Raw genomic sequence first — 72089 nt, forward strand, 5'->3', positions numbered from 1 at the left:
TCATATTTAATAGAGAGAGTTGCGAGCCCAATTCATCTGGGTCTGCTTTCGGACCGTTTTCCGCGGGTGGGCAGGTTGAGCCCATGTTGTTTGGACCGGCTGCATAGTCTGCTGTTGCGTTTCCATGGGTGTCGGGCTCCTGACTTAGCAAGCCCGCTTCCAGATGCAGCAGCAAGTTCTTTTCCGTGTTGGGCCCATGACTGGTAAGGTCTGCTTCCAGTCGCTGCAACCATTCCTTGTTCGAATGGGTTGGTAAGCCCACTAGCAGATGCAGCCATAGGTTGTGGCTTCTGCTTTTTTTTTTTTTTTTTTTCTCTGTTTGATCCTAATTCAAGATTCTTATGAAAGTCTCTTGCCTTGAGACTTTCAACCTTTGAAAATAGGTAATTGTTTTTGGTCTGGTTTTGGCAGCAAGTCAAAGAACTCTGGGCTTTCTGCAGTCGGCTGGGCAGTGAGCAAGAATATTTTTTTTTTTTTTTTCACGCTAGCAATAACTGAGTCTAGGGTTGAGAAAGAGACAAGTCAGAACCTACTTTGATGCCAAGATAAAATTAGTTTTAGGGTTTCAATCTAGTTTCCATATTATTCTTCTCCCTCTTGGAGGTAATATATATACTAATGTATCTCTCATAATACAAGCAATAGTAAAGGACTCCTAACTAAAGTAGGAAATACAATTCATTATATTCCTAATCTATTAGGGCTCACGCCAACAATTCTTTTCCCCATGATGTCCTATGTTCAGTTACCATTTCCAATGGATATCCTTTATGCTGATCCTGATCGCAAGGTAATAAATTTTTTGGTGTACAACATTGTGTATGTTCAGTTGTTGAATCTCTAATTCTGGTGAATGGACATGTGTAAACTGGCTTCACTAAATAGGAACAGCTGTCCTCCTCAATGCATTCGATCCAAGTCAAATACCCTTTTGCAAGTTGCACCCCAATACAATTGCCCATATACCATAAGACCAACACATGCCCTAGTGACAGTTTGACATTCCTTGTGTTGTCCTAAGAAACCAAATTCGGCCTCTTGTGACTTATATTGGGTTTAGGATTCTGTTGAAAAAAAGACTTATATTAAACGGGACTGTTATGATGTTGTCAAACCAAAATTATATGATGTTGTCGTGTTAAAAAGTAAAAGAACATGATAATGCGTGATACGCTTACGATACCGTAATCATAGTGTTCCTATTACATTTATATCCAATGTAAGGGGTTTGGATTTTTCTTTAGAAAAGAAAAACCTACCTTCCAAATAGGTATAAATTCAAGTATTTCTAATATACATTTATTTTTGGTACACTTTTTTTCACCCAATTCATTGCTGCTCGTGTGGTCCATATGAAAATGCTTTTCCTCCGGTCCAGGTGGAGGCTCTTGCTGCAAGGGAAGGTTTGGCGATGATCGTTGAAAGGGGCTTATCAAATGTTATTTCGGAATGTGATTCTTCCCAGATTGCAAACCCGTTGCGTGGACATTCTCCCACTAGGTCAATGATTGGGCTTATTATTGAGGATGCTAAAGCATCTATGTCGTCAATCACTGGAGTTGTTCTAGCCCCTGTTCGTTGCCAGGCTAATGAAATGGCTCATCAGCTCGCCAAGTTTGCGTTGTCTTGTGATGGTCTTAGGTCTTGGTTCGAGGAACCTCCAGATTTCCTTGCATACCCTTTTGTAATTGATGAGCCAATTTCATATTATATATTTTATCCTATTCTTAGTATGTTTTGGTAATTATTTTGGTAGAATTTTGATACTTTGATTTATATTTTTAATATAGGACATTCAACTTCATCTGGAGCAAAACATGATCAAACAGATGAATTTTGGAGTGATTCAAATTGGAGGACGTTCGTGTGTCTCTTGGCGTGTCCGTATCAAAATTTCGGATTTTTCTACCAAACGGTTATTTTCTGGCAACGGAATAAAGAAGCAGTGCGCAGTATTGAAAAATGACGTTTCTGAGCTTGAATTGTGTTTTGGAGCCCAAGATGACATCGGATGGGTTCATGACCTTCTGGAGATGTGTTCAGAACGTCTTGATCTTCAAAACAATCTATTATAGGCCAGATCTGGAGGATATCTGAGGCTAAAACGTGGTTGGACAATTACTTGGCAGATTCTCATAGCTTAATTAGAATTTTATTTTCTAAGATATTTTATTATTATTCTTAGTTTCCTAGTTGGAATAAAGGACGTAGTTTTTAGGGTTTGTGCGATGGCACAACAACATATATTGCTTTGCCGTCCACAGTTTTTCTCTATGCTTCTCTTTTATGCAACTTTGGAGACATAGAGCAATTGCTAGGGCGAAGCCTTAAGCCTTAGCATGAATATGTGATTTTTATTTAATTGCTTATGATTGATTGCATGCATACTTTGAATTATTAATCACCGGGATTAAAACTATCCAATTGTCTTAATGCCTGATCACCATTAGGATATTTAGAAAAGTAATTTGATGCAATTTTGGTCGGAAGGTTCCCTGAAATTGACGCTGGCTTCTTGTGATTAATAATTGTAATTTCACTTAGGATGAACACCACGTCTTAAGGGTTGCATGGTTTTTCAAAGAGTTTTCATAGAGCATAATGAGTCTTTCATGTTCAGATTTGATCCGAATGTCTATACGGGTTGCATGTTGGATATACGTTCTATGTTGGAGGTTTCAAGTAGAATATAAATTAGGAAAACCTAACCTTCAAAGTGGCATGTGTAGATCATAAGTGATTGGTAAAAGTTCATAGGATTGCTAGGTGATGGTAGATCCCTAGTGCTTTCTTAATTTGATTTCTCCAAAACTTTTCCTTTTCTTTCATCTTTAATATTCCAGATTAGTTTACTTTTATTAATTAAATTCGATTTTAATTTAAGTAGGTCATAAAAATCAATCATCTCAACTTTCTACTTTACAATAGTTAATTGGAATTTGGTTTGCTTCGATTTATTTAATAATCCCTATGTAGAACGATCTTGCGAGATCCGTCTATACTACAATAACCTTGTTATTCTTGTAAGTAATATAAAAGTTTTTTAACCCATTTGCGTGTGTGGTATAATCCTTATCAGTAATTGATTGTAATGGTTGTGTTATGTGAGGGCTGTGCTTGTACTGTGTATGAACTATTCTTTTTGATGGAAATGAAATATCTATAGTTGCTTTCAAAAAAACGGAATGGGAGAATTGTAATGATTGAATTATAATGGCTATGTTACTGAAAAAATATATGAGAATTGTTATTTTTGTGCTTCAAAAATTTTATCATACACTCTTCATAAATAATTTATTTTAAATATAAAAAATTTAGAACATACAATTATATAAAAATGTTGAAACGATAAAGAATTACTTACTTTCTTGCATATCGGATTGTCCTCTCCGATCAGTGCATTTGAAACTCTAATAGGGTCAGTAAGTCATCTCCTACTCTCCTAATTAGAGGGCTACAGGATCTATTAGTCTTATACTAGACTCAGCTTTTTTTCTCACCCAAATATAGCAGAAGAATAAATATATAGGCATATAGAATAGGAAAAGCTACTGAATGAAAATGTCAAAGAAATTTGTAGCAGCAGCTGTAGATGTTCCAGTTATACAAGTAGCTGGAGAGAGAGGAAGAGAGAGAGAGAGAGAGAGAGAGTCTTAAATTTTGAATGTGACATGACACAGTTTTCTGTGTCTCTGTGTAGGAGAGAGAGTAATGGGCTTTTGGAGATTTGCAGATAAATGGGATTGGTTTCGAATTAGATTTTGTTTCCAATTCACGTTTTCAAATGTCAAATGCGACATTCCCCATCTGCATATCTTAAGGAGTATATAATTACTAATTTATTAGTATTGTTGGTTCACATTCAACAAGTTTATTTTGACACGGATATTGTATCTAGGGATGGGCAACGGTTATGGCGGGCGGGTAACCGCGATTATTTACCCATAACCGTTTATGTTCATACCCGCATAACTGTTTACCTGTTGGGTAATTACATAAATGGTTATACCCATAACCATAACCGTTTATAAACGGTTATCCATACCTATAACCGTGTATCCATTTACCCATAACCATTTAACCATAATCATTTACACATTTAACCATAACCATAATCATTTACCCGTTTACCCATTTTTTCGCCTGTTTATCCTTTTTTTACCCATTTACCTTTTTTTTTCGCCCATCTACATTATTTTTTTTAATAATTTGAAAATTACAAAAGAAAAATTTGTCATAATTTTCATTTTCTGACAATTAAACACCGTTATAAGTACATTTTAGCATACATTTTCCTATTTTAATCATTTAAGTCCTCATATAATTCCAATAATTGAAATAATAGTTTACGAATGATATTTTTTTGTATAGCAACCAATCAATTTTTTTTATTCTGTATAGCAACCAATAAATTATGGAAGTTCAGGAACCTGAGAAAATTGAGCCTAAAGGAAGAGTAAAAGCAGAGCTTTTTTATTTCTGAATTCCCGAATGATTTTTAAAGCAATAGACCCTTTAGCAACAGCTCATAAATCTGTGTTTCTGATAACAAAAAACAACCATACGAAACCAACCAAATTTCATCTAATTCATCACAAAACTGAGTTAACTCTCTATTATTTCATATAATTTCATCTAATTGAAATCTGAGTTTCGAACACGTTCAATCACAAAGTATCATCGACTCGTTGTCACCAAAAGAGGCCTACAAAGTATCATCGACTCGTTCTCACCGTCAATACAGGACATGTTCTAACATGTGAAAGTAAAGATGAAGTACCAACAGTGGAGCCCGATGCTAGCCTAGCTTTACAATGGTTACAGACAGCTTTCACCTCCCCACAAAAACTTTTTTCCTCAAAATGCTGCCAGACAACTGAGGTTCTTTTTCTCTTTCTACCAGTGTCATCAAAGCTTGATTCACTTAGGTCCAAAGCTTGATTCACTTAGGTCCAATTCTTGATCAAGATTAATTGGTTCAATATCTTGGTTCTCGCTTTGAGTCTCCATCTTGGAACTAGTTGAAACAGTTGGATACAAGACTTTTTGAAGATCTAAAGATCTTCAAAAAATTCATACGAAAAGAGTTCCTGCTGAAACAAATACAGATAATCAATTCACAAATTATATTGCAGGTGGAAATAGTGTACATATAACGAACGAGATGCAGATATCAAAATGCTTATATGTCATGTAAGAGAATGAGGACGGATGCATACAAACATCACCACCACGGAACAATGAAGAAATGTTTAAGCGGGAAAAAAAATGAAGATATAGAGTTCAGAATATAAAAGAAAAATAGGGAAGCAATTGAACAAAAGAACACTATACTGTCATAAAACCCAAGGTCAATATACTATTTGGGTTATACTTTGTGATAGATGCAAGTTGCAACAGATTTCACATTCCTCCTGTCATAAAACCCAAGCAAGCACAAATGGAAACACAGAGAGAGAGAGAGAGAGAGAGAGAGAGAGAGAAAGAGAGAGAGAGAGAGAGAACAAAAAGGATAACAGAATAGAACAAATGATTAGGTTGTAACTTGGCGGGTAGAGTTGTTGGTTCTATTTAAAGGCTCATACAAGAAGGTGTTGTATGAGATGTGTATCTGTGAAGTGTGAGTGAAGAGAGAGAGAGAGAGAGAGAGAGAGAGAGAAAGAGAGAGAGAGAGAGATAGAGAGAGAGAGAGAGAGAATAAGCGGAGAATAATAAACAGAAAAGTTCGTTATTCTAACCTTTTTCTGTGTTGAATGGGTCCATTTGAACCCTCTTTCTCTGCTTTAATTACTCTACTAAATTCAGTAATAAACATAAGAATGATACAAACTGGAGAAGCAAACACACAAGTACATTTCCAAAATCAAGAACAATGCAAATTTTTAATAAAATCAAGAACAATCCCTAATCAAGACTAGATTTCACAAACCCTAATTTAAATTTCACAAACCCTAAATCTCAAACCCTAAATTAATTCCAAAATTTACCTGATGTGGGTATGGCCGGATTCTGAGGTGAGGAGGTTGTTTGAGGTGAGGTCAAGGAGGGTGGTGAGGTCGCCGAGGTGTGGTCGAGTCGAAGTCGAGAGGCGTAGAGAGAGAGAGCGACGGAGAGAGAGAGTGATGAAGTTGAGAGGCGGAGAGAGAGAGAGGCGCATAGAGAGAGCGACGAAGAGAGAGGCGCAGAGAGAGATAGTGAGCGAAGGAGAGAGAGAGTGACGAAGTCGAGAGGCAGAGAGAGAGAGGGACAGGGAGAGAGAGTGACGGAGTTGTGAGGGTTTTTAATTTTTTTTTAATTTTACATATATTAAATTAAATGGGTAAATGGATACCCGTTATAACCATGAATATTACCCATAACCGATGAATACCCGTTATAAACGCAAATAATACCCATAACCGCCTATTTAAATTTCATGGATAAACGGTTATACCCATAACCGTTTATTTGTTTAAACGGTTATCCATAACCATAACCGTCAACTTTAAATGGGCGCTAACCGCGGTTACCCATACCCATGGGTATTTTGCCCATCCCTAACTGTGTTTGCGCGGCCATTCACACAAAACCGAGAACTCCTGCATTAATCAAGCTCATTTGCGATTCTACTTGCGTGTGGAATGCCATATTCAGTCGGGCGTACCGAAACATTTAACACAAAGAGAGGTCTGCCTATTAACCTTCACATTAATCATAAACAACTAAAAACGTTAAACTAGAATAGTCATTAAAGAATACCTCAATACCGTTGCTTAGTCCATTAAAGCCGGCCGATTATGATTGAAGTAACATATGCGCACGAGGATATTCTAATACGATACACACAATATAAAATCAGCAACAAGAATTATACACCTTGGCGGAACAAACAATGTGCATGCATGCCTTCTATATAAGTTTTATGTAATCCAGTCCATTAATTAATCAAGGGAAATTGAAGAATATGAGTACCAGTGACTCTAAGGTTGTTCTAGTCACAGGTTGTGCCAAAGGCGGAATTGACTATGAATACTGCAAGGCTTTCGCGGAGCAGAAATGCCAAGTCTTCGGCACCGATATCTCACAGCGCATGAATGACATAGACCTAAGTCTTTCGGACAACATCGACACACTCGAGCTTGATGTGTCTTCGGACGAAAGTGTCGCATTTGCTGTAAAGACAATTATTTCCCAGTACGGCCGCATTGACGTAATTGTTAATAATGCCGGAATAGGAAGCACGGGACCTCTCGCGGAGCTTCCGTTGGACACTATACGAAAGGCTTGGGAGATTGACACACTCGGGCAACTCAGACGTGTACAACAAGTAGTGCCCTATATGGCATCACAGCGAAGTGGCAGTATTGTAAATATCAGCAGCGTTGTGGGCAAAGTACCAACACCATGGGCACAGTGCATGCAATGTCAAACACGTTGAGAGTTGAACTGAAGCCTTTTGGGATTGATGTTGTTCTGGTTATGCCTGGGGCCGTTAGATCAAATTTTGGGAGTGCAAATATAGAGAGGTTGGACGGTCAGGATTGGAAACTTTATAAGGAGTTCAAGGAGGCCATTGCTGAGAGAGCTAGGGCTTCTCAAGGAAGCAAAGCAACAGATGGTAGTGTGTTTGCTAGCACTACTAAGAATAACTTCTTGGGTGACGAAGGGGAAAGCGTCGCACAAAGGCCAAAACCATCGCCGGAAACATTGGGCGGCGAAGAGAGCGTCGCGTAAAGCTTGTGACGTTATGCATTACGCAATAGAGGGAAACTCTTCGTTGCGCAAAATGAAGATTGCACGACGGAACTAGTGGTCGTTGCACGTACCGAGCGACAAAACTGGGTTTCAAGCCCCAAACTCTTGCGCAATAGACATAGGGGTTCGACCCACAAACTCTTGCACGACGGATATAGAGGATGTCGCTGTAAAGTTTTGAAATTCGTTTTTTAAATAATTTATTATTATTATTTTTTTCCTTTTAAATGTTGCTAATATTGTTTTATGTAAAAATGAATTTAATGAAATTAAAAATTGAAAATGTAAAGAAGAATATTGAATTAAAAAATTATTGTAAATGTACATACAATGGAACAAAGCATTTTTAAATTTGAAAACAATTTAAAACAAAACTAAAATAGGTAGTCCTTGACGTCACAATTGCCAGCTGGTGGTGTTGCTGCTATGTTGGGTGGTTGGGAGGTTGTAGCTGCTAAGGTGGGGGGCTGGGAGGTCGTTTCTGGAGGTGGTTCAACGTTGGGGAAGTGGATGCCATAGATTTGAAGTGCGCGACGAATTAGGTTCATCAAATTGTTTTGGGCCGCAATCTGAGACTGCTAGGCTGCAATCTGCCCCTTTAAGTCTGTCACTTCAGATGTTAGCGTTTCGACCTCTTGTGTTCTCTGCCTGGTGGATGGGGCAGACAGGTCCAGAAGGCGGGCTTTCCCAAGCTCCCGGTGAACATTCCCATACCAACGATCGAGGTTCTGATCAAGTGTGTCTGTCATGATCTGAAAACAAGCATCCTCAGGGGGAACCACCTCCTCAATCGGGGTCTCTAAGGGAAGTTGGGAAGTCACGTCATCTAGAACGGTCTAGCCCTTTTCCACCATGGTGGACTAGAAAAATGAAATAAACAAATTAATTTGAATATACATGTAATTAATATTAACACTAATTGGATATTAAAAATTGAAATAACTTACATGAAGCTGCTCCGTCAGCTCATCCTGGGCCGAACGTACACCTCCTTGAACATGTTAATTTAAGGAAACTTTGACCCCCCTGAAAAAATTTAAAAAGTGTTAACATAGATTACCAATTGTGTAATAAAGAGTAAAAAGATTGAAAACTTAAAATAAATATACGGTTACCTTACGTCACTCTTCCAACCTATAAGAGAAGTGTCGTGAGCCAGATCAGTGAAGAAGTTTCTTCCTCGACCGATTGATTGAGTTTGCCTTCACTTTTTTCTGTTGAATTAACAAAACGTATTAGTTTACATATTTATAACAAATTAATGAAAAAAATTAACATATTATTTAAAAATATAAAAATTTTGATTAAATATTATTGAAATATATATTATACTTACGAGGTATTTCTCGTCTTGAAAATGGCCGCAGAGCCACTCCCATTCAGCCCAACGATCCATGAACTTTATAGGGCACCCAACTGCTAGAGTGACCTCCAGACCGTCATATAGCTCATAATGCTTGTGGAGGTCACTCTTCCATTAAGTGAACCTACCAGAGCAAAGGTCGTTGATGTACTACTATTGATTGGCATCAAGGTTAGAGAGCTCATAATGATGTTGTAAAACTCAACAAATAAATAGTAGTTAAAATTTATAATCTTTGTATACTTTAATAAAAATTTAGTATTTGAGGTTGAAAATACTTAATGATAATTTCTGAAGAACGACTTCCTTGACTTCTTGTGGGACAGCTCTCCACAACTCCCAAATGAGGGGGCAATGGTTCTTGATAACCGACCCAACATCGGTGGCCAATGCAATGTGCTGCTCCTTTGTTGTAGCCGCAAAATGTCAAGGGCCCCTGGTTTTTTTTTTTTGACCTACCAAATAAACAATGTAAACATTAGACGAATTCTATTTTCTATCGAAAATTTGACCGAACCTCCCCTAAAACTATAACATTTCCTAAAACCTGCAAACAATACAATAACAAAAATAACACATCCACCCAACAATTCAAACAGTTTATATCAATTGGGGTCGTTAAAACAAAATTTACAACTTGTTGATATGACTTCACACTGCGAGTCTGCAACAAGTTTTGGCTTGCAAGGCTAGGTGTGCAACACTTAAATCGTTTACAGTAGTGGTTCTACTAACTAACAACAATAGAGGCAAAGCACTAAAAGCGAAGTTCTTAGTAAGTTCATTCTAATTAATGGGAATGTGACAGTTTTTAAGGTTTAAGCATGCCTACAAACTAATGTAAATGTTTTTTGACCATCATGAAACCATAATCAAGCTTATTAATGGACAGAGCAAGCTTACATGCCTGGGACCCCTCTCTATAGACAGAGGAAGCCTCACCAGACTGCTGAGCCTCCTCAAAACTCTGGGGCCGTCGATCAGTCCGCCGGACACTTATTATAGGTTGCGTCACTGAAGAAGTCGATGATGCAGGAGTCGTAGACACTGTTGGTCCCAAAGGCGTGGCCAAAAGGACACCCGTCGTGACCATATCAAGTGGGTAGGTGGCAGCAGCACTACCTCTTAGAGAAGGTGTCTGACTGCCCCTACTAGCTGCCCCCTAATTTGATATTAAGTTCGACATCTACAAAAACAATTAATTAAAAAGTTACATTCCACTACTTTAATCTGGTTTGGATATACTAAAACATATCCTAACCTTTACAGTTACAAATAAATTAATAAAATCATAAACAAAGTTCCAAATACATTCCTAAATTACAAAACTTGTACAAATTATGAATGGAAGACAATTACAAAACTTGAACAAACTGACAGCAACTGGTACCATGACAGTTACAAAACTTGTTGCATCCCTAACATGTGTAATGCAAATGTGAATGAGGCTAGAATGTGTGAGATAGTAGCTCAATGTCTTAGCGAATGGGATGACTGTGGTTAAACACAAAGCTCAATTCCCAGCAACCAAATAAAATGAGAACTTAGAGCAAAAGCATTCTTAAAATGACATGATGAAATTAATTCCAAATAATTATCAAATGCATGCCATGACAATTAGATTTTGCATGTTGAAAAATAGTTGAGGTTTTAGCAATTAGAATCTGGAGTTGGATTGATGATATTGTACATACAGAAGAAGAAACTTAGAAATGAAGGTAAAAATCTCAGACAAGGACTCCGACTTTTATTTTATTTCTATGTATATGATTATAAGATTGAGGAGCAAAAATATAATCCAGAGTATCATTGACAATGAAAAATGCAGTAGATAAGGTGTTAATATTTTATTTCGAAAGTGTGACTAACTGGTCACATCAGTTTTTAGCAGTAAGAACTAAGAACTTATTTCCTCAGTGAAGAACACATGAGCATAGCTCACATAGGGGTGGCAAATTTATTGTTGTATCGCAGGTATAGTCATAGGCATTTTTTCTTTTCTTATACCTTTAAAAATAAAGAGAAAATTTGGTCAAATTATTATTTGGTAAGTGCTTGAAGGCATCGTCAGGCTCATATGGATAGAACCAACTTCTTTCCAGATCTGATATGCAACTGTTACTAATGTAGTCAATGAAAACTTCAAACTAATAAAGCAAAATAAGAAATTATGCAGCCTATTTAGTATGTTATAATGGCATTTATATCACTTTCATTCCCATACCACTAATAAAGTTAGAGCACCCAACTAAGGACCAATTGACAATGAGCTGAGAGGCACAAGATCGTAAATATATTCCTATGTGAGACTTGACATCCTAATTGCGTAACCACACTCAAAAGTACCCTTATGTGTAGTGTAGAGTAACTTGAGCTAAACACAAGGAGCTAAGCGCGCGGACAACACATACATAGGATGACATGAGAGCACGTGTAGCTATTGGGGGTTAACATGTAGATTGTGTGCTTGGATACGTGATGTAAAATTATGTGCATGGCTTTGTGTCTCGACGTAAAGATTTATACTCTAAATAATGACTACACCATTCTAAACCCAGACACATAAAACAGATTGCAAGTACACACCATCTCCATAACCAATAACTGAAACATAATCGATACAGACATACCGGAAACATAAAGACATGCATCCAGATCCAATTTTGATCCTACCCTAGGAACAACTATAGTTATAAGGTGGGTACCACATGCATGCTGTGACTACGAAGATGCTAATTTGAAGTCTCAACTGTAACAAGAAAAAAAGAACAAGCAATCATTCTTCTCACGAAACACATATCATGCAAAAATAATCATTTCATTACCCCAATTGCCTTGATTTTCTCAGCAAACAAACAGAATCACAGAACAACGAAATGATGCTAAAACAAAACAAAACTCAATAGAACCCAAATCACAAACCCTAAACCCAACATGCTAAAAGGGATTAATCAAACATAGATGAACTGAATTATTTAGTGTTTTTACCATATTTAGGGCCTTATATTTAGATCTCGTACAAATACTCGGGGAACTTAAATGTAATTATGTGATAAAGGAAGGGGCAAATATGTAATAAGTAAGGAGTCCTTATTCTATAAAAGGACCCATCACCCTTACAATTAGGGGAGGCCAATTCCTAGGCCCTCTCTCCTTCAGAAACTCTCTCCCTCAGAGGCTCTGAATCTCTCTCCCTCACTTCTCAGATAAATACATAATCAGTGTGGACGTAGCCCAAACCTTGGGGTGAACCACAATACATCTTGTGTCATTTACATTTCTTGCAGATTCACGGTCGGATTTACGTTGTTCCAAGACCTTCGGTTTTGTGCATCAACATTTGGCGCCGTCTGTGGGAAACGACATGAAAAGCTATGTCGGTTCTCTTTCATTTTTTCATCTCAGCACCGTGAGATCTCATAACTGTCCACCGTAAATCTGCAAAACCCGTTTCAAATCTCCAAACACCACTTAACACAACTCAAGAAAACCTCAACTCATCGTGGTTTATTTCACAATGAGTTTCTCTGCTGCTTCAATCTCTACCGTCCATCATGACATCATCACTGTAATAAACACCAAAACCCAACTTGTGGAGCTCAAAAAACCATCATTTACCATTTTCTAGCAAATGGTTTATTTTTTGTAGCAAATGAGTGAGAAACACAATAATATTACGGAGGACATGAAGTAAGGTATTCTCCTCATCACGATCCGCTTATCAACAACAGCAAGCACCTCAACCCCTCAGCGACGCCACTTCCGTCACAACCAAGAGAACGTTTGGAAGCGTTCCAAGTTTGATCATTCATTTGAAAACAATAATGAAAACAATGGAGAAAATCAGGGCTGGCGTTTTCAGCGGGCCCAACGACTTTGTGTTATTTCCGAAGTTGTCGTACGACGCAATCATGTTGAGCGCGTTGTTGGATTTACGGATCAGCGGGTCGAGAGACGACATCGTCTCATTTACCATGTGGGTGTCGTTGGCGTACTTGAAAGCTCCAGCAGTCGTACTGGTAGAGCAAAGCGGTGCTCATGGAGGCACATGCGTTTTGGATCAGCCCTTGTCGCCCAACCGGATCTTTGAAGGTAACCTATACTGCCATAATCCCAAAGTGCTTGCTAAAAAATATGAGAAATATAGGATCGCGATGGAAGTCGCCCAAAGAGGGCAGCTGGGGATGGAGATTGGAAGGCGACTGGAGCTGACAAGGAAGTGAAGTCATCTGATGAAGCTGTTGTTAGATAGAGAAAGGCTCTGGTTTTCTATAGGGGCAAACCCCTAAAGGGTGACAAGACGGTTCAGCCCTAGAGATATTCTTGTCTTTATTTCAAGAAAAGTTCACAAGCAATGGCTCAACCAGATACAGTGTTTACCCACCGCCCTAGAGCTGTCATTATTTTAATCTGGTGAGTCTGAAGGCTTTAATTAACCACCCACATGGAAAAGCTAGTTATGGGTGTGTTTGCTGAAAAGCAAGCATGCAAAATCTGCAAAGGAGCATGCTTTGAAAAAGTGTACCAGAAGATGCTTGGTGAGACTTTCATCATCACAGCCTCAACCTGATAATAATGGAGAAATGATTTTTCTATAAAAGCCACGAGAAAAGCCAGGGGAAGCCAAGGGTGTCGACCACCAAAGCAGAAAATGCCATCAACTTTTGAAAAAGAAAACTTTCATCATGCATGTTCCCATTTTTCTGAAGAAGCCACTAGAATACGGATATGGAAAAAGATCTGCAACAACCTGGTACGCACCAACGATCTTCAATTGTCGAAACATTTGTTTTTGAATGATGTAATTTATTTTTCTTATCTTTCAGAGACATCTGTATAAACCCCATCAGAGGATAATACAAAAAAAAAAAAAGGCAAGCCCAAAATAATGGGCTGTAATGTCATGTGGAGGGCGAAGGCCTATATGCCCAAAAGAGTCAGGCCCTCTATTATCACCAACCAGGTGACCAAAAGTACGCCCAGTACTCCAAAATTATTCGGCAACCTGCTGCTATTAGCATCAACCAGGTGATCAAAAGTACGCCCAGTACTCCAAAATTATTCAGCAACCTGCCGCTATTACCACCAACCAGGTGATCAAAAGTACACCCAGTACTCCAAAATTATTCGGCAACCCATCGCTATTACCACCAACCAGGTGATGAAATGTACAACCTGTACTCTAATATCATTTGACAACTAGCCATTCATGCCACCAACCAGGTGATGAAATGTACAACCCGTACTCTCATTCATGCCACCAACCAGGTGATCAAAAGTACGCCAAGTACTCCAAATTATACATGAGCATCACTCATGACAATCATACATAAACATTCATGACCATCATTCATGTCAAGATTCATGAGCATCACTTATGTTAACAGTCATGAGCATCACTCATGACAACATCCATGAGCATCACTCATGTCAATCAACATAAACATTCATGAGCATCACTCATGTCAATCAGCTTCAAAAGCTTCATTTACAGAGCTCTAGCTTCAAAAGATTCATTTACAAAGCTCTAGCTTCAAAATCTTCATTTACAAAAGTTCCAGCTTCGAAAGCTTCATTTACAGAGCTTTAGCTTCAAAGCTTCACTTGCAAAGCTTCACCTACAAAGCTTCAGTGTAGGGTATACAAATACCGCCTCTGAGCAACCGCCACTTCGGCCCATACATGGATTCAATTTGAAGTCTCCAGCCAACAAACTTTATTGACCAAAGACTTGGAGGACTATATTATGTACCATATATTGGGCCTCAACTAAGCCTCATGAAAAATACTTGGGGGACTCTAGCCCATCACTTATGTATTGAGGAGCGAGCCTTTATTCTATAAAAGGGACTCCCTCACCTTCGTTAGAGAGCATTGCCGCCTGCTGAGCAACCGACTCGCCATGAGCATCACTCCTAACCCATTATTCATGTACTAAGGAGCGAGCCCTTATTTTATAAAAGGGACTCCCTCACCATCATTAGAGAGCATCAACTCTAGCACATCATTCATGTATTGAGGAGCGAGCCCTTATTCTATAAAAGGGACTCCCTCAACTTCAACGCCATAAGCCGAGCCAACCAAGGCAACATAAGCCATGAGCCGAGCAGCCTCGCAGCATGTGCTACTTCTAGTTAAGCATCATTTCAAATTGAGCACTGCCTCATATCAAACATCAGTTCAAGACAACATCTAGTTACTTCGGCTCACACATGGACTGAATTTCAAGTCTCCAGCCAAAAGACTCTCCTGCCTGAAGACTTAGGGGACTACTGTTTATACCATATTTAGGGCCTCGTATTTAGATCTCGTACAAATACTCAGGGGACTTAGATGTAATTATGTGATAAAGGAAGGGGCAAATATGTAATAAGTGAGGAGTCCTTATTCTATAAAAGGACCCTTCACCCTCACAATTAGGGGAGGCCAATTCCTAGGCCCTCTCACCCTCAGAGGCTCTGAATCTCTCTCCCTCACTTCTCAGATAAATACATAATCAGTGTGGACATAGCCCAAACCTTGGGGTGAACCACGATACATCTTGTGTCATTTACATTTCTTGCAGATTCACGGTCGGATTTACGTTGTTCCAAGACCTCCGGTTTTGTGCACCAACATTTAGAAACAATGAAAGTAAAAAGATTAGACCTTGGAGAGTTCAAGAAGTGTGTTTTCACGAAGTTGGGGGTTGCGCGTTTTCATCCTTTCAAATTTCTAACTATCCTAATAAAAAATGTTGTCCTAGTAAAACACATTTTTTATTATCTAGAAACAAAATACGAATACATATTTATAATCAAAAGTAATTAATAAATTAATCAACAACCCAAGATCCCCAATTCGAACCCTAAATCCCTAACCTAGGATTCTCAATTCGAACCCTAAATCCATAAATGTTGTAAATAAAACAATCCAACAGAAAAATTGGGAAAATTGCACTTATAAATAATTGAATTAAGGGAGATGAATTAAGGGAGACTGGGTGCTTAGCTAGTAATGTTGCGGCGGTGGGGAGAAGGTGTGGCGTCAAAGTGCGGCGGATGCGAGACGGAGAGTGATAGAGAGAATAAGAAATAGAGAGAGTGCGAGAGAGGGAGAAAGGGAGAGACTGAGATAGATAAAGATAGAGTGAGGAGCTTGAGAGAATCAAGAAAGAGATTGAGTGAGTCTGAGATTGAGTGAATTGAATGAGCCGAAATAAAAACGCGCCAAATTTTGGGAACAAAAAATCAAATTTTTACATGTTTGCTTGACGAGGGTGTTTAAAGTTTCGTTGCGCCACTAGTTTTAAAATAAAAATAACTTTTTAAATATTTGCACGACAAACATTTCTAAAACATTGTCGCGCATATATGTAAATTTAATTAATTTTTTGGTTTAAATAATAAACATTTTTTTAATTAATTTGTTACAAATTTTAAAAACATTTTTTTAAAATAACTTTTGTTTGTATACAAAATAAATACCATTCAATAAATATCATTACATTTACATCACAATTTTTCATTAATCCTTGTCTGAACTAGAATAAATATCATCACCATCGTCAGATTCAGACTCCCATTCCTCCTCGTCTGTAGGCATGTCAACATTATCGTTTGCGTGCTCGGGTGCATTGTATCATGGTAGATCCTCGAGGTCAATCATAATGGAGTCGATCGGTATTTTGATTTCAGGACCTCTAGCTACTTGATACGGTTCTTGTACAATAGTCATATCCCACAATGTATCTGCACCAAGTTTCGTTGAAGTCTGCAATTGTTGGTCAGCAACGTCACCATAATCGTCATCGGCAACAGGATCTCGGTCCAGAATTGTAAGGTGGACTAATACAACATGGTTCTAGGATCACAATTTAACATGCATCGTGATAATTACAAGAAGAAGATGAATGATACTAACCTGCACCGATTGGAGACATGGTGGCTTGAGTTCACAGGTTGTTTTTTGCTTCCAGTACTTCAAAATGTCTCTCTACCGTGAATAAGGTTTGGCGTGATTGAGAGTTCAAGCGTATGGAAGCAGGGACTTAACTGTGGTATTTATATCGTTAGGGTTTTTAACACACCCGACCTATCATTGGCTGTGAAGATTGACCCTATCTCTCTAGTGTTTAAGTCCCACAATGATTCTACATCTTCGTAATAAAATCTATTAGATTTCCTCTAGGTTAATTGCAAGGGATAAGACTCCATAATTCTTATTGTGTTAGGACTATCAGATCACTTTGGTTGCTAACAACTTGATAGACAAGTGGCTAACAACAGAATGATCCAATACAACATTCATTGTCATTCACAATCTTACATTCTCCCACTTGAATGTCAATGATTCATCCTAACAAAATAAGAACTCATGGTGATCACTGAGTCTTCATAAGTATGCAATAACCTTTCCTAGCAACCTGTCATTTTGAATCGAATGCAGAACCAAAGAAAACAAAGAACAACTTGGTCTGTTCCTTGCACTCCAAGATCACATACACATTCAACTTAAAGCACTTTGTTGCTAACAAAGTCATGGTGTCAAGAGCTAATAGTCAAAACATTAGCTCACAATAGTCGAACTGAAAATATGAAAAATATATTTCAGTACAAAAGTAGTTCATAAAAGAACTCAACAGCGTTGGTAACAAAATCCAACTTTTTTGTCAATTTAGAATATAATAAGAGAACAAGTAAAATAAAACATATTGTTTACATAATCAGGACATCTTATTAAAACTTATGAACAAAATTTAAACCAAATTTACTCTTAAAGTATCAGCCACTAAGACTTCAAATTTTCAATACAAAAGGTAATCTCTTACTCCCACTGATTAACAGAGACAAAATTATATAGATAAATTAGTATTACTCCCACTGATTAAGAGAGTAAAACAAAACTTTGTAAATGTCCACAAAATGAAACATATACCTTTCATGTACTCCCATTGGCAAAACATTAGTCATGGGATCTAGAACATAAAATTTGTGAGCTCAACATCTTTATTCTAGTTATCTGTAAGGAAGTGACTCTTATGACTGAAAAACTATACAAAATCATTTGGTTAGTTTTGTTCATCTAACATTTGACAGAAATAGAAAACTTTAACTAAATGTTTTCTTGTCGCATCAAAAGCATATAATTCCAGAATCATCTTTGGACAGAAACTAATTATATTAGGTTTGCATGGCTAAAACATAAAATACAAGGGTAAACTTATATAGCTTCAACACTTTTGAGCAGATGAAGTATATACAATCTTGTCAATTCCATGTTTCACTATACATTGATTTATAGTTGTACTGAATAAGAAAACAATTTTGAGCAGATTAATTACTCCTTAATAACATATAAATCACAAGTCCAATTTCTTGAACAACAAACAAGAATTAATAAGCAAAACACTTTTGAGCAGAATATACTCATTAAACCTTCTTGAATTTCTTGCAAGATTAGTTGCATATATAAAATATAAACAAGTATGATAATGTACGTTTTATCTACTAAAACTATGACCATTAAAAGTATGCAAAATTGATGAGTGTGAAGCCCATAATACATTATTTGTCCCACTTGGGCAAACACTCAAAATTGCAAGATTACACACTAGAGAAAGTGGTTTTCATACAATATATATATATATTTTTTTTAATAGGTTCGAATTAAAAGTTCCATAAAAACTTATGCAATTACTACAAATTTTATTTTATTTTAGTGTAATAGAGAAGACTCACATATGTGTTAAAGATTAGGTCATAAATTAAAATGAAACCTAATAAGAGAATTCAAACTCAAAATTTATGTTTTAATTCTAAAACAAATTCGATTAAAATAAACACTTAGATATCTCAATAACATAAAATTTTCAACAATAATTTTAATCCAATTTAGAAGTCAGAGAAAATTAAGACAAAAGATTGGTAAATTTACCTACTCATTCTCGATTCTGCAAGATTCATCATGGAAGTAGTCGAGTTGTGGAGGATCAAACCAAACGCAAATTGCATGATTGTTACACCTTTGGGCAGAAACTAATCATGCAAAGAAAATACCTGCATAGCTAGCCAAAACATAAAATACACAAAATACAAATAGCTTCAACAACTTTGGCCAGATGAACATATGTTAAAAGTATTTTATGATTTGCTATAATACTAATTTATAATAGGTGAGTGATTTCTTGAAATTCCCATTGGGACAAAATTATTCACCATATAAATTAGAATTCTGATTTTTCAAAATAATCTTTTAGAACAGTATTAAATAACCGTTTTGTTGGATATTCAATGATTGTCGAAAGATTTAATCAGACACAAAAAATATGTCGTTGTTTGACATTGAACAATAGAGTTCTCGAAAGAGGAAACATGATTATTTAGTTATTCGATAGAGACCCAAATGATCTATTAGTAAACTGATGCCACTTTCCAATTTTTGTCTCAAAAGACAATGATCATCATAACCAAAATTAATGACCAAACAAAACATGGGTTTGAGCAAAATAAACCAATACACTTTTCAACCAAAATTTAATCAGTGTTTTCTAATAAAAGTCATTAGAATTGAGAATTTGCATTGAAAACCAGGACATATTAGAGCAAATAAACATGTCAAACAATTGGTACTATTGGATATGCACAAATTAGTGAAAACAATATTGCATAACATAACTAGTTTTTGAAGTACCAAAAATTCAGCAATACCACTTTAGTTTGCAAATTCACTAAAAACTCAATTCTCTTTAGATTGTCATGAAAATTTGTAGGTATGAACTAGACATATATGACTACTGTTTTGAAAAATTTCATGATTTTTAAAATTTTATAAGCGAGCCAAAAATGAATTTGAAAAGAGAGGTGCTGCAGAAACTACAGAAAATCTGCAGTACATACCTAAGATTAAAATTCATCAAATATTCATTGTTCATCCTATATGCATGAAAATTTTCAGACAATAAGTAAACATACAAATCTGTTAATTTCCAATATTTCATAATTTTGGACACTTTACAAGTGTACTAAAAGAAAATACGAAATGGGATGTGCTGCAGAAACGGCAAAATTCTGCAGTACATACCGGAGACTAAATAATTCACCAAAAATTCAATTTTTCTCCAATGTGCATGAAAATTTCCAGAAATGAAGTAGACATATAAATTTACTGTCACCCAAAATTCCATAAGTTTTTAGATTCTACAAGTGGGCTAAAAATAAAATCAAAATGGAATGTGCTGCAGAAGTCGCATAAATTCTGCAGTACATTCCCGAGATTAAAAATTCACCAATAATTCATTTTCAAACCACTGCTCGTGAAAATTTCCAGATTTAAAATAAACATCTTGACAAATATCATAATAAAATTTCATGAATTTAGGAGTTGCAGAAGTACATCAAAATATTATCACAAACAGACTTTGCTGCTGAGGTTTACAGAATTCCAGCAGCGTGGTATCACCTTTAACACTTTACTATAAATTTATTTGATGTCCCAAAAACGTGAAAAATTGCAGTATATACAATCTATTCCGAACTACAAGAAATCAATTACATAAGGTTTGTAGTTACGAAAGTCTCTAAAAAAAATAGGATGTTTATCAAGCCCAGGTTAGTGACATGAATGGTTTTCCTTTCATGTGAGTTTCTTGCGTTTTCAACATGTCCTATTTCTGACTTATAAAAAAAAAAAAAGGATGTTTATCAAGCCCAGGTTAGCAAAATTCATTAAACTTAAGTTGAATCCACTAAACCACAAGCAAGACGTTATACGATAATCAACATAGTATTTGCAGTTGACGTGAATCATAACATATCATAAGTATTCATAATTTGTCATAGGTAATCAGTCATATCAAACATGTACTTATAGCAAACAAGAGAATGCAAAAGACTTACTTTACTTGCAAAAGACGTCGTTGAATAAATTCTCCAAAATCTCAATTGTGTGTATTTGAGAAATTTATCAAATACAGAGTCTCAACTAACGCAATTTTATGTTTGAAGATGAAGGTCACAAAGGACAAATGTTACAAACTTGAACTGAAATCAAACAAATTCTGATTTCTAATTTCTGAAGAGGGGTGTTTCCAAGCATAACGATAGAGGGAAGCATGAACATCAACTTAATTAACATGTATGAGAAAGTTAGTTTGCAAAACCAATACGTAGGAAGCATTTATATTTAAATTAGTTCAACCATTCAACTAATACGCCAAAGTGGCCATACCATTATTCTTGTAATCCATTACTTTATGCAGCGAAATGGAATAAACGAAACTAAATGTAATTGGAGAAAATCCTTAAAATCTCATTCTAGGCATTAGGAATTGAAGGCCCATAAAACTTAATTGTGAACATGATAGATATATAGCTCAAGCTCCTCAGGATCACAATGGCTCACCCAAATTATATGGTATTACTTGAAATTAAAATACGAAAGGCCCATTGTAAAAGGTTCCTTCAACCAGATTTATTCAATCATGCAGTCTTAAGACAATATATATAGTCAAAATGCAATAAGCTTAAAGTCATGCGGCAATCCTTGTTTGCAACATAGAGTTAATGTATTTATGGAAAATGAGCAGAAGCAAAGACAAACCCCAATTTATCTCCTAGCAGGGAGTAATTCTCAACTGGGTTTTGATGATGTGAGGGGAAGCAAATCCCGAATAACGGCTCGATCAATAATAACTGGATGGTGGCTCACTTAGAAATTTGAAATTAGCTATCACAGTCGAGCTCGCGGAAGAGAACACAGTGAAGAAAACATGTCAGGGAGAAAATTCTTTATGCCTTCTCCAGATATGAATCAGAAACCAGTTATAAATTTATCAAATCATAATTGACTAATAAAACATTTTGTTTCAATTGCTTCACTGAAAGTGTAATTTTCAACCAAAAGGGACCACAAATCCATGACGTTATTCTGGATTGGTGTTCCACTCAATATCAAACGATGCTGGGATTTCAATTGAACTCCTGCAGATTGTATTATCTACGCCCTGCACTGTATATAAAGTTTCTGCACCAAACTTATTAGCCATACTATATGCTTCTTTATGATGAATAACATCGCAGCACACAATCATCATACATACAACAATATTAAGTCATGAAAGAATAAGAACAGTGGAAGCAAAATAGGATGATTTGAATTATCCATAACGATGCAGTTATTTGAATTGGATTCTAGTCATGTTGTTTGGCTCTGATACCACATGTAAGGTGGACTAATACAACATGGTTCTAGGATCACAATTTAACATGCATCATGATAATTACAAGAAGAAGATGAATGATACTAACCTGCACCGATTGGAGACATGGTGGCTTGAGTTCACAGGTTGTCTTCTGCTTCCAGTACTTCAAAATATCTCTCTACCGTGAATAGGGTTTGGCGTGATTGAGAGTACAAGCGTATGGAAGCAGGGACTTAACCGTGGTATTTATATCGTTGGGGTTTTTAACACACCCGACCTATCATTGGCTGTGAAGATTGACCCTATCTCTCTAGTGTTTAAGTCCCACCATGATTCTACATCTTCGTAATAAAATCTATTAGATTTCCTCTAGGTTAATTGCAAGGGATAAGACTCCATAATCCTTATTATGTTAGGACTATCGGATCACTTTGGTTGCTAACAACTTGATAGACAAATGGCTAACAACAGAATGATCCAATACAACATTCATTGTCATTCACAATCTTACAAGAATATCATACAGCCTTCTGTGCTCAATCTTCTGAACTACTTTCCATCCCATTCTGCCCTTAGGCCCATCTATATAGAAAATTTGTTTGGCCATCGTTGCCAAATGTAGGGGTCATCTTTATACCAACATTTATTAGTGTTGATCGATAGCAAACCATCGTCCCACTTAACACCTCTAACCCTATGTGGGTTTGTATCAAACCAACGACACTTAAACATGATAACTTGGCATTGGTCTTTGTAAAACAATTGCACAACACTTGTCAGTTTTCCATAGAAATCAATGTCTGCAAAGTCACCTACACCAGATACATGTACCCCACTATTTTGCATATAAATCTTGTCATTGCAATCAGCTACCAAAACCTTGATGCCATTTACATGATAACCGGAGTACAATTCTGCGCTTAGGGACCCAATAGCCAAGTTGTACAAATCTTCAGTGTAAGCGGGTGAATTCATTTCCTTCAATTTCTTCACCTAAATAAATGAGAAAAAGTTGCCGTGTTAGTTTAACATTTACAATTATGCAAAAAACCCAACTTACATTTTTACGAAACCATCGAGGAAACAATTCACGATGCTTTTTGGCATATAAATGTGAAGGATATTCCCGCTTCATCAACTCTTCATGCTCATCTAGGTAGGTAATTGTCTCGTCACAATTGTTAAGTACAAACCAATGTGCTACCTTCATGTTCATTTTGTCAAACGACTCCCCTCTGATTGGTTCGCCAAAGGGTCGTGCAATTTGGGCAAAAACATAAAGTTTTTCATTTCTCACACCACTGTCATTATTGCGTTGATGTTGGTTAAACGTAGTCTCAATGTCTTGTATGTACATTGCACAAAATGTAAGCGACTCAAAAGCGACCCATACCTCCACGATTGATCCTTCGGGCTTTGCCCTGTTCTATACACTCTTTTTTAATACACCTAGTAGTCTGCATCAATAAAATTAGTCAAATCATACATACATCATGAACTAAAGTATTTATGGCGATTATATATCTTTCTATCGGATACATCCATCGATAGTTGACTAGTTTGGCTAGAAGTGCCTCATCCAACAAGTAAATCATCACGTGGATCATGCTTTTGAAGAAAGTTGAAGGAAATATTTGTTCAAACTTGCATAGCACTGTAATAATATCGTTGCACAACTATTTAACATCAGACTTGCACAAAGATCTTGCTGTTCAACAACAACAATAACAACAACAAAGCCTTTTCCCACTAAGTGGGGTCGGCTATATGAATCCTAGAACGCCATTGCGCTCGGTTTTGTGTCATGTACTCCGTTAGATCCAAGTACTCTAAGTCTTTTCCTAGGGTCTCTTCCAAAGTTTTCCTAAGTCTTCCTCTACCTCTTCGGCCATGAACCTTTATCCCGTAGTCACATCTTCAAACCGGAGCGTCAGTAGGCCTTTTTTGCACATGTCCAAACCCATTTTGTGTACATGTTGATGCTTCACCACCCAACATTCTGTGCCATACAGCATCGCCGGCCTTATTGCCGTCCTATAAAATTTTCCCTTGAGCTTTAGTGGCCTACGACGGTCACACAACACGACGGATGCACTCTTCCACTTCATCCATCCAGCTTGTATTCTATGGTTGAGATTGTTGGAAGTATGCCCACAAAGCCACTCATTTGATGTAATAGCTTTTGGAATACTTATTGTATTAAACTTTTATATGTTTAATGAAGGGCAAAGCTTATTGTTAATCACTATTTATTGTATCTTGTGTTTAAGCAATAAGGGAATCCAAGGAATGTATTTGATCTAAGAGATAAGTGATTTAAGTAAGTTAGATTAACGAGACCTTTCTCTTATGTACATTCCTAAAACGTTCCTAGCCATAGGATTGCCAATTGGGCATTGACAATCCGCTAAGGTTAGTATGTGTTATGTCGACTCAAGCGCGAGTATGACAAGTCTCAAGTCATTTAGTGTTGGACACTAAGGCAACCACATAGGTGCTCGAAAGAGTGATCGAGTACACTGAACAACGATCAAAAGAGAGTTCGAACATACATGTCATGTAAGAACTCGAGAGTTGCAATATGCAAAGTAGTCCTTTGACCTGAGGCATCATAGATGTCTAATGGTTAGGTCCTTGATCTTTGATCATGTTAAAGGCATTCCATTGGAATGTCCACGGCATTGTTGGGGTCAAGTTATCTAGTCGTGTAGGGATATGAATGCACAACAAGGGATCTCTAACCTTCCATGGTGGAAGGAGAATGCTCTAAGATATGATTCGAAAGTCTTTGGCCAAAACATATGAATATGACTTAGGAAGTTTGTTCCAAATCATATTCAATTGAATCATATAGATAAGTATCACATTGGATAGTAGACATGAAACAAACTATCACTCAAACAATGTGATTAAGAGTATTGTATTAGAGAAGGACCGTATTGCATTGTAGTTGTAACTGGATAGGTTCTCCAACCACTTCTACTTAGCTTGGGTAACCATGATATGCTGCTAGGTGTCACTCATGGTTTGTGGAAGCCCTAAAGATTAGCAAACACTAATTTTAAGGGAGAATTGAAATGTGGTTTCAATTCGCAATCGATCGTTAAGAGTAACAATCGCCCACTACCTTGCTAAATGGAACCTAATGGATCGTACACCGAATAACGATGTTGGTGAAGAAATTAAATGAAATGGATAAGCAATTAAATGGTTTAATTGAAGAATGGTCAAGATTAATTAATTATACGAAATGTTCGTATTGGGCTTATATGTTGGTTTTGGGTTTCGGGGCCCAAAAGCTTTTTGGTCAACAAGGCCCATTATGTTCAAGTTGTATGACAACTAAAACAAAATGGGCAAATTAGCCCAATAACAAGGTAAGGCCGGCCATAGGGTGAGGGGTTGCAAATTTGGATTAATTACAAGTTTGCCACTCACATGTGATGAAGTATAAATTCAACTTTATAGCTTTATTTTCATTTAGGGTTTTTTCTTGGTGAAATGAGGTGAAACACTTTCTCTCATTTTCTCTAAAGAGGCCGGCCACTTAGAGGAGTTTTAACTAGCAATCTATTCTTTTCTAAGTCATCCATTTCATCTTCACAATCACATCCTTGGTGAAGAGACTTAGAGACATCAAACTTTTGGTGTTTTGGAGAACAAATCCTCAAATCCTCAAAGAAGCAAAGGAGCACTAAAAGGAGGAAAATCACAAGGAATATCCAAGGAGCAAGGAGGTGACTTGAAGGCCCTCCACTTAGGTGAATCCCTCGTATGAACAAGGATGAGCTTTAAGGGTAAAGAAACTCTAAATCTTACATTCTCTTTAAATGTTGTTAAAGAGTTTATTGGTTCACCATATACTAGGCTTTGAAAGTCATGGGTTTTATGAATTGTTTTTGAATGCATGCCTACTTTAATGTGTTATGTCGACTCAAATGCGAGTATGACAAGTCTCAAGTCATTTAGTGTTGGACACTAAGGCAAACACATAGGTGCTCGAAAGAGTGATCGTTGTTCAGTGTACTCGATCACTCTTTCGAGCACCTATGTGTTTGCCTTAGTGTCCAACACTAAATGACTTGAGACTTGTCATACTCGCGCTTGAGTCGACATAACACATACTAACCTTAGCGGATTGTCAATGCCCAATTGGCAATCCTATGGCTAGAAACGTTTTAGGAATGAACATAAGAGAAAGGTCTCGTTAATCTAACTTACTTAAATCACTTATCTCTTAGATCAAATACATTCCTTGGATTCCCTTATTGCTTAAACACAAGATACAATAAATAGTGATTAACAATAAGCTTTGCCCTTCATTAAACATATAAAAGTTTAATACAATAAGTATTCCAAAAGCTATTACATCAAATGAGTGGCTTTGTGGGCATACTTCCAACAATCTCCCACTTGCACTCAAAGCCATCTTCCCATGTATCTAATACTTATCTTTTCCATATGATGGTCAAGTTGGATTTGAGACATTGGCTTTGTCAGTGGATCTGCTACGTTATCGGCTGAGGCAACTTTGAGGATGTTGACTTTCCCCTCGGTAGCATATCTTCTAATGATATTAAAGCGCCTGTCAAAATGCTTGTTCTTTTGATGAGCCCTGGGTTCCTTGGCTTGAGCTATCGCCCCACTATTATCATAGTACAAAGTTACTGGTGATGTAATGGTTGGAACCACTCCAAGTTTAGTAATGAACTTCTTCATCCAGAACGCTTCTTTGCTGGCTTCAGCTGCAGCGACATATTCTGCCTCTGTCGTGGAATAAGCAATTACACTTTGTTTCTTGCTTTTCCAGCTAACAGCCTGATCGGATCATATTTATATATATTTTTACTTCGAATTCACTCGTCTTTTCTTAGTTAGTTCCTTATATTTTTGAGCTATTTACGTTATTTTTGTGTTTATAGGATTTGTTATGCAAAGAAAATAAAAATAGAACAAGTGAAATTTTATGTAATAAATTCGTCAAAACTGTCTGTGTAGATCATCTTTTAAATAAAATTAATAAAAATAATAATAATGATAAGTCATGATGATGTTTGAAACATCATCATGATTCATGTTTTGTAGAAGCACAGAGGGAGGAAATAGAATAAGAAAATAAAGAAAAAAAGGAGAGAGGTCAACAGGTTAGAAGTGAGAGACAAGAGAGAAAGGAAGAACTGACAGGGAGACAGCGGGCAGAGCAGGAGAGAAGGCACGGAGAGATAGACACGGAGAGAGGACAGAGAGAGAAGGCGCGGGGAGAGCAGTGCGCACGGATTGGAAGTAGATCACAGAGGCACGGACACAGCAGATCTTCTTTTCTTGGTTTTATCTTCTCAAACCCATGTTTTACTTTTGGTTTAATTTGATAATAATGTGTAACTAAATTTTATTTTGGCTAGAGGTTAATTCGAAACCATGAATATATTTGTAATATGAATTGATTACCTTCAGTTGTGATTTCTGAGTTGTGATTTAATTTGCTTAACTGCTTGATTGATAACTTATTTTTGTATGTCGATTAAGGATGCATACTTAATTTACATGCATGAATTTGATGCTAGAATATAAGTGAATTTCACCTAATCGTTATGAACTTATATTCACAAGTAGTGAAGGTTGTTATCCACAATCGTGTTAAGTGAATTCTTGGCAAGAGTATCATGCTTTTCATAGTTACGAATGCCTCGTCAATGCTTATAGTTTTCACAAAGTTTAATGATCTTTGATTGTATCTCTATTGTGCTTTTCACGTAGGGGACTTTTGAAGAATGTTTTGAATTGTTGTATGCGTTTTCCCGTCCAATTCAATAACTTAAGGAAAACTTGAAGATTAAAAAAGTGCTGTTCACGGTTAATCTGAAGTGTTGAGATTCACAACTTATTGAAAGAACAACTGAAAATCAATTTAGGTTGCATATGTATCATGTGTAGAGAAGAACCCTCTAGCTAATCCATCACCTATCCTTTCACCTTAATTTCATGTTTTTGTCAATTCTGTAATTTATTTAAGTTTAATTTACTTCTCGTCAAAACCAAACCCCCCCCATTATTAAATTATATTATTTAGTTAGTTTTCATTGTTGTTAGTCTTTTAATTCAATTTCCGTTCATTTCAGTTCCTAGTGTCTAATTTGATTGTTTTCATTATTTTGAGTCATTCTAAGTGTGTTTCGAGTTATTAGAGTTTTTAGCCTAGTTTTGTGTCCTTGAGTCTTGTTTAATATTTTTAAATTAATTTAGAATAGATTAGCAATCCCTCCTAATCCCCGGCCTAGAACGATACCCTACTTACATCTATACTACAATTGTAAAAAAGAGGGTTTAATTTGTGTGTCAAGTAATTTTACGCATCACAGCCCCACCATTCAGAGTGAATACGTATCCGGAGTTGGAACTTCTATCATCGACATCAGATTGGAAATCTGCGTCTGTATAGGCTTCCACTCGCAACTCTGTTTCTCCTCCATAAACGAGGAACATGTCCTTAGTTCTTCTTAAGTACTTAAGGATGGTCTTGACAGCTGTCCAGTGTTCTGATCCTGGGTTAGATTGATATCGACTAGTAATGCTCACAGCATATGCGATATCAGGCCTTGTGCATATCATGGCATACATGAGACTTCCTATGGCGGAGGCATAAGGAATAGCACTCATCTGCCGTATCTGTTCAGGAGTTTTAGGTCCCATGGACTTAGAAAGGTGAATTCCATGTCTCACAGGAAGAAGACCTTTCTTAGATTGTTCCATTCGGAACCTACTTAGCACCTTATCTATGTACATAGATTGGGATAATCCAATTAATTTATTGGATCTATCACGATAGAGCTTTATCCCAAGTATATAAGATGCATCTCCCAAATCTTTCATGTGGAAGGTTTTGGACAACCACACTTTTATAGAAGAAAGTACTGCAGTGTCATTCCCGGATAGTAATATGTCATCTACATATAACACTAGGAATACTACTGCATCCCCAACGACTTTTTGATAAACACAATTGTCGTCTTCATTTTGAGTAAAACCAAACGTTTTGATTTCAGTATCGAAACGAATGTTCCAGCTCCTGGAGGCTTGCTTAAGTCCATAAATGGACCTTTGAAGCTTGCATACCTTAGTCTTTTTAGACTTGGACACGAAACCTTCGGGTTGAGTCATATAAAGCTATTCCTCTAGGTAGCCGTTTAGAAAGGTCGTCTTCACGTCCATTTGCCAGATCTCATAATCATGGTACACAGCTATAACAAGCAAAATCCGAATGGACTTAATCATGGCTACAGGAGAAAAGGTTTTTTCATAGTCAATCCCTTCTATTTGCCTGTAACCCTTGGCTACGAGTCTAGCCTTATAAGTCTCCACGTTCCCATCAACGCCTATCTTTCTCTTGAAGACCCATTTGTTTCCAACAATTACTATACCTTCTGGAGGGTCTACAAGAGTCCAGACCTGATTTTGATACATGGAATCCATCTCGGATTTCATGGCCTCTTGCCATCTCTTTGAATCAATGTCGGACATTGCTTCAGTGTAGTCCCTAAGGTCCTCCTTTGTGTCATTGTCACCTAGAAGGTGCAATTCTGCAAAGTTATTGTCTAAGCCATACCTCTTAGGTGGCTTACTAACCCGTTCAGATCTACGTGGAGCTAGGGGTTCATGAACAAGGTTGTCAACTTGTCGAGTGCTTATTTGTGGTTCATCATTAATCTCATTAATTTCCATCTCTTTGCTTATAGTTCATTTGAGAACAAATTTGTCTTTTAGAAACTTATCAGTTCTGGCGACAAAGACTTTCTGGTCGTCAGGATGGTAGAACTCATATCCCATAGTTTCTCTAGGATATCCCACAAAATAGCACCTTACTGATCTCGCTTCAAGCTTAGTAGCTTCAAGCTTCTTGACATATGCTTCACAACCCCAAATCTTAATGTGATCAAGACTTGGCTTTCTTCCATGCCATATCTCATGGGCGTTTGTGAAACTGATTTGGAAGGTACTCTATTAAGCAAGTAAGCTGCTGTATATAGAACATATCCCCAGAATGTTACTGGTAGATCAGCGTAACTCATCATAGAACGAACCATGTTCATCAAGGTTCGATTTCTCCTTTCAGAGACTCCATTAAGTTGTGGAGTTCCCGGTGGAGTCCACTGTGATATTATTCCACACTCTTTGAGATAATCTAGGAAATCATTTCTCAGATATTCACCCCCTCGATCTGATCTTAGGATCTTTATCTATTTCCCAGTTTGCTTCTCAACTTCATTCTTGAATTCCTTGAACCTTTCAAAGGATTCTGACTTGTACTTCATAAGATACACATAGCCAAACCGAGAGTGATCGTCGGTGAATGTGATGTAGTAGGAGAAGCCTCCTCTCGACGTAGTAGACATAGGTCCATATACGTCAGTGTGGATTAACCCTAGAATTTCAGTGGCACGCTATCCTTTTCCAGTAAATGGAGATTTGGTCATCTTCCCTTTCAAGCAACATTCACAAGTACCCATCTGGTCATTACCTAATGGGCAGATATATCTGTCTTTCGACATCTTGTGAATCTTATCAAGGTTCACATGTACAAGTTTAAGATGCCACATCTTTTCTTGGTTAACTTTTTCTCTAGCCCTTTTGGGTTTTGAGGTATTCCCGCCTGCAATATAGTGCATCCCACTATTCATCTCTAGGTGAAAAAGTCCCTCTATCATATTACCATGAGAGATAATACGACCGTTCAAGTATAAAGTGCAACTCATTTTGTCAAACAATACTGAGTGCCCATCTCGTAAAAGCTTAGAGATGGAAATCAAATTCTTTATACATGAAGGAAAATATAAACAATTTTTAAGTTCCAGGACTTCCCCAGAGGGTAGGTTAAGCATGTAGGTGCCTATTGCTTTTGCAGAGATTTTAGTGCCGTTCCCAACTCGCACAACCATCTCCCCATTGCGCAGTGACTTGCTCCCGGCTAGTCCCTGCATCGTATTACAGATATGTTGACTAGCGCCTCAATCAAATATCCAGGAATTGGAGCTCACTGTAAAAGAACTCTCTATGACAGAAATAGTCTCTTCAAAAGTTCGTGTCATAAGGCTCGCAATGCGCACCCTGTATTTCTTCTTCCAACGTTCATCCTTTCCACAATGAAAGCATGTTCCTTTGGATTTCTTTGCCTTCTTCTTATGCAACCTTTTCCTTGTGTTTGCATTCTCACTCCCACTGTCCATTTTGAAACCTTTTTCAAATTTACAGCACATGTCAATCATCTCGTTTAAAGAATGATCAAATCTATTCACTTTATAGTTTACAATAAACTTAGTGAAATCATCCGAGAGAGAAGCAAGGAAAAAGTCTTGGGCCATTTTCCCATCGATGGAAGTTCCTAAACTTTGAAGATCTTGAAAGATCCTTTCCATCTTTTGTCCATGTTTATGGACCGATGTCCCCTTTGCCATTTTGGCATTCATTAGACTACAAACATTTGAGAATCGTACATTACTAGTCTCATTGTCATGCATCTTATGCAAACTTTCAACCATGGCACAAGAAGTGTCCATGTGCTTATTTAGCTTCATAAGCTCCTCACCAAGTGAAGTGAGGATTAAGCATTTGGCTTGTAAGTCATCCTCATAGCATCTAACATAATTTTGACACTCCTCCTTTGAAGCTAGTTTCGTAGGAGGTACATGAGGAGGGGATTGCTTAAGCACATACAATATGTCTTTCACCTTTGAGACATTCTCAATGTGGCGATACCAAGCAAGGAAACGTTGGCCCTTAAGGCCCATTTTGTCAAGTATAATGGTGGGTATTATTTTAGGCATGTCGTTAACTACATAACATAACAGAAATCGTATTAGATTGTTTGTTTTAAAACTACTTGATTGGGTCTTAAATCAAATAGTACCACCCACTATTTTTGGCAAATTCCACATCCCTCAATGGAATTCGAGAGTTATTTTGAACTCTAAGCGGGGTATGGGAGACTCACCATTACCAAGCCCACTTCACGATGATACGATGTTGGTTAGCAAAAATAATGATGAGAGAATAATGCTTTATTCATTTACAACTTTTGTAATTACCCATCCATTTGGCCTCTAGAGAATGTTGCCTCACGATGATACGATGTCGGCTCCATTGCACTTAGTTAAGTTATTCCCACCATGCTTAGTTTGTGAAAGGGTTCAAGAATAGCCTCACGATGATACGATGTCGGCTATCCTCGTTGCCTACACTCACCTCATCATATGTTTATGGACTCCTCCTAGATGTAAGCACATACTTTGAACTCCCCCATGATAGGGTGAAGCCGGTGCATGAGTTACAAACAATTGGAGCCCACCACGGTGGAAGGCCTACGAAGAGATGTTCAAAACATCTCTCGCTTATCAACTTAATATTCGTTTGTTGAGGGAGTAGTTTTGGGCTACATCAAAATCATTTTAATCTTATTAAAAGAACTTGGGCCTATCACAACTATTGGTCCAAGTTAATATGAATTAGTAGCATATAATACTCCCACTGTTTCGTTGAAACAAGCGAGACTATATGGAACTACTAACGAACGCATTGCATCCTCATATGGACTATAAAGTCATATTAGGTTTTTAGGATGATTATGAACCGTTTGATTTGATCCAACACGAGCCTTGTGTTGGACCTTGGGTTTAAGGTAGATAGTTGTTGATTTTAGTTACGCGTTTAATCCAATTAAACCGTTATTTCCTATTGGGCGTTGAACCCAACTATTTCAATTTGCATACAATTAAACAAATAGGAATACATGAAATAATAAGAAGGGCTTATGCCCTTTTACAACACAAATGATGGACTTATGTCCATTTACAACAAATTGAATTAATCAAATTACATTCAATTCTACACTACTTAACCCAAACATTCATAATGTAAAGCGGCCAATCACATAGCTCAATTATCGAGGCCTTTGGTTCATAATCACCATTTTCTTAATCAATCATATTAACTAAGAAAAACAACTTTAAACAATTGGTTTTTGGATCCATAGAATTGATTTAAATGGAACTAAATGAAATGAAAATCAAATTCTCATTAAAGAGACAAAACCATTTTTGTTCTCATTTTATTTGGGCCAAAAGGAAACTATGACCACAACAATTGGGCCACAATGCAAAAACACAAACTTTTGGGGTCACTTTGAAAAACACATAAGTCCACAACTTCATGTAATTTCAACTAGAACCCAAAATTTTAATAATGTAAAAACATCATTAAAGGATCAAAACAATTTGTCCTTTAGAGTTTTTGGGCCTTAACGTAAAAACGTAAACTTTTGGACCAAAGTGCAAATACACAGAAGTATCAAAACTTTATGTAATTGCATAAAAGGCCCCAAAAGTACCCTACTTGTTAGGGTGGCCGGCCAAGGAGTGAACAATTGAAATTTTTGAAAAAAATTTTTCAAGTTGATTTTGGTGGGTGAGGTAAAGGTGATTTGGATGGGTAGATAAGAAAACTTAAAGTCTATGACAAACATTAAAGCCATTTAATCACTTCTCACCAATAACCATCACCCATCAAATAATAAACCAAAACTTTATGAAAAACATAAATATATTGAATCAAAACTTCAAAACTTTTTGTTCTTGGCAAGAACTTCAAGAACATTGAAGAACACTCATGAAAACTCATAATAGCTCCATCAATGTTTTCACTCACCAAAACTCAATTTTTCACCACTCAAAAGAGGGCTAATATCCTAGGGTACTTAGGGGTTCCAAAAGTCACTTTAAAACCATTTTAACAAGACAAACATGAACCCAAAAAATCACCATTTGGATTTGGCCGAATTTCCCAACATACATGGCACCAAATTTTAGTTCCAATATTCATGCTTAAATGAAATACATCTACAACATTTGAGATGCTAAATTTTCTAGCAAAATTTATATTCAAAAGCAAGAACAAAGCTTGTAACATTTACAACATTTAAATCACAAATCATGAAAATCACAAAACCCAAAAGGATTCACCATAAACTAGGCCTAGGCTCTGATACCACTTGAAGGAAATTTTTTTGTCCTAGCTAAGAACATGTAAGAACATTTGGATACATATGCAAATGTTCTTACATGTTCTTAGCTAGGACAAAATTTTTTCCTTCAGAGATCTCCATCTAATTCTTCATTCTTTCGCAAGATAGATCCTAGGTAGCGAAAACAGTCGCTCTTTGGTATTACCTGATCTCTTCTTTCTTCAACACCTTTGAAAATGTCTGGCCCTTCCGACTGTCGTTTTGACTTAAACCTTGTTGAAAAGGCAGCCGCCTTCTCCAGACAACATATGGCACCCATCCTTCTTATCCCTTACTGGTCCTCTTATCGTTGCGGATTCCGTGATGAAAAATGATATAACCGCTGCGGTGGTGGCCAGGAACCTTCTTACTCCTAAAGATAACAGACTACTTTCCAAACGGTCTGATGAGTTGGCTGTTAAGGATTCTCTGGCTCTAAGTGTTCAGTGTGCAGGTTCTGTGTCTAATATGGCCCAACACCTATTTGCTCGAACCCGTCAAGTTGAATCATTGGCGGCTGAAGTGATGAGTCTCAAATAGGAGATTAGAGGGCTCAAGCAAGAGAATAAACAGTTGCACCGGCTCGCACATAACTATGCTACAAACATGAAGAGGAAGCTTGACCAGATGAAGGAATCTGATGGTCAGGTTTTACTTGATCATCAGCGGTTTGTGGGTTTGTTCCAAAGGCATTTATTGCCTTCGTCTTCTGGGGCTGTACCGCGTAATGAAGCTCCAAATGATCAACCTTCGATGCCTCCTCCTTCTAGGGTTCTGTCCAGTACTGAGGCTCCGAATGATCCCCCTCCGGTGCCTTCTTTTTCTGGGGCTCTACCGACTGCTGAGACTTCTCCTAAGCAACCTTTGTGAAGGCTCCCTCTTGTTTGTTTATTTTGACTCATGTATATGTACATATTTGTAACTTATCGGAGATATCAATAAATAAGCTTTGCTTCATTTCCAACGTATTGTGTTAAATACACCAAAGCCTTCTTCACTAAGTGGGGTCGGCTATATGAATCTTAGAACGCCATTGTGCTCGGTCCTGTGTCATGTCCTCCGTTAGATCCAAATACTCTATGTCTTCTTCCAAAGTTTTCCTAGGTTTTCCTCTACCCTTTCGGCCCTGAACCTTTGTCCCGTAGTCGCATTTTCTAACCGGAGCGTCAGTAGGCCTTCTTTGCACATGTCTAAACCACCGTAACCGATTTTCTCTCAACTTTCCTACAATTTCGGCTACTCCAACTTTACCTCGGATATCCTCATTCCTAATCTTATCCTTTCTTGTGTGCCCACACATCCAACGAAGCATCCTTATCCCCACTACACCTATTTTGTGTACGTGTTGATGCTTCACCGCCCAACATTCTGTGCCATACAGCATCGCCGACCTTATTGCCATCCTATAAAATTTTCCCTTGAGCTTCAGTGGCATACGACGGTCACACAACACGCCGGATGCACTCTTCCACTTCATCCATCTAGCTTGTATTCTATGGTTGAGATCTCCATCTAATTCTCCGTTCTTTTGCAAGATAGATCCTAAGTAGCGAAAACGATCGCTCTTTGGTATTTCCTGATTTCCGATCCTCAAACCTAACTCATTTTGGCCTCCATTTGCACTGAACTTGCACTCCATATATTCTGTCTTTGATCGGCTTAGGCGTAGACCTTTAGATTCCAACACTTCTCTCCAAAGGTTAAGCTTCGCATTTACCCCTTCCTGAGTTTCATCTATCAACACTATATTATCTACAAAAAGTATACACCAAGGAATATCATCTTGAATATGTCCTGTTAACTCATCCATTACCAAAGCAAAAAAGTAAGGACTTAAGGATGAGCCTTGATGTATTCCTACAGTTATGGGGAAGCTTTCGGTTTGTCCTTCATGCGTTCTTACGGCAGTCTTTGCTCCTTCATACATATCCTTTATAGCTTGGATATATGCTACTCGTACTCATTTCTTCTCTAAAATCCTCCAAAGAATGTCTCTTGGGACCTTATCATACGCTTTTTCCAAATCTATAAAGACCATGTGTAAATCCTTTTTCCCATCTCTATATCTTTCCATCAATCTTCGTAAGAGATAGATTGCCTCCATGGTTGAGCGCTCTGGCATGAACCCGAATTGGTTATCCGAAACCCGTGTCTCTTGCCTCAATCTATGCTTAATGACTCTCCCCCAGAGCTTCATTGTATGACTCATTAGCTTAATACCCCTATAGTTCATGCAATTTTGTACGTCGCCCTTATTCTTGTAGATAGGCACCAAAGTGCTCTTTCGCCACTCATTTGGCATCTTCTTCGTTTTCAAAATCCTATTGAAAAGGTCAGTGAGCCATGTTATACCTATCTCTCCCAAGACTTTCCACACTTCGATCAGTATATCGTCTGGGCCCACTGCTTTTCTATGCTTCATCTTCTTCAAAGCTACAACCACTTCTTCATTCCTAATTCGACGATAAAATGAGTAGTTTCTACACTCTTCTGAGTTACTTAACTCCTCTAAAAAAGTAATCCTTTCATGTCCTTCATTGAAAAGATTATGAAAATAACCTCTCAATCTGTCTTTGACTGCGTTCTCTGTAGCAAGAACCTTTCCATCCTCATCCTTGATGCACCTCACTTGGTTTAGGTCCCTTGTCTTCTTTTCCCTTGCTCTAGCTAGTTTATAGATATCCAACTCTCTTTCTTTGGTATCTAGTCGCTTATACATATCGTCATAAACCGTTAACTTAGTTTCTCTCACACCTTTCTTCGCCTCTTGCTTCGCTCTTCTATACCTTTCACCATTTTCATCAGTCATGTCCTTGTATAAGGCTTTAGAACATTCCTTCTTAGCCTTCACCTTTGTTTGTACCTCTTCATTCCACCACCAAGATTCCTTTTGGTGTGGAGCAAAGCCCTTGGACTCGCTTAATACCTCTTTTGCTACTTTTCGGATACAACTAGCCATGGAATCCCACCTTTGGCTAGCTTCCCCCTCTCTATCCCACCCACACTAGGTTATTACTTTCTCTTTGAAAATGGCTTGTTTTTCTCCTTTTAGATTCCACCATCTAGTCCTTGGGCACTTCCAAGTCTTGTTCTTTTTTCTCACTCTTTTGATATGTACATCCATCACCAACAAGCGATTTTGATTAGCCAAGCTCTCTCCCGGTATAACTTTGCAATCCTTACAAGTTATACGATCCCCTTTCCCCATTAGAAGAAAATCTATTTGTGTTTTTGACGACCCACTCTTGTAGGTGATCACATGTTATTCTCTCTTCTTAAAGAAGGTGTTGGCTAAGAAAAGATCATATGCCATTGCAAAATCCAAGATAGCTTCCCCATCCTCGTTTCTCTCCCCAAAACCATGGCCACCATGAAAACCTCCATAGTTGCCTGTCTCCCTGCCCACGTGTCCATTTAAATCTCCTCCTATAAATAACTTCTCCGTCTGGGCAATTCCTTGCTCCAAGTCTCCAAGGTCTTCCCAAAATTTCTCCTTCGAACTCATATCCAATCCTACTTGAGGTGCGTACGCACTAATCACATTGATGAGTTCTTGTTCTATTACAATCTTGATTTCCATGATTCTATCTCCTACCCTCTTGACATCTACAACATCTTGTGTCAAGGTCTTGTCCACAATGATGCCAACATCGTTTCTCGTTCTATTTGTGCCCGAATACCAAAGTTAAAACCCTGAGTTTTCTAGATCCTTTGCCTTAAGACCAACCCACTTAGTTTCTTGCAGGCACATAATATTTATCCTTCTCCTCACCATAACTTCCACTACTTCCATAGATTTTCCCGTTAAGGTTCCTATATTCCACGTTCCTAAACGCATTATACTCTCTTGAACTCTACCCTTATGTCCTAGCTTCTTCACCTTCCCCCATCCAATAGGATCAAAGTACTTCTTTTGTGTGTCCTGTGTAAAGTTGATAGGAGCATATGCTCCCAAACAACTTTGAGTGGAGTCGTTCGAAAAGAAGTTTCTATGTCCCCCTTGCTCATTTAACACTGCATCTGGGTGCCGATGGAGATACAACGACCCTTGCTCACTTATCACTGTGCTCGGGCCACACAGCGCGTCACTTACGGTTGACGCCCTAGCTTTAGCGCGATTTCATTCTGGATTCATTTTCATAAGGATTCGACGTAACCGTGGAATGCCGACTGTCGACTACTTGACGCCCTTCCCCTCCTCCTTTACCCAGGCTTGGGGCCGGCAATGTAAGATAAACTTACACAGGCGGAGTTGCACAAAGATCTTGCAGTTAATTGAGAAAAATATCTTGCCAACAACATAATCGGCTTCACCACGTATTCAGGAAAGAGGTGTCGAATTCCCACTGGGATAGGGCGTTGAAGTATGACATGACAATCATAACTCCTGAGGCTGAAAAATTTGCCTTCATCCACGTTTGTGCAACTGTCGATGTTTGAAGCATACCTATCTGGAAACTTTACAAAAGATAGAAACTACAAAAACTATTTTCTCTTATCCAGTTTCATCGAAAACGATGCAAGCTTCTTTTTGGCTATGTCTTCGTCCCTCATCATCCATAAACCTGGCCTAATGCCCATTTTTTGTGATCGATTCAAGCTTTTATTGTGTCCTTTGTTTAGTATAGTTCCAACCAATGTATCAAACACATTTTTCCCAACATGTATTATATTGATGTTGTGTCTCAATATTAATTTGGACCAGTACAGGAGCTTGAACAACCTCGTCTTGTGTGTCCAGTTTAGATGTGTGTTTGGTCTTGTCCTATTTACAGATTTCCTTAACAGAGCAAAATCCAACCAATTCACCTGAGCCAAAATTTCATCGCAGGACCATTCTTTGGGTCTTGGTCGAAGCTTTGTGCTGTTAAAGAAGGTTGTATCGTTCTGACGCCACTTTTGGTCCCATAGCAACCATCTACGATGCCCTAGGTAACAAACTTTTCCCTCATGCCAACTAGACGTTGTGTTCTTTTTGCAAACTGGCCATGCATAATAGCCCTTAGTGCTCCACCCAAACATCATAGTGCATGCAAGAAAATAGTTTATAGTCTACATCACGGCTGCTCTCAAAGTGAACATCTTCCCGGTAGATTTATCGTACGTGGGAATACTGTTTTCCTATAATTCTTTTAGTTCATCGACCAACGATTGTAAATACACATCAATAGATGTGCCCAGATCTTCGGTTATCAACAATGTCATCATCATATATTCTTTTTTCATGCACTTCCAAGGCGGCAAATTATACGGAATTATGAAAATTGGCCAAGTGTTGTGGTTTTGGTTTAAAATCCTGAACAGATTAAACCCGTGTTTCGCAAGTCCCAATCTAACGTTCTAGGGCTCACGTACAAAATCGGGATACAGCCGATCAAACTCTTTGTAGGCTCCTCTATTAGCAAGATGGCTCATAACATCATCTACTTGTCGATCCTTATGCCACCTCGTGTCGCTTGCAGTGTGCGTCGACATATACAATCGCTGCAATCTGGGCTTTAATAGGAGATAACACATAACTTTTTATGGAATCTTCGTTGCTTTATTCTGAGAGGTCATTTTAAATTACGACTCATTACATACAAGGCATTTATCCAACACTTTATTCTCTTTGTAGAACAAAATGCAATTATTTTTTCACATCCTAATCCAAGGCCACTAAGCACCTTCTTTGCACTTTTATGATCTTTAGGAAGGCAATTGTCCTTTGGAAGCATCATCTTGAAAACCCCCAAAAAGTAATCAAAACACTGCTTTGACATACGAAACTTTGTTTTGCCATGCATCAACTCAACAAAAGTCGTGAACACTGAAAATCCTTCGCAACAGGGGTATAATTCTTGCTTGGCACTTTTTAATAGTTTTTCATATTTTTTGAATGCTTCACTGTCCATGGTGGGGGGGATGTCATCTTTTACTTCCTCATTCATATTTGAACTAGGGGTTGGAAAAATATCATTGATAATGTCCATAATTTGGTCATTTGGTCCATAACAAATTCACCTGTATCTACTACTCGGGTAATGTGGGAGGATGAAGCATATTGTATTTGTTCTCCATGATGATTCCATATAGTATAGGTTTCCATCATCCAATTTCTGACTAAATGGTATCGAACAATTTCAAAATATTCAATCAATAAGTTGTTACTCTTTCTACAAGGACACCGAATTTGAGTTGAACCGTTGTTGTTTGCAATTGAAAAATCAATGAACTGATTTATTCCATACAAATAATCATCATCACATCTGTTAGGATTATGTATCCACTGTTTGTCTATTTCACTTGCAAACAAAACAAATTACAAGGGTTACAATAACTTCAGTTATGACATGCCACCTTATACCTTTGGTATGGGTCCTATCTCATTCGAGAATGCACAATTACGTGCTATAATTTACGGTTCCAACACATTAGAGTTTGATCGTGGGAAAATTTTGGCAGCATTTTCCTACAGCTCTTTAAGTGCAGGTGCAAACACGGAAATTCCTGAAACAAGAACAACGTGTACAAAATAATATTTGTATTAATGATTTAGGGGTTACAATCTCTTCTACAAATTTAGCCTCTGATTCTGTCTTTGTAATGGGTAGATTTGTTGTTGTTGATCCAAAGGGTCGTCGGGGCTTGATCTTTAGGATGAACAGATGATTAATGATGAACACTTTCTTCAAGGGCCGTGGGGGCTTGATTTTGAATTAGTGGAAGTTTCTTCAAGGGCCGTTGGGGCTTGATCTTGAAGAAGGATTTGACGAAGAACAAAGAGAAACGCAAATAAAACGTATATCTGACTAAGATGTATTACTTCCCTATGCACCCACTTCCTTTTAGATGGTGACTAGTGCACCCATTTCCTTTTAGATGGTGACTGGAAGCATCATTTTGTCACCACCACCCATTTCCTTTTCCATTATTGACTTGCTAATAGTAATATACACTCGTGAGTGGCTTGACGATAGCACGATTGGGTTTCTTGGTGCGGCGCGTGCTTGAATTGGCATAGAATATCATTCCTCTTTAGAAAAAATGTGAGCTCCACCTTTGTAATACGGCTTTGTAACCAAATCATTCCTTTAAAGAAATAAAGTATTCATATTTTGAATTTGCTCTTTATTCTTCAAAGTGTTTGTGTTTTTGTTGGTGATGTGACTGTACTTGAAGTTTTGAAGTTTCAAGTTGCCAACGTACCCCCGGTTGATGAGGGATCAAGTCATAACGTAGTTCAAATGAGCGATGATTTTTTTTTTTATGGTGATTTTGATGATGATTTTACCGTACACAGTTTATGCTCTTGCGGGCCAGGAGCTTTGTGCCGTGTGCAGTTTAGGCTCATGCAGGCTAGGAGCCTGGGTCGTCGCCTTTTAGGGGTAGTAGCACTTCAAGAATCTGCCATTGATGGGGCCGATCTTCAAGCCGTCTTCTGCCATGATTAAGTAGGCACCTTTCGTGTAGACCTCTTGTATTACGTACGGTCCATCCCACTTTGATGTGAACTTGCTTTTTGTCTTGTGAGTTGTGATGATAGGCCTTCGTAATGCAAGGATGAGATCTCCATTTTGGAAAGACCTTGGGCGGACCTTCTTGTTGAATGCCTTGGATAGCCGTGCTTGGTAGCATTCCAAGTGTTGTTGAGCTTCGAGCCTTCTTTCGTCGAGTGCCTCCAACTCTTGAAGGCGCAACTTTGCATTCTCTTCATCAGTCAAGCCTTCTTGTATAGCCATCCTTAGTGAGGGGATTTAACTTTCTAGCGGTAGAACAGCTTCCACGCCATATACGAGAGAATAAGGGGTAGCTTGGGTAGTCTCTCTTTGTTCGGCCGATCACCTTCTTTAAGAGGTTGCACAATGTTTTGTTGAATGCTTCTGCAAGACCGTTGGCCGGAGCATGATACATGGAAGACTTATGCTGCTTGAACTTGTATTTCTCACAGAGTTCGTCTACAAGTCGGTTGGAGAACTGTTTTCCATTGTCAGTGATAATGTAGCGAGGCACACCATATCTGTAGATGATATGCTCTTTGATGAAACGGACAACGGTTTCCTTTTTTACTTCCCTTAGGGGTATGGCTTCAGCCCATTTGGAGAAGTAATTTGTTGCAGCTAGGATGTAAGCTTCTCCTGGAGATGACTTTGGAGTAATTGGTCCTACGACGTCTAATCCCCATGCATCGAATAGCCATGAAGCAACTGTAGGGTGTAATGGTTCAGGTGGTTGATGTATGAAGTTGGCGTGGAATTGGCAGGCTTGGCACCTTTTGGCATGTTCCAGGCAATCCTTCACCATGCTTGGCCAGTAGTAACCCATTCTTTTGAGCTGGAAATGTAGCTTTGGTCCAGATTGATGCGCCCCGCACACGCCTGAGTGTGCTTCTTCCATGGCTTGATTGGCTTCTTCTTCACCTAGGCATCTCAGAAGTACTCATTCGAAAGAGCGCCGGTAGAGTGTTTCTTTGTAGTAGAGGAAGCGAGGTGCTCGTCGACGTATTTCAGAGGGGTGTCTAGAATCATTTGGAAGTTTTCCATGCTCTAAGTAGTCAATCAACGGTTGTCTCCATTCTTCAACATCGACTGGAAGTACTGAGATGACTTTGTATCATCTAGTAGCATTTCGATGACGAGGGGGATGACCCATCTTTGGCAAACTGGCACGTCTGCAGCTTCGTCTTCTCCTAGTGTCATACTCGAGGCTAGGTTGGCGAGAGCGTCTGCCATTTGATTTTCTTTTCTCGGCACATGTTCTACTGTTACGGCCTCAAACTTTTGTAGCAGCTGAGTTGCTAGTCGGAAGTACAGAACGAGATCATCTTTCCTCACCTCATATTCAGTTAAGAGTTGATTAATTATGAGCTTGGAGTCGCCATATACCTCAAGGGTTGTGATTTCCATGTTGATCACTATTTGGAGCATAATTCGCTTAGTTGGAATGAATAAGGTAGTATTTACCTTTGTGGCGACATGAATACTACTCTTGCTCCCACTCCGTCTGCTCGTGCGGATCCGTCGAAGAACATCGTCTATGTCGGGAATATGTCGATGTAGAATACCTCCTCGTCAGGCAAGTCGTATGAGATTTTCCAATCGGCTGGGATTGGATGATCGACAAGGAAGTCTGCTAATGCTTGTCCCTTGACGGCTTTAGATGGGACGTAGATGATCTCGTATTGATTGAGAAGCAACGCCCATTTAGCTAGTCGCCCTGTCAAAACTGGCTTGGACATGACGTATTTGACCGGGTCAGCTTTAGCAACCAAGTGGATGGTGTAAGCATACATGTAATGTCTGAGCTTCTGGATGGCAAACACCAATGCAAGGCACATTTTTTCTATTGGGGAGTAGTTCAACTCAGCGCCGGTGAGCGTTCGACTTAGGTAGTAAAACGCTCATTCTTTCTGGAATTCGTTTTCCTGTGCCAAGAGTGCTCCCACTGAACTTTCCTGAGTGGCGATGTACAATATGAGTGGTTTCCCGGGCACAGGCGCCCCCAGGATAGGTGGACTTGATAAATATTTTTTTATGCTTTCAAAAGCATTGTGGCACGCGTCGTCCCATACGAACGGAACATCCTTTTTCATGAGTCGACTGAACGGTTGACAACGCCCTGCAAGGTTGGAGATGAAGCGTCTGATGAAGGCTAGTCATCCTTGTAGACTTTTCAGCTTGTGCAGGTTTCTTGGCTCGGGCATGCTTTGAATGGCCTTGATATTTGATTGGTCCACTTCAATGCCACGGTGCTTGACAATGAAGCTGAGGAACTTTCCCGAGGTGACGCCAAACGCACACTTTAACGGGTTCATCTTGAGGTTGTATTTTCGTAGCCTTTCGAACACTACTCGTAAATCCTTTAAGTGATCTGATCTTCTCTTTGTTTTGACCACTACGTCGTCCACATAACATTCTATGTTTTTGTGCAGCATGTCACTGAAGATTTTTTGCATCGCTCGCTGATATGTGGCTCCAGCGTTCTTTAGACCAAAAGGCATCACCTTGTAGCAGTAGATACCTTTTGGAGTTCGGAATGCTGTTAGTTCCTCATCTTCGAGAGCCATACGAATTCGATTGTATCCAGAAGAGCCGTCCATGAATGACAGTGCCTTGTGGCCAGTGGTTGCGTCCACAATGATTTCGATGATCGGCAACGGAAAGTCATCTTTTGGGCAAGCGTCATTGAGGTCCCGGAAGTCTACACAAACAGGTATTTGTCCAGATTTCTTAAGAACGATGACGATGTTGGAGATCTACTTGGGGTATTGCACCTCTCGAATGAAGCCTGCTTCAATTAGCTTGTCAATCTCTACCTCGATTTATGGAATGAGCTCGGATCGATAGCGCATTTGAGTTTGCTTTATCGGTCGTATTCCAGGCTTAACTGCAAGATGATGCACAGCGATGACAGGGTCAAGGCCGTGCATTTCCTTGTAAGTCCAAGTAAAGACGTCTTTGTACTCTGATAACAGTTGGTAATACTCATCTACCTTGTCCGCACTTAGCAGCGCACTCACGAAGATAGGTTTCTGCTCCTCTTTTGTGCCTAAGTTGAGCTCCTTGAGATCATCAACCGTGGATTGCCCCCCATCCTCGAGTTGTAGTGGCGCAGCAGTGACATCTTCTTCGGGGATCTCATCTTCTGTGCTTTCTTGGATCGTAATGTGGAAGACATCTTAGGATTACTCTTCGGTGTCGTCTTTCCGGGTGTTGTAGTTACGAAAATCTATGCAAGTGCGGAGTTCTCCTGATTTTTTAAAGGCAACATTTAAGTTCCATCCTATGTGCATAACCTCTTGAATTAGATCACCTTCGATCATGTTGTCGATCTCAACTTCATCCAGGCTTGAAGGTGTATTAATAATGGTTTCTTGCCCCTTTTCGACTGGTGCACTTGTGAATGCGACGTAAGCTTCACGTGTAATTTCTTTGAAGTGAGATGGGTCATTCCTTCAACTTTGCTTGACTTGGAGCATGCCTCCAGCGGTTGAGGCGACGACTTTGAGTCAAAAGAGCCAAAAACGACGTCTTCCTTAGGGGTTTTATCTCCTTTGTCTTTTTGGATCGTGACAGGGAAGATGTCTTGGACCTCCCCTTCAGTGTCGTCCTCTTGGGCTGGTAGGCATGAAGATCGTCCAGTGTGGATGATGGTGCGCTTTCTTACTTTCAATAGTCCATTTGTGTCCACCTCCAAGATTGCTTGGCGCTTTATCCTTGAAGGAATTGAGCTTCGAATATTACCCTTTTCTGCTAGCCTGTCGAGCTTTTCTTCCTTTGACGTTGTCTCGCTATTTCTGGAAAACTTCTTGTTGTCTTTAAGTCTTCCCAAAACTGACCGTCGAGGAGGAGAGCTAGCCGTGTTGCTTTGCTTCTTAGGTTTTGACAACCTTTCAAAAACAGAGTCTTGGGATGTTGGCATGTTGAGCCTCTTGAAAACGGAGGTTCGGTTTTGACCACCAATGTGATTAAGTGCTAACATTCTGGGTCTTGAACGATTCATCCTATCGAAGACTGACGTCCGAGGGACGGATGTAGGCTCCTCTTGATCTTGCTCACTGCTCACGTTGATGTGTTGAGTGCTAGCATTTTTTGCTTTGCTTGAAATCTTCACGGGTGCATTTGGTGTGAAGCCAAGTCCAGCTTTGTTGTTGTCAACTCTGTAACCATGCTTCTTCAACTTCTTTTGAGTCTCGGTGAGGTCACGTTCTTTATTGTTAACGGTGTTTGAAACCTTCTTTCCATGATTCGAAGAAGAAGCGAAGTCGTACCCAGCTTTCGACATGAGTTTGTAGGTGTTTGGGTCAAAACCTTCTTCGGTCCTCTGGGTTGGGAGAAAGCTTGGTTCCACCCCCTTTGGTAGAGCTTTTATGAAGCCTTGTGGTAGTCTTGCAACCTTAGTGTCGCCTAACTGTGTCAGAGGTAAAACTGCATTCGTCTTGAGCAACTTTACATTATCCATATGCCGCTATGCGTCGGCTTTGCTTGCTCCAATTTCGAACGGAGATTGACCATTCTTTCTTCTCGACATCGGGATGTATCGGAAGACGGGTATGTTTGGTCTATTTGAGGGTGTCCTACTCCCTCTGGTTGTTGCAGGTTTAGCAAGCTCATCATCGTTCTTGCTTGAAGACGGCATGGCTTCTTTTTCTTACTTCTTGGGCATGGCTTGCCACTCCTGCTTTTTAGGTGTTGCTTTGCCCGTGGATTTGATCTCTTTTGGAAGAGCTTCAGGTACCATGTCTTCATCCATGTAGAACTTGGCATCTGCGAAATGTGATTCAGCTTCGGTGAATGGTTTGGTATCGCCATAAATCACCTTCACTCATTCTCGGTAGAATTTTAAGCATTGGTGAAGGGTGGACGGTACTACTCCATTCGCATGGATCCAAGGCCTTCCTAAGAGCAAGCCGTAGGAAGTTCTTGCATCAATCACGTGGAATATCGTGCTTGACTTGAGTTAACCAATAGTCATCTCCACTCGGATCATGCCCATCGCTCTTTGTCCTCCTTGATTAAAACCTTGGATTAGTAGACGACTTAGGGAGAGTTCATCTGCCTTGATGCCGATTGTATTCATTGTTGACTTTGGCATGATGTTTATGGATGATCCATCATCCACAAGTATGTGGTTGACTTTGTGCTCCCTTACGTACCCAGAGACGAAGAGAGGACGGTTGTGAGGCTTGGATCCTAACAGCAAGTCTTCGTCGGTGAAGTGGATTGCGTCCTCGATGGCACAGCATGTGGCATATTCATGTGGCCGAAGCTTCAAGCCTTCGTCTTTGCTTTCTTGCGCTTTGTGGTCATTGGGACTTTCCAAGATCGCTGCTAATGCGCATCGCATCTTCTTTGGCAATCGTAGCGCTTCTTCAATGCTAAAGTGTGTTGGCAGACCTTCTTCAAGCGTGAGGGTTTTTTCTCCCTCAGTGGTGATATCTTTGCCTTTTGAAGGCTCTTCCATTTGTACTTCGACCATATGGCATGCAACGATAGTGCACTGTTGGAAGAAGTCATTCGGGAAGTACTCGTGCAAGGAGATAGGAAAGCGTGGCTCTTGCTCCATAGGTTCCCAGCATACGTTGGCTTATTAACTTTTACGTTTCTTTTGGGCTTCCTACTGTTGCTGCAATGGTGTTTTTTCACTTGTTCCACCTTTGGTCTTGTGGCTTGTGGTTTTGGTTTCCTTGTTTTTTTGTAGGTCATCTATGTCCATCCTTCTTCATCATCGGTATGTGCATCTTGTTCGTTTGCCCCCGGCGATGGTTGTGTAGAAAGCGCCGTGTAACTTGCGCATTGATAGGAATGGTCAGGTGTCGCTTGGAGAGGCATGGGATCGAAGGATCCAAACGCCACTGTAGTAGTATGTGTTGCGGCTGTGTCTTCAAGGTTGAGCTCGATTCTCCCTTGTTGCGCTAGCTTCATAATGAGTTCTTTAAGGACGAATCACTTGCCCACATGATGGCTCACGATACGATGGTACTTGTAGTACCTAGGATCGTTCGTTCGATTCATTTCTTCAGGGCGCTTGCACTCTGGTAACTCAATCACCTTCTTTTCTAGCAAGTCATCTAACATTGCATCCATATCTGAGTCAGGAAAAGGGTACGTCTTTTGCTCCAACTCTCTCAAGGTGTTTTTATACTTGTCTTGGGTGCGAGGAGGCTCACTTCTCTTTGTCTCCTTTGCCTTGGTCTTGGAGGAAATCTTGATAGGCGCAGAGGAGGTCTTGATAGGCGCGGATGAGGTTTCGATGGGGGTAGTGTTGACGGTAAAAGTTTCCTTGGCGGGCTTTTTTCCGGTCTTGTCTACACTCGGGGCGAACACCTTATCCTTTTTGAAGTGGGTGATCAGCTCATTCTTTTCATGATTGGCGATACTCAGCTCCATGTCGTGGGAACGAGTTGCCAGCTCCTCAAACATTCTTGGTTTTATGCCTTGGAGAATGTAATGTAACCCCCAGTGCATGCCTTGAACACACATCTCAATGACAGAGGTTTCAGAAAGCCGATCTTTGCAATCCAGACTTAATGAACGCCATCTATTGATGTAGTCGACGACAGGTTCCTTCTTCCACTATTTCGTACTGGTCAGCTCCAGCATGCTTACGGTGCGGCGCATGTTGTAGAAGCGGTTGAGGAATTCCCTTTCTAGCTGATCCCAACTGTTGATAGACTCGGGCTCGATGTCGGTGTACCAGTCAAAGGCATTGCTTTTCAGCGAGCGCACGAATTGCTTGACGAGGTAGTCTCCCTCTGTTCCAGCATTGCTGCAGGTTTCAATGAAGTGGGCGACCTGCTGCTTCGAGTTCCCCTTTCCATCGAACTGCATGAACTTTGGTGGCTGATAACCCCTCGGCATCTTCAAAGCGTCAATCTTCTTGGAGTAGGGCTTTGAGTATAGTACGGAATCATGTGAGCTTCCTTCATATTGGGCCTTGATGGTGTTGGCGATCATCTCCTGCAGCTCCTGGATAGAGAGAGATCCCATGAGCGTCGCCGCTTGGTCTGGCTTTAGCTTCTATTCGACGTTCTCCACTGGAGGCTCCTCATCCTCGTCGTTTTCTTTCTTTACTGGATTATCCCCTTGCCTGACTTTCTCATCGGGCTTTGCATCTAGTTGGTTAGCGAGTGCTGCGATTTGCAGGTCTTTGTCCTCTACAGTCCTTGTGAGTTTTGCGATTGCTTCATTCATCTGAGCCAGCTGCTCCTCAATTGAAGTCGCTCCAGTAACCATGACTTGCATAGTTATGCCGCTGCTTGAGTCGGCATCGGAAAGTAAGGATTCAGAGTACTTCATCTGGCTTTCCTCTCTTGGCGCCCTGAGCGAGGCCAAGGTGATCACCGGTTCGTGCCTCAGGTCCTCTTGTGCCTTCGGCGAAGTTGATGCAGGGGCGGAAGAGGCGACAGAAAGAGCTTTTGCCTTGCTTTGAGTTATGATGCCTGAAGTGACGCCCCCTGCCGTGATGATGCTCTTGTTTCTTGCATCGGCAGCGAGAACAACTTGGGCCTTCTTTGACGCCATTTGTGCTTGTTGCGGATTCAAAGATAGAGATGAGAGGTAAAGACGGTCCCACCGAGCGTGCCAAATTTGTAAACACGGAAATTCCTAAAACAAGAACAACGTGTACAAAATAATATTTGTATTAATGATTTAGGGGCTACAATCTCTTCTACAAATTTAGCCTCTGATTCTGTCTTTGTAATGGGTAGATTTGTTGTTGTTGATCCAAAGGGCCGTCGGGGCTTGATCTTTAGGATGAACGGATAATGAATGATGAACACTTTCTTCAAGGGTCGTCGGGGCTTGATCTTGAATTAGTGGAAGTTTCTTCAAGGGCCGTTGGGGCTTGATCTTGAAGAAGGATTTGACGAAGAACGAATAGGGCTTTCTTGATTCTTCGGGATTTGCTTGAGAGTAGAGAAAATGTATGTAAATTTCCTCCCCTTGATTCTTTGATGGAGAGCCTATTTATAGGCTTTGGGAATGAATCACCACCATCCATTTGTTTTGGTGGATGTTGTAGGTGAATTTTTGTGGATGTTGTAGGTGAAACTTGGTGGATGTTGTAGGTGAAACTTGGTGGATGTTTGTAGGTGAAACTTGGTGGATGTTGTAGGTGAAACTTGGTGGATGTTGTAGGTGAACTTGGGTGGATGTTGTAGGTGAAGTGAATGAAGGTTGTAATTTTAATACAATGGTCAACATTTATTTCACCAAAATTTCAATGTTTACAAATGTAATCTTAATGCAATGGCTAACATTTATGCCACCGAAATTTCAATGTTTACAGCAGGACGTAGATACAAAAAACTATAATGCACCCGAAGAACGCAAAGATATGCTACCACATTTCCCACATTCAAACTCTAATGCGTGAACCACAAAATACAACATGTAATTGTGCATTCTCAAACTGTTCAAAATTTTAGGACAATTTAAGAATTAATTGGACCGCAGTCATGCTTTCGCATCCATTTGCGAAATCCAACTAATTCTCAAAGGAGAAACTAAGCTCATATGAACATTGCAAACCATTTTTTGTACATCTATACAAAAATGTTTGCATACAAATACATAAACTCACAACACCTATAAACTACATACAACACAATTTAAATGAATGGAAATTAAATAAGTTAGTTAAGAAAAATTATACCTTCGAGACTAACGACAATCCCGACGCATTACTTTTTTTTTAATGTCCTTTTTTCGGAAAAAAATTAATTTTTTCATTCACTCTTCAAATTTTTTCAAACCATATAAATACTTAATAAATCAAAAACTTATTTCATTATACCATTTCTGCATAATTAATTAATATACATATTTATTAAAATGCATTAATTTTATTAATATTAAACATTACTACATATTTAATTAAACTCTTCATACTAAAAAAACTTAAAATTTAGTTCTAATTATTAAATAAGCAATAAAATAAAAATAAAAAATCCTATTCTACTCATTTACCGGTAGTTGTGGTTCTTGTTGTAGTTCTGCCATGCAATGATTATCAAACTTCCACCCCCGAAAACGCGACATGAACATGTTGTCTATAGCCTTCATCAAATCTGGGTCATTTTTGTCAATGTCCCAATTAGACTGTCATGTAAAAATTAATAAATTAAAAACTCACTATTATATTATATTTAACAAATATTATTATTTAACTAATAAAATTAACACATACAGCTAACTGATCAATCATTTGCAAACAAATTTTCAGTTTTAATATTATTCTAAAAAAAAATTAAAATCTTAAATAAATTGATATTATATTCCATTCAATTATTTAAAAACCAAACAGGAATTAAAGTATAATTAAGTCCAAATACATAACTTATAAAAAAACCTTGAATTTAAATATTGTCATAAAAACATAAATTTAAAACTACTATTTTGATGGTGCTCCATTCTGCTTGACATCATAACGCTATCGGTTGTAACCTCTCTCGAACGCCGCCTCCACCAACTTCTTCAACTCTTCGTTCGTATCATCATCAAGAGTATACTTACACATTTCACAAAATTAATTATTGATCTATCAACAATATACTTACTAATAATTCATCCATCACCGCCTTCTTCACATTCTCGGGCACATTTTTTCAATAGCGTCACTCAGCAGTAGGACAATTATTCTCCATGGCTACAACAATCGCATACATGAACTCCACATGTTGCCTTAAATCATTTGGGTTGGTGAGCATGCTCTGATCCTTGTTTTTATCCTCCATCCCAGCACGAACAAAATTATGAAGAATATGGATAACATAATTGTGAAGAATAAGGATAGCAAAAGCACATATTTATAGGAAGGTTAGGGCCTTTGCGCGACGAAGGCTTTGTTGCGTAAAGACCTGCACTAAATGTAGTGCAGATTCCTATTGATTCACATACACTAAATGCTCTAACTCAAAATTGACTGTAACTTGCTTGACGAAGCCTTTGTCGTGCAAGTGTTCCTCAATTTCCCATGCATTGAATGCTCTGCCCTAGAAACTAAACAAGCTTTGCGCGACGAAGCCTTTGTCGCGCAAAGGTTCTGCAGGAAAATCTTTGTGACACATTTATTTTCGTGCAAAAAAAAAATCACCCGCGGTTTTCTTCTTGGCTTTGCGCAACAAACATCTTTTTTTGTCATACAAACATTTTTGCACAATGAAGTTCTCCATCACACAAAGTTTACCAACCTTGCCCAACGAAGATATGTTCTTCGTTGCACAAGGCGTCCTTGCGCGACGAAATTTGTAGTTTTTCCTACTAGTGTAGGCATGTGGCACATAAAGTTTTGGGTCTTAAACCACCAAAGATTATTAGTTTTGGTCACATGACTGGTTTGTTTGCTGTGCTTTCTTTGTCTCCTCTTTGGATGAAAGATTTGTTCTTCTCAACTCGATTCAAACTATATATATATATATATATATATGGAAAAATTAGTATCTGGTCCTTAGTTTCTAATGTTCATTGACTAAGACCTTATTAGTTTTTAGATTTTGATCAAAGTCCCTAGCATTAATATATTTATGAATTATATGTCAGTTACTGTTGTGAACATTCCTAGTCTAAGTATGATTGTGTAAATCCTAGATTAGATTTGATTCTAGTTATCCTTTCCTATTACAACTTGTATTACTTGGAGAAGAAGGAATATCTTCCCTCCCTTTACTACTATAAATAAAGGCACAATGTAGGTGGGATAACAACACGCATTCCCCTACAATTCTATAAACACACATCTCTCTTCCCTTTCTCCTGTGCCGTCGGCCCCTCTCCCTTTGTCAGATAAAAATAGAGCACAACACGTTATTAGCACACTCATACTGCTGCGCTTAAGAATCTGATGTTGGAGAATCTTTTTTTGCATCAAACTAGTTCATCCATATCATCACGCAATCAGGTTCTTTCAAAACAACGGCTTTTAACTCGATATTTTGCAAGCCCTGATAGCATCAACATTCACCATGATGCATGACCCAACTTTACGTTTAACGTATTTTAGATTCTACATAAATTGTGTATGCCTCATAACCAAAATTGTTGCAATTATGTGAATTTGATATTTGTCATAAATTGAATCTTACATATGTACATGCATTGAAACTATTATTTGCATATGCATCAAAGTAAATATGTGATTCATTGAATTATATATGCATCTAATTGAATTAATGAAAGAAAAAAGAGAATTTTTTTTTTTTTTGCGATTGGGACCTAGGGTTCTTTCAAACCCGCGACCACCATCCTGCATATAGGGTCTCCACGCCAAACCGTGAGCCTTCAGCTCTCCTATTTTCCAGAAAACCCACAGAGCAAAAGCTCCAAAAACCCCAAACCCAGAAATCCGACACCTTTCATGGTGTCCCCGACCATGGCATGGCCTGTAGCCACAACCCTGACCTTTTGGTTCATATTCCCGACGACTTGAAGTCGTCCCATGTCGGCAATTGAACCGAGATTCACCGGAATCTCGTCGGAATTTTCTCAAAAATTCGATTTTAATTTTTAGGGTTTTATAGTTGTTGAAACGTTGAGATTTTCTTATCTCCGTGGTTGTCCATGACAACCGTGACTCACTCCGAGCCCCAACAACCCCGACACGACCACTTGCAGTGCCGCCATCGATCAAAACCGGTGTTCTTCCCCGGTGATACACACCCAGCACACGCTGGGGTGTTTTTGGTTCAGACCCGAGCCCATTAGGGCTTAGATGGACACGGTCACAAACACCAGCCTTCCGGGCTTTGGTGTTCTGCTTGAAACCTTGCCATCTGGGCTCCCAGATTGTAGCCCATCAATTTGGCCATTTTCTTCTCGACCTAATGAAAAAAAAAACAATTTTTTTGTTTTTATGGGCTCGCCTGCAGTGGCCCAACCTGAAAAAAAAGAAATTTTTTTTTTGCTGCCTACAGCAGCCCATTTCTCTTGCCATGTTTCCCTGTGAGCCTGCAGCTCACCCATGAGCCACCCATGGGCTTTGCCCATACTTTAGGTCCCCGAGATTTAATTATTTAATATCTTTAAATAATTTGGGTTTTTATATTTTTTCACCCACATTTTTAATTTGACCTGATGTCCAAATAATTAATTCCATTATAATTATACAATACTTACCTGAAGTTCATAATTACTTTGAAACCTGAAGTTTCTTATAAACATGTCTTGTTTGAAAACCTGAAGTTTTCACTTAAACATATCACCCATGAAAACCCGAAGTTTTTCATGCAAAATTAAACCAATACATGTCTATTAGAACCTGTATGTTCTATTCTTATGTGAATGGATTGATTTTTCTCCATTACACTAATCACATCTTGTCCATCTATTTTGTGATAGGAACATGTCGAATTTGAACAAACTCGACTTCACCGCTTTGGAGGTCTCTGGAAGGAACTACCTCAAGTGGGTTCAAGATGTGAAGCTCCACCTCACTGCAAAGAACTTGCGTCCTGCTATTGAAGAAGCAACAGATAAACTTGTTGGCGAAGTTGAAAAAGCCACTGCTATGATCTTCATCCGAAGACATATCCATGACGCTCTACAAACTGAGTACCTTGCTGATGAGGATCCACGTGCATTATGGGTCGTTTTGGCTGATCGTTTTGATCACCAAAAGGACATATTCTTGCCTGAAGCAAGACACAACTGGCAGCACTTGCGCTTCCAAGACTTTAAGTATGTGAATGAATATAATTATGAAGTTTGTCGAATCCGATCACTTCTCAAGTTTTGCAATGAAACTTTGACTGAAGAGGATCTTCTGGAGAAGACCTACTTGACCTTCTCTGCCTCTAATATTGTCCTGCAGCAACAATATAGAGCTCAAAAGTTTACCAAGTTCTCGGATTTGATCTTTGTTTTACTTCTTGCTGAAAAGCAGAACCAGATGTTAAAGAAGAATCATTAAGCTCGACCTACTAGGGCTACTACTGTGCCTGAAGCACATTATAGCACTAATCAGCACCCAACACGCCAAAAGAGGCGTGGTAGGGGCATCCATAAGCCATCCCACAAAGGTCAACAGAGCCAAGGCTCATCCAATGGAGGAAACAAAGCCCAGAAGCGCCCAAACCTTACTCCCAAGGCCCCAAACTTCAAGAATAAGGGCTAAGCACCCAACACCATGGATGACAATATGTGTTATCGCTGTGGTTCAAAGAACCATTGGTCCCGTGTTTGCCGAGCTCCCAAGAAGGTTGTAAATGAATATCATTCTCGTCGTAAGAAGTTTGAATCAAACTTCATGCAAGTGGATGAACCGGAGACTACAACAATGGAGGTTTCTGACTTTCAGGAGGATACCACTCTTATGGAAGATTAGAATCTTAGACATAGACTTATTTTTTAGTTCAAATAAGAACATTGGGGCCGAATTCCACCTAGTGGCTGAACCCCCCCTTGTTTTTTTTGGTTGATTTTGAACAATTTTCCTTTATGTTTTGGATTATTCGCTGGCGATTTGTTTTGGATATTAAGTTTTAATCCTTGAATAAATGAAATTATTATGAATTGATATTTGTTTTTATAAACTTGTATGCATGTGAATGATTCAAATTAATTTTTCATTCTAGGTATGACTAGTAGGAAAGTTAATTGTCTGGCAGATAGTGCAACCACGCACACTGTTTTGCGTGAACGCATCTATTTCACTAACTTCATACCTAAGAATGCATCTCTGACAACCCTCTCAGGCCCATCCAACCTGATAGAAGGATACGGTAAGGCACGGATAATGTTGTCCAATGGTACAATCTTGACCATTACTGAGGCACTCTATTCTCCACGTTCCGGAAGAACGTTACTCAGTTTCAAAGACATTAGAGATAACAATTACCATGCTGAAACCCACGTAGAAAACGGAGTTGAATTTCTATGCGTAATTTTCTACGAATATGGCCAGAAGCGTATTCTCGAGAAGATGGAGCGTATTCTGAGTGGTCTGTATACTACGACCATACGCCCCATAGAATGCCACTATGTGGCCGGCCCTACCATAGGGACCGCGCACGAAATTACACTTTGGCATGATCATTTGGGACATCCTGGACGAATAACGATGCGCCGTATCCTCAAATCTTCACACGGGCATCCACTAACCCGAAGCTTAGGTTCAATCCATGAAATTGCATGTCCAACATGTTCTATGGGAAAGCTTATTACTAAGTCTTCTTATGACAAGATTCGTTCGAATCCTCCCATTTTTCTACAACAGATTCAGGGGGACATTTGTGGACCGATTCAACCTCCCTGCGGACCATTTAGATATTTTATGGTTTTGGTTAACGCTTCCACAAGTTGGTCACACGTGTGCTTGTTGTCCACAAGGAACGCTGCATTCTCCAAAATGTTGGCTCATGTTATCAAGCTCGGGGTTCGCCACCCTGATTATCCGATCAAATCTATTCGATTGGATAATGCTAGAGAATTCACATCTAAAAATTTTGATAACTATTGCCTGTCGGTTGGTGTTGAAGTTGAACATCCTGTACCCTATGTTCACACCCAGAACGGCCTGGTAGAGGCTTTTATTAAGCACTTACAAATAATTGCTCGATCGTTGGTCATGCGTACCAAACTCCCGATCACTGCTTGGGGCCATGCAATATTGCACGCAGCAAAGTTGGTCCGCCTGAAGCCTGTTGCGACACAACCATTTAGTGCCCTTCAGTTGGTCACTGGATGATCGCATCTGCACGTCTTTGGTTGTGCGGTATATGTGCCTATCTCGCCGCCCTTACGTCCCGAAATGAGGCCTCAGGGAAGGATGGGAATCTATGTCGGATATGATTATCCTTCGATTATTTGTTACTTGGAACCTTTGACAGGCGATCTGTTTACCACTCGTTTCGCAGATTATCACTTCTATGAGACAGTATTCGCGTCGTTAGGGGGAGATAAGAACGTTAACGTTCCTAATGAACGACGCGAATTATCATGGATGACTCCCACTTTGTTGCATTTAGATCCCCGCACCGCTCAGTCCAAAGCTGAAGTGCAGCGCGTATTAGATCTCCAGAGCATAGCTTAGAGCATGCCAGATGCTTTCACCGATCTAGCGCACATGACAAGATCACATATTCGAGCTGCGAATATGCCTGCAAAGATGGATGTACCAAATGTACGACGGACTGCCCTTCTGGAAGCCCGGGACGCCAATTCTGACGATCCACGTACATTAGCGGCTAGTCAATCATCTGCCTCTACATAAAAGCATGGCAGACCCCTTGGTTCAAAGGATTCACACCTCCAGAAGAGGAAAACCATAGCACAAGATCCTGAAGAGCCTACCGTGAATCCGACTATCGCTTACTCATTCTACCCAACTCATGAGGAAATTCTAGATTACAGAAGCATCTTTGAAGAGACGAATCCTCCTCCCGAGAATCGTGAGATTTCGGTCTATTATGCTAGCTTAGATGATGTGTGGCGTAGAAATGAGATGATTGTCGACGATGCATTAGCATTTACAGTAGCTACTGAGATCATGTTAAGCGATGACATTGAATCGTGTTCCGTTGATGAATGTTGACATAGAGCTGATTGGTCAAACTGGAAACAAGCAATCCAAGTCGAACTCAATTTGTTGAGTGATGACATTGAATCGTGTTCCGTTGATGAATGTTGACATAGAGCTGATTGGTCAAACTGGAAACAAGCAATCCAAGTCGAACTCGATTCACTTGCAAAACGTAAGGTGTTGGGACCTGTAGTTCCTACTCCTCCACATGTGAAGCCCGTTGGCTACAAGTGGATTTTCATTCAGAAGCGTAATGAGAAGAACGAGATTGTGTGTTACAAAGCTCGTCTTTTAGCATAAGGTTTCTCGCAACGCCCTGGGATTGACTATGAAGAAACTTACTCACCCGTTATGGATGTGATTACTTTTCGCTACCTTATCAGTTTGATAGTTTCTGAAAAACTGGATATGCAACTAATGGACGTAGTAACCGCGTATCTCTATGGGGATCTTGATACGAAAATTTGTATGAAAATTCCCAAAGGACTTACATTGACTGGTTCAAATATTTCCAAATCCCGGAACACGCTCTCAATTCGGCTGAGGCGTTCACTCTACGGTTTGAAACAATCTGGAAGAACGTGGTATAACCATCTGAGTGAGTATTTGACTAGTCAGGGATATGTTAACAACAAACTATGCCCTTGTGTGTTCATTAAGAAGTCACATTCCGAATTTGCAATTGTTTCACACCTGATATGAATCTTATCGAAACTCTTGAAGAGCTCTCGAGAATTGCTTCGCACCTGAAGTCAGGATTTGAGATGAAAGATCTAGGTAAAACTCGATATTATCTCGATCTCGAGATAGAGCATTGTTTGGATGGAATCCTAGTACATCAATCGAACTACACCCAGAAAGTGTTGCGCCGTTTTAATAAGGATAAAGCGAAGTCTTCGAGTACTCCTATGGTCGTTCGTACGCTAAATGCAAAATGAGATCTCTTCCGTCCGAATGAGGATGATGAAGAGATTTTGGAGCTTGAAGTTCCTTATCTAAGTGCGATAGGCGTTTTATTGTACTTAGCTCAATGCACTAGACCCGACATCTCCTTCGCTGTTAATCTTTTGGCAAGATACAACAATGCACCAACACGCAGACACTGGACTGGCGTGAAAGACATATTCCGTTACCTTAAGGGTACTACGGATTTGGGCTTGTTCTATCCCTACGAATCCTCGAGTGATGCCACACCCTATGCTCATCGGGTTTATTCTCGCCTTGTTGGTTATGCCGACGCTGGATACTTATCCGATCCGCACAAGGCGCGTTCTCAAACGGGTTATGTCTTTACCGTTTGAGGCACCGCAATCTCTTGGAGGTCAACTAAACAGACCTTAGTTGCCACTTCGTCTAACCATGCTGAAATTCTCACCTTCCATGAAGCAACTCGAGAATGCTTTTGGTTGAGAGCAGTAGTGGGCCATATTCGAAGCTCATGCGATCTTCATCTCGCCGTTAATGCCCCGACGATGATTTTGAGGACAACGCAGCTTGCATCGAACAGCTCAAGAAGGGTTACATCAAAGGAGACAATACCAAGCACATTGAGCCGAAGTTTTTCTTTACACATCAACAACAAGAGCACCAGAAGATTGAAGTCACGCAAATCCGTTCACAAGACAATCTGGCCAATCTCTTCACCAAATCACTGCCAAAGGCGACGTTTCAGAAGCTTGTTCATGGAATTGGTATGCGCAAACTTGCTGAGTTGTAACTTTGCTATTTCTCTTTGAAATTATGTCAAACTCAGAGGGTGTTTGATCTTAATGTACTCTTTTTCCCTACGATTAGGAGCATTTTTCCCAATGGGTTTTTCCTACCTAACTAGGTTGTAACGAGGCACCCACCTTAGGCTGGTCATATCCCTGATGACGTCCTGTAGACGTTTCTTTTAACTTTGCATTTCTCATACATTTTTCCTTAGACTATGGATTTTGTCCCTACTAGGGTTTTTGCCATAGCCTTAGGGTTTTTTAGTGAGACTTACTACTTATGCAAGTTCCTACCTTATTGAGAATAAACGTTGTTCCTTGGAATTAGTGCCGATGAGTCGACTTCCTCAACTTCTGCATGATGCTGAATCTACCTTGAGTATTTACACACTCAAGGGGAAGTGTTGTGAACATTCCTAGTTTAAGTATGATTGTGTAAATCCTAAATTAGATTTGATTCTAGTTATCCTTTCCTATTACAACTTGTATTACTTGGAGAAGAAGGAATATCTTCTCTCCCTTTACTACTATAAATAAAGGCACAATGTAGGAGGGATAACAACACATATTCCCCTACAATTCTACAAACACACATCTCTCTTCCCTCTCTCCTGTGCCGCCGGCCCTTCTCCCTTTGTCAGATAAAAATAGACCACAACAGTTACATAATTTTTATAATAAAAATTAGTAATTGATTTAGAGTTTTAATACTCACACCCTTATTAAACTTCTATTAATTTCAATTCAAACATTTCCAAAATATAAAAAATAAAATCAGAATAAGTTTGTACCCATTAAATTTTTATAAAAGAATGATATGTACCCATTCTTAAATATACCAATTTGTTATATGAAAAATGTACCCTTTTTTTAATATAAAATGTATCCATTTTTCATATAAAATTCATTTAATCTTTTCTCTTATCCATTTTTTAAACTTATATGGGTACGTTCTATTTTGTTGATTTAAGAATGTATCCATGTCAAGTTTAATAGAAGAAATGCTTTTTTTTTTGTGTTTTTGAAAAACGTACCCATGTTTTGGTACAATAATGTTTTGGTTAGTTTTTAATGAACGTACCCATGTATACACATAATATATTGGAGAGTATAATTTATCTTTAATATTTTTAATCCCATAAATTATGAGTTTTTATTTAGAATCTCATTAATATAAATAATTACAAATTTTATTTTTAGTTTAAAAATAAAATAACCTACATAGAAATACGTTATTACATTAATGTCAGGAACTTTAATCGAAAACTAAAAAACACAAAAGTTTTAGTCAAAGAACATTAAAAATTAGGGACTGCATCCAAAATGTCTATATATATATATATATATATATATATATGTACACATACTCCACGATTCATTGGTTAATGAATCGAGTTTAAAGGCCAAATATTCATATTTCACTCTTGTAAACTTTACATTCCACTTTTATTCATATAGTTTCAGTTTGGGAAACAATTAACCATGTACTTACAAGATGCAGCAATCTACGAAAAACTGTACGGTTTTCACCGCTTTTTATATTAGTTTCTAAAGCACAAGAGTATTAAAAGTCAAGATAATTGATGCAATGCAACAAAGAGAATAATAAAAGGTTTTTTCTGTTAAAGTCAATAGATTCTTTTGTATTTAGGGATATATCAGGAGTAAATTTCATTTTTGGGCTAGATTAATGAATTATTTTTATTAATTATTTTAAGATCAAAGGCATAGGGCTCGTGTTTTATGTGCTTTCTTAGTTTGTGCATGAAAAGTACTATTTAACCTATATATTAAGATTAAAAGAATATTCTGTACTCTCTCTCCTTCACTTCTCTGACTCTTGCTCTTGATAACCCAAACAAATTTATGAAATTACAAGAAATAGACACGATCTTTACCGCAAACGCCAATCAATTTTGTTTTGAATCTATTCGATTTCATCTTAAATCCTTTTAATTCGCTGTGAGATCCGTTTGCCTTCACCGCCACTGCTATATCACTTTCTGGTGGTGGCCACACAAATTGGTTGGAAGATATGGGTTTGTCTCCTCAATTTCAAGTTCAAGAAATTGAATGGTGTTTGTGGAGCCACCGCACAAGAAGAGGATGATGATAAGGTCGCCGAGCTTGTAGTTGTGGTTGGGGAGACCTTTGAAGCTGTTGTGGCTGAGAAAGACAGAGCAAAATCAAGCTTTTAGGGAATTTCAAATGGATTTTGTGTTATTATATACTTTCAATAGGAATTTTCTGATTTTGTTTTTGTCTTGTTCATGCTTGATGGGTTCTCCTTGTGATACACCGGGCAATAGTTCTAGTTTACTACTGGAAAAAAGAAAAAAAATTGTGCGTTAAGTGGGAAGGGCACACGAATTGTGTAATATATGACTAAGACTATTTTTTTTTAAGCCTATCGGAGCTAGAAGGACGACAAAATTGGTAGTTCAATGATGGAAGCAGAGCCTTTGACTGGGTTTAAGGAGTTCAAGTGGCAAAGTGTGGGAACTCTGCATTGCAATTTCTGTTTCACAATGCAAACTGCAATGCAGAGTCTGAATTTACTACAACATCATGATTGACATGATTCCTTCCAAACCATCAATGACCTCCACGAAATCATAAAGTCGATAATGGCGGCAAGGTTTGGGAAGGAGTGGTTGCACGTGTATATCAACTAGTAAAGAACTAAGAAACGGACACTGCGATGGAGCGTCAAAATTAAAATGTAAAAAGTAGAATTAGGAATACAAATGTAGAAAAAACAAAACAGGAAACAGACACTGTGTTGCAGTGTCTGAATCCAAACGTAAAAAATAGATCTACAAAATGGACACTACACCGCAGCGTCTGAATTTAAATATTAAAAAATAAAAAAATAAACAGATACAGGAAATGGACACTGCATTGAAGTGTCTAAATCTTTATGTAAAAAAACATAACAGGAAAAGGACACATCGTTGCAGTGTCTAAATTCAAATGTGGAAATTAGCAATCACGTGTGGTGTTAAGCATAGAAGGCATGTGAATGATGAAAAAAATAGAACTAGGAAACAGACACTTCAACGTAGTGTCTGAATCAAAAATAAAAACTAATACCAAGAAACAGACACTGCATTACAATGTTTGAATTCAAATGTAAAAACGGGCATGTATGAGGCATGTGAGTGATGGAAAAAACAAAACTATGAAATGGACAATGCAACACAGCGATTGAATCCAAATGTAAAAAACAGACACTCCAACTCTGATTTGTGTTATTCCAAAACTTGGGTTGTATTTTGGCGATCTTTTCATATTATTCCACTTCTGAAGAACTCTACCCTGAGTAATCAACCGGATATAATGACTCATTTCATTAACCGAATCATGCTACGTGGTAGCAGAAGTGTAAAGGTTTTAAATCTCAAGGGCCGTAGGCAAAAGATCTTTGAAGAAAGCTTTAAGTTGTAGCTGAAGAACTCAGAGTCTTGCTAAAGAGTATTTGAAGGTTGTGTTTAAAGGCAGTTACGTTGATTGAAGAATCGCTTGACGTTTTTCATTGTACAGATTGAATTTGATGAAGGGTTTGAGTTTGGAAGCCTGTCTGACTATTTATAGGAATCTGGAGGAACATCCTTGATCTTATTGCTAAGCTAGAGTAGGGGTAGATAAGTCTTTTGACGTTGGAAATAACTGCATTCCTTGGTAGGTGCCTTGCCTATGCGTTTCTGCCGTTTACATGTTGTTGTGTTGTCATCAGCCATGTCTAGTAATGCGTCTTTGGTCATTTACGTGGTAGACGTGGTTTTAGGATGAGTAAACCCAAGTTCTTGAGAGACCATGAAGTGCTGAGAAGAGGTCATGACGAGCCCTAAATAACTAGTCCGAGTTGAGCTTTGAAGTTAGTGGGCTAGTGTCACACGTTTTTACTTAAATAAAAATTAATTTTCCTCGTAATAAACCTAATTTTCACTTTTACACAATGACTATTGTAACACCCAATTGGACAATAAAAAAACTCACAAGTGGTTCCCTCCGGCCAAATCGACTAGAAGTTGTGAAACAACTCATCGCACTACTTTGGAATTCCAAATTCATCATACTACTTTGAAATTTCAAACATGAAATGCTGTAAAAAGTATTGAAAACATTTTAGGTTCATGCTTTTGTTATTAGAAATTGAATTCAAATTAAAAAACATGCTCCACATGAAGTGGTGCCTCTTACTGAAAGGGTGCAAATATGGTTTTGAAGGGTTTTCAAACCCCTTCAAAAATGGACACTTGAGTCTATAAATAAAGGACGAATTTTTGAGTTTATTACCTACAAAATCACATACAAGTGCTACATGAAAAATATTTCCATTCTTCCCACCTTTTCTTAGAAAAGCACCGTATATATACTCTACAGTTTTTGTTCTTGCTTTCCGCTTGAGTTTTCTTGTTATATTTAGTGTATATGAGGTTCTTCTTAGGAGTAAGCAAAACTTTGACAAACAAAAAGCGTTATCCCAAACTTTAATTTATTCATAAGGCTAATTTGCAGCTCCCTTTTGAACACAAATTGTGGGTTAATTAAAAGTCTGAAAGACAACGCCATAATATATATTGAAACAATCTTTTCATCATACTTTCTTCTACATAACCATAACTCATTAGTCTTAATTATCCAGCATTCTGGTGTAATGTTGATAATAATATTTATGTCTTTTTATGTTTTTATATTGTTTTAATAGGAAACTTCAATCTAATCCTTGGCAAAGATGACTTTTAGACTAAAATCATGAGTAAGATCAACATATAATTTAAGTCCCTTGATACATTAATAACCTCATTTATTAATTACATTTGCATTTTTTAATTATTTCTCATTTTCTTCCTAATTTTAATGTATTAATTTTATTTCATTATAATTATAATTTTCATTTCATTTATCGTAATATATTTTGTCGTAAACATTTAGATAAACTAATTTTTGTTATACAATATATTTCAATGTACATTGTGTTCTTCATTTAGGTACATTAAATTCATTATAATACATTTTGGTGCATACATTTAGGTACACACATTTCGGTACATATATTTCGATACAATCATTTAGGTACATTAATTCAATATAATATATTTTGGTACATAAATTTCGGTACTAACATTTCAGTGAATACATTTCGGTACACACATTTAGGTACATTAATTTAATATAATACATTTCGGTGCAAATATTTCAGTACATACATTTTAGTACTAATATTTAAATACATTAGTTCAATATAATACATTTCGGTACATACATTTAGGTACATTAATTGAGTTTTTCAAGTTTAAAGAATGTTAAATAAATTAATTAATTAAAAAAAAACTTTTTTTTGGTAAAAAAATAAATTATTTTGAATTAAGGACACATCAAGGGACTATAATCTACATGTAATCTAGCATAAGGTTTATTTTAAATTTCAATTTTCTTGAAGGATTAAAGTTAAACCCCCCCCAAAAAAAATGGAAGACTTTTTAAAATATTTTTCTAATGAGAATTAAACTATATAAAAATTTATACAGACAATCACAAAACCAAACGGGTAAACTAATATGCAGACACAATAAACAATATACATAATAAAGGTACATGAATATATATATATATATAGGTACACATATATACATAAGTTTATACGTATAGGTACACAAATGTATATATAGGTGCATATATATATAGGTACACATATATACATAAGTTTATACGTATAGGTACACAAATGTATATATAGGTGCATATATATCGGTACATAAATATAAATTTATGTACATATGCATTGTGACAATCCATCCCTAATTTTACATTTTTATTAATTTTAAAAGTGTGAATTTACGAAAATGCCTTTGAGGCAAAGATTTTGACCATCGTTGACCATCGGTTTGAGGGACATAGGACTTATTCTTTTAGTGTATTCTCGTAGTACTCGTCACTACAAACACATAGGCGAAAACCGTTTGCAAGTCCGGATTATAACGGTATAGTTACAGACATTTGAAATTATTTATTTAAAGTTAGTTAAATAAAATGAACTCCCATCTTGTGAGAAAGAAGCCAATCAGCTTTCAACAAGGAAATAGGGAACCAATCATATTATTTATTTTGAGGACCAACCAGAAAAGTGGAAGAGAAAAAAAAGGGCCAATCAGGAAGAGGGAGAGAAGCTCCCAACTTCTCCTTCCTGTCGACCCACACAACCCAGTTCGACCTCCCATTTTCCAATGCCGATTCTGGCCAATTATGGTGGAGTTTTTCGACGCCACCACCACCATCTTGAAGTTTTCATTCCCCTCTACAAAACCCAACCAAGAACCACCTTTATAAACCACCATATGTGGCGGGGCAAAGCCACGAAATCCAACATGTCAAAACCATGTCCGGCCACTCTTTTCAATTTTTCAGCAAATCAACAAGGCGATGGCCGATGCCACCACTTGGACTTTGTAGCCCATCATGCGAGGAGAAAATCCCGATCAACCTTGACCCCGTTGGACCACCATAGATAACGAATTGACACCAGGAAGCTTTAAGGACCCGCCAACTTTGTGGGCAAAATTGACCATCTTCCGTCTACTTTTGGACTTCGTGGCATGTATGCAAATTGTTCCTCTCATTGAGATCTTCATTTCTGTGAAATTTGAAAATTTTTAGAAATAGTGGAATTTTTTGGCCAACCATGGGGGTCGACCCCATTTGACCATCTTAGGCTAATTTTGAAGCCCCGATTCCATATTTGACATCCGTTTGGTGAAATTACGATGTTTTAATGTAGTTTGTAGTTGACCACCTAGTTGGCCCCAAGGGTCTTTGCATGACTTGACATTCCGACCGTTGGATCGTTCCAAAATTTTAGGATGTTGTTCTAGAAGCTTATTGTAGATCTTTGGAAGTTACGGATTGAAAATCTGAGGTACGGATCTTCCAGATCAAATTACTTAGAGTTGTGGATCCTACCGTCGACATTTGATTGACGATTGGCTTTTAGCCAATGGGTTTTCAAATCATTCTAGAACGTCTTTGGGGATGTGTTTTATGTCAGTTGCGTGTTCTGTCATTAAGAATCCTAAGTTGTGATTTGATATTTGTTCTAGGCGATGATCGTTTGTGACGCCTTGATATTCATGCTAGGGAGTTATAGAACAGACTCCAGGTGAGTGAGCAGTTTACATATATATATATATATATATATATATATATATATATATGAATTATAGTTTCCACAAATGCATTTAAATGGATTTAAGCCAATTATGCCATAATTTTAGTGTAGTTTGGTAAATGTTGCTTTGTGATTGGAATTATAAAATGGTTATGGCATATTCATATGCATTTTACCTACTTACATATATAATACTGTGGTAGAATACTAAAATGATTCTACAGGACACGCATGTAAATTCAGGTGAGTTTATTATATTGATTCGAATTGTATGGCATTCATATATTCGTATAGCTAGTTCACCATTACTACACCCCGGTGTTAGTGCTCCCGCCCGAGGCCAGGGCCAACCTTCATGTGTATGTTCACCTCCCGCACCGCATGCTCGTCTTGGATCCAAGTTAGGTGCTACCCTGTCTTACAGGTTGCGTTAGGCTACTCCTACTTGTAGGTTACTGCGCTTAGCGCAAGTTTCACGTTATCGTAGCACTATAACATATATTATTATTACACTTAGCCTGTCATACAAGTCACGTTAGGTGACTCCAACTTGTGTGCTAGTATAGATTGATGAGCCATAGGTGACTCTGACTTGCGTGCTAGTATATTTGTCAAGCACATGCCTATATTTCTATTGTTGTGAATCATTCATGTTGTGGCATATTTCTGATATATATTGTTGGCATACATTAAATCTTCATACTTATACGTAGTATGGTTTTAAGGAAACTATACTTGTTTTACAGTTAGGGTTAGTAGGTTATAAAATAAAGGTTTTCTTACAAACGTTGTTTTGCTGACCCACTCAACTTTGTTTTTCACCCTTCCAGGTTTAGTAGTTGGGCTTACGTGTAAACAAGGGTTCTGGCAAATCTCAAGAGATGGTTATCTTCAGTGGTATAACCCTCACCCTAATTATTGTACTATTCTTATGCTCTACCATCACGTGTGAAATGGGTGCAATCCCGCTCACCCGCGCACTCTTTTGTTTAGGCACTTTTAGGTTTAAATTTATTCACTTTCTTTTTCCACTACACTACACTTTATGGCTTTGTCACCCTCCAAGTGTCGGCCAGCACAACTCGATTCGGAGTCCAATTGGACTTTCCGGGTCGGGGTGTGTCATGCATAGGTACACAAATTATGTATTTATATACATGCATATAAACATATATGTATTGTTACCACTTAAGCAATTTTTTACCCATATTGAACACACATTAAGTAAAAATCTTTTATTTATAATACTAAAAATAAAACAAAACAAAGGTTAATAATTATTAGCTAGATTTTAGGTGATATACAAAGTCTTAGGACCAAAATCCGTATTTAATCTTAGACTCAACTTTAATGAAAAATAGATCTTATTTAGGGACGGTCAAACTAAAGTAAAAAATGGAACTCTTGGTAATGTGGTTCAAAATGTTTGCGTAGAGAAGCCTAAGCAATGAAATGAAATTTTGCCCATTGATGATCAAGATGAGTAGGAAGATAATAAGGATTATATATGAGTACTGTAGTAGGGAGAGAAGGAAAACATTTTGAACCTCTTTTTTATAACATTTGAGGAGTTCCCCATTTATAAAACTCTATATAACCTTTGGTAAAAGACATGACTTCTCTAATTGATATGACTCTTCATATTTATTATTTAAAATAATAATAAATAAAGTTTTGAGTCTTTAAGAAAATAAATAAATAACCAACAGAATTTGCGTACAACAATTATGTTCATCGATCTACAGGGGAGTCATCTTTATCTTTAGTTCATACTTCAGTTCCTAACCAAGTGGTTGATTTTGTGAAGCTTCTGAAGGGTCATAGTGTTAGTGTAGCAGCTGAGTATATGTCAACAAAAGTGCATGCCATGAAAGAAGTATCAAAGCAAAGCTAGAGGAGACCATTGCAAAGTACAAGGCTGCTGTTGATAAATGTGCGTACTCACGTTAAAGTATTCAAGAAAGAAGACTCCGTTATGGTGTTTCTGCAGAATGAGAGGTTCCCAGTTGGTAACTACAACAAATTGAAGCCTCGCAAGTATGGTCTATACAAAATTCTGAAGGGATAATGCTTTGCCAGATTCCATGGGAATTTCCAAGACTTTCAATGTTGTTGATCTTCTTGCGTTTAATGAATCCTAACCAACCCTTATCACCTCCTTGAGGGTATATTTTATTTTTAGTTCAGTCTGATATTAGTGATATCGACGAAATCATCTAGCACTATTCTCATCTTACATGACTTGGTCTTGCTAGAGTTTTACTGCTTTCTTTACATTTCAAAGTCTTTTTACTTTCCAGTTTTGTAAAATGGCTCATCAGTCGACCAGTTTTTTTATGTACATTTATATTCTTGACTCAATCAAGAAATGATTACATTCACTTTTTTGCATGCATTGTCATACTTTCATTTAGAAACTCAGGCAAACATATTTTCACATTAGATTTCCTCGTTCACTTCAGGCATAAAAAAAATAAAAAAAATAAAAAAAATAAAAAAAAAACATAATCCAACCAGCTTCTCACTCGATGCACAACCATTTTGGTTAAAAGGTCAGAACTAAGCGCAAATCCTACATAACATTAAACAATCACAGTTACAACCCGTACCCTAAAATAATATATTTTATTCCTTAAAGATATGAAATGACCAAATGACCAAAATGCCCCTGGTTGGGTGTCTTGAATAATTATGGAGCTTTGCGTTAGATTCCAATTTCTCATATTTTCCTATTTTATTAACTATGCTTTCATATTCACGGGTGTGTATGCGAAAGAGAAATCGAATTAGAGTTACAAGAGTTAAGTCATGATTTTAAGTTCAGGAAGGGTATTTGTGTAATTTTAACTTGGGAAATTATAAGCAGGACTTAACCCACACCGATTCTATCTTCCTCCTCATTTTCTATTTTAACTCTCTAACTCTCGGTTTCTCTCACTCCACCGAGAGAACCACTCAAAATCACCATCAATTTCAAACCAAATCACCGACCAAAACTATCAAATTCATGGTTAGCTTGGTATGTAGAGTCGAATGGTGGGTTTGCAAGGATTATCGGAGACCGGGACGGTGCCAAACTCGAAAACTCGTGAGCTCCGAGCTATTTCGTTGAACTCAGGTAGGGTTTTTGTCCAAATTCTTGTTAATTTGGATATTTCTATGCTATGTGATGATGTGGGGTTAAATTATGTGGCTATGTGTGTTGGAAATGTGCCCTAAAACCAATCATATGATGATACTTTACGGACATTTCACATGTTAAACTAATCTAGTTTAATATCAAGGGCATAGATTATTGTTTTAAACCGTCTCATATAAATGTTATATGCTTAAACGATAAGTCCAAGGAATATGTAATTAGGAGAATGTAATTTAAACAAGTTAGATTTATGAGACCATTCTCTTTCGTATACATATCCTAAACGTTCCTGATCATAGGATTGCCAATTGGGCATTAATAGTTCGTTAAGATCAGTATGTGCTATGTCTTCTCTCAGGGAGAGTGACTAGTCTCGAGTCATTGGTGTGTGTGACATCAAGGCAAGCATGTAAGTGCTCAATAACGAATGAGTCCACTGAACACGATCAACGAGGAGTTCTCATACTCATGTCACATGAGAACTCATGGTTGGGATAATGCAAAGTAGTCCTTTGACCTGAGGCATCATAGTTGTCTTGTGGTTAAGTCCTTGATCTTTGATTATGTCAAAGTCACTCCATCAGGAGGGTGTCCACGACATAGTTAGGATTAAGCCACTTAGCCATGGAGGCAAGTGAATGCGCAACAAGGGATCTCTAACCTTCAAACCTTTTGGGGGAGAATACTCTATGATATGATTAAGAATCTCTAGCCAGAGTATGAATGAGATTTAGGAAGTCGTTCCAAATCACATTCAAGGTAATCATATAAGTACACGAATCACATTGGATAGTAGACATGAATAAACTATCAACCCAAACAATGTGATCAAGAGTATTGTATTAGAGAAAGACCGTATTGCATTGTAATCCTAAACTGAATAGGTTCTCCACCTCTTCAAATTAGCTTGGGTAACCATGACATACTGCTAGGTGTCACTCATGGTTTGTGGAAGCCCTAAACGTGTATAAATCACTAAAGGGAGAATTGAAAGTAAGTTTCAATTCACAATCTATTTGAAAGAGTTTTAATCGCCCACTGCCTTGCTAAAAGGAACCTAATGGATCGTACACCGTGTAAGGTGGAGATTGAAGAAACAATGGAGATGAGTAAGAATAATTAAATGGTTTAATTATTTATGGCAAGGATTAATTAATATGTTAATTAATCAAACGAATAAGTTCGTTAAAGACCTCGGGATAGTTTTGGAACCTTAAGGCCCAATGGGCTTCGAACGTCAAGCCCATTGACTTAAGTTGTATGACAACTTAATGAGTGATAATTCACAAAGGCCCAATTAGCTCAATAATACCCTAAGGCCGGCCATTTAGAGATGGAGTGAGTTTTGGACTTATTTACAAGTTTGCCATTCCAATGAATTAAGGTATAAATATGACTTTATAGCCAAAATTCATTTAGGGTTTCTTTTAGAGAATTGGAGAGAACATATCTCTCCCTTTTCTCTCTAAGAGGTCGGCCACCCTTGGAGGGATTAACTAGTAATCTTTCTCCTCCAAGGTCACTCATCTCTTTTTCACATCTTACCTTGGTGTGGAGACTTAGAGGTTCTCTATTTTGAGAACTTGGAGAAACATATTCTTCCATCCAAATCCATGGATCTAAGAAGCGAATAATGAAGGCCCTCTCCTTGGGTGATTAGCCTTTGCTTATGCAAAGAGGAATCTACAAAGGTATAAATTTCTCAACTCACTTTGATTTGAGTTGAGTCTTGGTTCACCAATCTACTAGGCTTTGAATTTCATGGTTAATGTTTTGTTTTTAAGTGCATACAAGCATGATTCCGCCTTTTAATTGTTAATTGCATGCTATAGATGTTGCTTAAATGAACATGTTTTTCACAAAATTTCCTTCAAGTGGTATCAGAGCCTAGGTCTAGTAGTTGGTGAATCCTTTTGGGTTTTGTAGTTCATAGTCTTTGATTTAAATGTTGTAATATGTTACAAGCTTTATTCTTGTTTCTTTGAATGTAAATTTTGTTGGAAAATTTGTCATCTCAAATGTTGTAGATGTAGTTCATATGAGCATGAATATTGGAGCTAAAATTTGGTGCCATGTTTTTGGGAAAATTCGGCCAAATCCAAAGGATGGATTTTTGGGTTCATGTTTGACTTGTTAAAAGTGTTTCAAGTGACTTTTGGAACCCCTATGTACCCTAGTTTGGTTATATGTTATTTCCCTTAAGTTTGAATGGTTTTGGGATGTTTTTGGGTGAAAAATGTTCATGGAAATTTTTTGAGTTTTTCATGAGTGTTCTTCATTGTTCTTGACATTTTTGCCAAGAACAAAAAGTTTGGTGTTTTGATTCAAAGTTTTGATTTATTTCATAAAGTTTTTGTTTTGTGCTTTTCAAATGTTTAAATATGTTAGATATTTATTTAGAAAGGTGTAAGAAATATTGGTGGGTGTGTAAGGATTAATTCCCTTTCACACACACCACTTGCACCACTTGCATGCTTTATGTCAAACTTACCAATCAACACACACATCACTCCTTTCACCACTCCAAAACCAGCCACTCCCTTAATGAGAGTACTTTTGGGGCTTTTATGCAATTACATAAAGTTTTGATATTTTTGTGTATTTGCACTTTGGCCCAAAAGTTTACGTTTTTACGTTTAGGTCCAAAAAACGCTAAAGGACAAATTGTTTTGCTCCTTTAATGAAGTTTTGCATTTGTTGAAATTTTTTGGGTTCTAATTGTAATTACATGAAGTAGTGGACT

The 72089-nt window shown here is 38.2% G+C and overlaps 1 long non-coding RNA gene and 1 pseudogene across 1 annotated transcript; one reads left to right on the plus strand and one right to left on the minus strand.

The window, feature by feature from the left end:
- Window positions 1-6943: 6943 nt before the first annotated feature.
- On the plus strand, window positions 6944-52278 carry LOC139191828 (short-chain dehydrogenase ptmH-like; annotated as a pseudogene).
- Window positions 8018-9798, minus strand: LOC139192529 (uncharacterized). The gene is made up of 4 exons (XR_011576727.1): window positions 9071-9798; window positions 8850-8948; window positions 8682-8760; window positions 8018-8594 (listed from the first exon to the last, which is right to left on the minus strand). It is a non-coding gene; the product is annotated as an uncharacterized lncRNA (long non-coding RNA).
- Window positions 52279-72089: the final 19811 nt, after the last annotated feature.

The sequence above is a fragment of the Malus domestica genome, chromosome 15 (genome assembly GCF_042453785.1).
Source record: "Malus domestica chromosome 15, GDT2T_hap1".
Lineage (NCBI taxonomy): Eukaryota > Viridiplantae > Streptophyta > Magnoliopsida > Rosales > Rosaceae > Malus > Malus domestica.